Raw genomic sequence first — 72,089 nt, forward strand, 5'->3', positions numbered from 1 at the left:
ACAATTGGGGGTCACTGTAGATACTTTTGTGAAGAAGGTCCTGACCAATTTTAGTTTGAACAATTTTATTTGAAAGGCATCGGTATACTACAAATATAATCAACAGGACAATTATCAGCATTAGAGTTCCAGATCCAATACTATGTGTAATGTTTTGAAACCATCCTCAAGGGTCCAGCCCAGATAATTGATCAGTTAGCTGTTAAGCTAAGGTTTCCAAATAGTCGGAAGAGGGTAGACTCTTAGAGAAGGTTTCAAAAATTTTCTTTTGCAACAATTGTACATTTAAGGAAGCGTTATTATTTATATCTCGCAGATGAAATTTGATTTGTTCCCAACTGTAAGCACTATGGTTGAATCAAACAGGATTTGATTCAAATTGAGTAGAATTGAGAATTCCAATCACAATTTAATAATATTTGTTTTTGTAAATCTATTAATTGATCTCCAACCCATCGGATGGCTGTTTTTAATTTCTGAATTTTATCCTGAACTTCTTCATCTGTCTGAGCCTGAGTGGCCTACATAGTATGAGCATCTTTAGTCCAATTTTGAATAAAGTTTTGTGTTTGAATTGAAGTTTGTAAAGCAATGTCTGTGAAAGCAGCAGTGGTGCAAATGGCTATAACCCCAAAATGCCAAGAATTAACCATCCAATGAATCGCTTAGATCATCGAAGTAATTCAATGAGTAACTGGGAAGCAAGTCCTGCCATGGGACCCTTTTTCCAGGGCGTTGGAGATCTACTGGCAACCATAGACTACATGAGGTCGAAGGATCAAAAGGGATTCATTTTTTAGAGAAACAGAGGAATTAAGACAAGTATACAATATGCAATTTATACAGGTCATAGAATGTAAAGTCTATTAAATTGTAAGTTTTATCTGGATATAACAAAAGGGAGGGGAACATAAGCTTGTACAAAATATATGATTATAATGGAAGGAATCATTACTATGACTATGACTAGTCTCTGTGAAATATAATGGAAGGAATTATTACTATGACTATGACTGGTCCCTGTGAAATATCTGGTCCAGGTTCCAAGTTTTTCAGTACTTGCAGCAAGTTTTCAGATGTCCCATTGTTCAGGCCCAATTCATTTATTGAGGACGATGTGAAGGCGACAAGGTGCCATTTCGCCGTCAAGCCAGCCAAGAAGTCCTTTGTCATGGAAGTGTTTCATTTAACTGTTGGTAATCTTCTATGCTACTTGAGTAACATAATCACATATAGTAATATTATTATCATCTGAGCAGTTAGATAGCCATATACCATGGGGTCCCCAATCAACAATGGTGTAATTGGTCACAAATATTAATTTTCCTGACTTAGCTTGACATCTATCCCAATAAACAGGAGTATATTTAAAGTCCTTATAAGTAAACCCCTTATGTTTCAACTTATGTCCTTTTCCTAGAGTTTTGGTAGTATTGACATGGTTTTCATAAAAGGACGGGGCAGTAAACAGTCCAAGCAATGTGCCGAAGTTCTTTTTTTGGAGGCAGGATGAAAGCCCACGTTTGTCGGCTAACATTAATACATAATTTTGCTGGGCATGCATAAAGGAAGGATTTCATAGCCTACAGAAATGGTAATTCGTCTTCCTTCTTCTTCAGGATGAGAGGGCCCCTCCAAGCTCCAAGGAGGGGGCATATGTGTTGAGTCATTAGTTGTACATGACTGGTCCTATATCTGTCCATTCTACAACCTACAATAAAGGGGGGTTAGGTATATAAGCCCAATAAGTGTGATTAATCAAGTCAGCCTGAGCGGGGGAAGCAAAAGCAAGCAAAGCAAGCATAGCAACAAAAATATTTTTCAGGATTCCGAGGCATTTCCTGTTGAGAAACCAGATTTTCAGCTTGATTAGTAAGGGTTTTTATCCGTCCCCAAGTAGGGAGATCATAAGGCCGATGACGTCGAGTGTGGCATTTCTTGGAAATTTTTAAAGCCGCCATGGCTTGTACTGAAAATTCCTCCTCCTGGGGATTTCGCTGTTTCTTCTCTATCTTGAATGTTGGTGGCTCCCCTGGAGCCAATCTTCTGAAGAGGGCGACAACTGATTTCGTTGGATCCATCTGGAGAAATACAACTTTTCCCTGTAATATTAATTTTTTCCAGATTTCTATTGTTTAGTCAACCTGTCTTGATACCAAATGGGCAGAGGAAGGGAGGTGTCCTTCAGTGCCTTGCAATGATTTTCTTCTTTTGTCAAAATATCTCCTTGTGGTAAATTTAAAAAAATTAAAACAAATAAAGCTGTATTAACAATAGTTATAGGCTTAAAGTGGAGAAGGCAATGTCACCCCACTCCAGTACTCTTGCCTGGAAAATCCCATGGATGGAGAAGCCTGGTAGGCTGCAGTCCACGGGGTCGCTAAGAGTCAGGCACGACCGAGTGACTTCACTTTCACTTTTCATTTTCATGCATTGGAGAGGGAAATGGCAACCCACTCCAGTATTCTTGCCTGGAAAGTCCCAGCGACTTAAAGAATATATTGCATTGGAATCTAGTAAAGTCTGCTCTGGATAAGGAAGATAGAAGTGTTCCTGTATATTCCCCCTTTTTAAATTTTTTTATTTGTAGTTTCAGTGTGTGATGTGTTTGTTTAACTATGTCTTGTGTTTGTGGATTATAAGAAATGCCTGTAATCTGTTTAATAGAGAATGAATGTAAAAATCGTTTGAATTGCCTAGAAATATAGGCAGGGCTATTGTCTGTTTTTATAGAATTAGGTGTTCCCATTACTGCAAAGCAAGCTAACAGGTGGGTTATAACATATTGTGTAGCTTCACCTTGGAGAGGTGTGGCCCATATAAAAGAAGAATCTATATTGATCAAGACATGTAAGAAGGAAGAGGAAGAAAGTTCAGGGCAATGAGTTACATCCATTTGCCATAGTTCATTAGGGGGCTGTAATCTTTGAGGACTGATATCTTATGTAATGGGTCAAAGATATAGGGGCCTACAAGTAAAGCAATTATTAATGCTTTTTTTTAGCATTCTGGTATGGAATTCTCTAAATTTGATGTAATGAGCCAGCATTATTTTTTAATAGAGCATGTTGATCTTTATGAGTAGCAAAAGAGACAAGTTTACCAGCTTGTTCATTGCCATGGGCCATAGGGCCAGGAAGACAATAATGTGTTCAAATATGGGTAATATAAATGAGGGAAGTGTAGTTCTTAATAATAGATTGTAGTTCAATAAAAAGTTGTTGGATAATTGATTAGAATTTATGGTAGAAGTTTTTATATTTTTTAATACAAAAACTGAATATATTTGGATAAAACATGGGCTTTAACAATGTTTCAGTACTGTTTTATTCTTATGTTACATGTTAATGGGAGAAGTGGTATGGGATATGTCAATTCCTTGTTATCATTATATTTTTTCTCTATAATTCTCAAACTTCCCCAAATTAAACTGTTGGTAGATAAACATGCATGTTTCAATGTATGTGTATGTATATTTTTTTTTCTGTGAAGACCATAAAAATCTCCAAAGAGAACCCAGTTATTTCTATAATTTATACTTTACACCCACTGAGACACTTCTACATGAAATTAATACTTATTTTCTCCCTGAGAAACAACTATTTTAAACCATAGACAACTACAATTTCACAAATGATCACTTTATTGGACATAGTCACCCCACTCCAGTACTCTTGCTAGAAAATCCCATGGACAGAGGAGCCTGGTAGGCTGCAGTCCATGGGGTCGCGAAGAGTCGGACACGACTGAGTGACTTCACTTTCACTTTTCACTTTCATGCATTGGAGAAGGAAATGGCAACCCACTCCAGTGTTCTTGCCTGGAGAATCCCAGGGACGGGGGAGCCTGGTGGGCTGCCATCTATGGGGTCGCACAGAGTCGAACACGACTGAAGCAACTTAGCAGCAGCAGCAGCATTATAAGATAGCTAAATGCCTTTTCTCCTGATAATGCCTATTTTAATTTCTATATTGAACAGGCCATATCAGCAAGAGGAGTGATGAGAGCAGGGAGAGCTGTCTGTAATTAAGCAGCCAGAATCATTCTCAATCCGGTCAAAATTGCACTAGAGGGGTCAATCATTTCCAGGCTTTTCAAGGCATTAGTTTGTCTAACAAAGTTCTGAGGAAGAGTAGGGGGAAAATATATATATTTTCCCCTACATCTATCTTCGTTGTTTGTTAACCATACTAATTTGATCAGATCAGTGGGGAATGCAATAGGCCAACAAAGTCCAGAAACTCTTGGTACAAAAAAGCTCAAAAATACATAGTCTTCTTTTCTCAACTTCTCTTGCTTCTGGCAAAAGGCCTTACCAATTTCCTCCAGGATCTTTGACATAATGGAGCAAACTAAACCATAAATATGTGTACTCTACGTCTAAGTATAATCTCCACCCCATCCCCACCAAAGGGACATGTACTTTCACTTCACAAGTTGCAGCAAGGGGATGAAGGGTGTGGTCTGTAGGCAGAATAATCCAAAATGGTGTAGTCCCAGTAAAAGACTCACTCAGACCCCAACTGTACTCATTCATATTTATCGTCATGGCTTTGTGGTTTTGTGTTCTTTCGAATATGTTTGTTAAAGAATAAAAAACATCCCACTGTTTTGTCCTTTTTCTCTTCTTTGTTTCCATTTCTTTGTAATCTCTTCTCCTCAGGATCCAGAGTCAGAGTTTAACTGTTTAGCCTTTTCCTACTTCCCTCTGAATGTTCTTTATTGGGCAATAGAATCAGACCTATAAAGGATTCAAATAATTGAATTTTCAAATATGAATCTTAGAGTAATGATGTTTAATATTGGAGAAAATAAGAACAATATGAATTCTGTTAGCAATAAGTATTTGGGGAAAATATATCTGCAATATATGTAACTGACATATTCTCACAAACAATGAGAAAAAGACACAACCAAAAGGAAAAATTGGTGTGGAATGAGAATAGCAGTTTCACATAGGCTTGTAGCCAAAAGTCATTAATTGGTGAAAAAGTGCCCAGCTTCATTAGTCATGAGGGAAATGCATTAAAACAGCAATTAGCTACCTCTACATGCATACCAGATTGCCAAAAATTGAAGAGGGGCAATACAAAATGAAATAGGAAGTGGAACAGTGGTAATTCTCTTGTGATGCTTATGGTGTATAATTTTTGTGTGTATTACACGCTTTGGAGAATGCTTTGGCAGTATTTTCAATGGTTAAACAATATGTACACAGTATGACCCAACAATTTCATTTCCAAATATATACCCCCAGATATGTATATGTATAAATAATGCCTACAAGAATGTTCAAAATATGTTTCTAAAAGTCAAATAATGGAAAAAATACAAGTAGTCATGGACAATAGAAAAGATAAGCAGCGTGATCCCTGTGTGCAATGAAATACCACCTAGCAATAAGATATAAGAATTATGACTTTGAATAACAAGTTGGGTTTATCTCATAAATAAAACTGTATAAGGGAAGCTAGGAATAAAAGGATACATAATGAAGATTCAGTTTATATGATGAAAGTAGGCAAACATAAGGTATTATGAATTACTACATTTGGGATGAGAAAATGGGTAGTAATTGGGCTTCAGTATGGTAGAGGCTTCCAAAGTATTGGTAGTAGTTTAGTTAGTGAGCTCAGTAGTGGTGACACAGACATATCCACTTTGTGGTCATTGAGTGAATGTATGATTATGACATGCATTTCTGTGCCTTGTTATTAAACTTCATTAATAATTTTTTAGCATGACTCATGTTAATGAATAATATATGTGAAAAAGACTGCAAGATAAAAGACTGTAAAAAGAAGAGGATACCATTACACAAATTTTACTAGCACTTTTTTCAACATGATCACTTTTGAACCAAAATGAAATATGCTTCTAGAATTATATCTTTTAACCTGTATTTAGCTCATAATTTTGTTTATTGTAGTTTTTTTAATTGAGGTAATATTGATTTATAATATTAGTTTCGTGTATGCAACTTATTTTGATGTCTGTGAACACTACAACATGCTCACCACCAAACTTTAAATTCCATTTGTCACCATATAGCTGACCCCCTTATCTATGCACCCTACCCTCATCTTCCTTCCCCTCTGGTAACCACTACTCTGTTCTCTGTATCAATGTGCTTGCTTTGTTTGGCTTAGTCTGTTTATTTTTTCATTTACTTATTTTTTAAATTGCACATATAAATGAAATCTTACAGTATTTGTCTTCATCTGACTTACTTCACTTAGCATAACACACACATTTCATCAATTGTTACTGCAAATGAAAAGGTTTTATCTTTTCTATGGCTGAGAAATATCCCATTGATAATATATACTGTATCTTTATCCATTCATCCATCAATAGGGACTTAGATTATTTCCATAACTTGGCTATTGTAAATATACTGCAGTAAACATAGGGGTTATATATCTTTTTGAGTTGGTTACTCATATTTTTCAGATAAATATCCAGAAGTGGAATTGCTGGATCACATGGTAGTGATGTTAATTTTATGAGAAATCTCCATACTGTTTTCCATTTCTATAGTGACTGTACCGATTGGTATTCCTACCAACAGGATATGAGGATTTCTCTTTCTCCACATCCTCTCTAGCACTTGCTATTTCTTGGCTTTTTGATAATAGCTATTCTATTAGGAGTGAGTGTAATGGCTTGTTGTAGTTTTGACTTTCATATCCCTAATAATTAGTGATGTTGAGGATCTTTTCATGTGCCTTTTGGCCATGTGTATGCATGTCCTCACTCAAGAAAATTAGAGATACCAAGGGAAAATCTCATGCAAAGATGGACTGAATAAAGGACAGAAACGATAGGGACCTAACAGAAGCAGAAGATATTAAGAAGCGGTGGCAAGAATACACAGATGAACTGTACAAAAAAGATCTTCATGACCCAGATAATCATGATGGTGTGATCACTCACACTCACCTAAAGTTAGACATCCTGGAATGTGAAGTCAAGTGGGCCTTGGGAAGCATCACAACGAGCAAAGCTAGTGGAGGTGATGGAATTCCAGTTGAGTTGGAATTCCAGATGAATTCCATCATCTTCAAATCTGGAAGATCATGCTGTGAAAGTGCTACACTCAATATGTCAGCAAATTTGGAAAACTCAGCAGTGTCCACAGGACTGGAAAAGGTCAGTTTTCATTCCAATTCTAAGGAAAGGCAATGCCAAAGAATGCTCAAGCTATCGCACAATTGCACTCATCTCACACGCTAATAAAGTAATGCTCAAAATTCTCCAAGCCAGGCTTCAGCCATACGTGAACCGTGAACTTCCAGATGTTCAAGCTGGTTTTAGAAAAGGCAGAGGAACCAGAGATCAAATTGCCAACATCTGCTGGATCATTGAAAAAGCAAGAGAGTTCCAGAAAAACATCTATTTCTGCTTTATTGCCTATGCCAAAGCCTTTGACTGTGTGGATCATAATAAACTGTGGAAAATTCTGAAAGAGTTGGGAATATCAGACCAGCTGACCTGCCTCTTGAGAAATCTGTATGCAGGTCAGGAAGCAACAGTTACAACTGGACATGGAACAATAGACTGGTTCCAAACAGGAAAAGGAGTATGTCAAGGCTGTATATTGTTACCATGTTTATTTAACTTATATGCAGAGTACATTATGAGAAATGCTGAGCTGGAAGAAGCACAAGCTGGAATCAAGATTGCTAGGAGAAATATCAATAACCTCAGATATGCAGATGATACCACCCTTATGGCAGAAAGTGAAGAAGAACTAAAGAGCCTCTTGATGAAAGTAAAAGAGGAGAGTGAAAAATTTGGCTTAAAGCTCAACATTCAGAGAACTGAGATCATGGCATCTGGTCCCATCACTTCATGGCAAATAGATGGGGAAACAGTGGAAAGTGTCAGACTTTATTTTGGGGGGCTCCAAAATCACTGCAGATGGTGACTCTTGCCATGAAATTCAACTTACTCCTTGGAAAGAAAGTTATGACCAACCTAGACAGCATATTAAAAAGCAGAGACATTACTTTGCCAACAAAGGTCCGTCTAGTCAAGGCTATGGTTTTTACAGTAGTCGTGTATGGATATGAGAGTTGGACTATAAAGAAAGCTGAGTGCCAAAGAATTGATGCTTTTGCACTGTGGTGTTGGAGAAGACTCTTGAGAGTCCCTTGGACTGCAAGGAGATCCAATGAGCCCATCCTAAAGGAGATCAGTCCTGAGTATTCATTGGAATGACTGATGTTGAAGCTGAATGTCCAATACTTTGCCCACCTTATGCAAAGAGCTGACTCATTTGAAAAGACCCTGATGGTGGGGAAAATTGAAGGCTGGAGGAGAAGGGGATGACAGAGTATGAGATGGTTGAATGGCATCACTGACTCATGGACTTGAGTTTAGTAATCTCTGGGAGTCGGTAATGGACAGGGAGGCCTGGTGTGCTGTGGTCCATGGGGTTGCAAAGAGTCAGACATGACTGAGCAAATGAACTGAACTGAACTGATTTATGTCCTCTTTAGAGAAATGTCTGTTTAGGTCTTCTGAACATTTTTTGACTTTTTTTTTAAAGATAGCATCTTTTTTTTTTTTTTTTTTATGCAACTTAAGCTATTAGCTTAAAATACGGTCATGATTATTAAATGTTTTTTGTAAGCCTCAGACTTCAAGAACAAATTTCTCCCAGGTGCAACAACATGGGTGAGCCTGAGAGATGTTAGGCTAAATGAAACAAGTGAGACACAGACACAAACTTCTTGAAAGCATTTAAATGTATAGTCTGAAAAAGCTGAGCTCATAGAAAGAATACAGTTGGTGGTTGCAATAAGTTTGGGAGTGCAGGAAATAAGATTTGGTGAAAGGATATGAAGTTTCAATTATAAATTGGATGAATTGGATATGTACTGTAGATGTTGGGGACTACAGTTAATGATACTACACAATACATTTAAAATTTACTAAGAAAATAGATGGGACTTCCAGTGATGGCTCAACAGTGAACAATTGGCTTGCGATGCAGGAGACTTGAGTTTGATCCTTGCCTCAGGAAGATCCCCTGGTGGAGGAAATGGCAACCCACTCTAGTATTCTTGCCTGAAAAATCCTATGGACAGAGGACCATGGTGAACTATGGTCCAAAGGGTCACAAAAAATTCAGATAAGACTGAGTGACTGAATACACACATACACATAGACATATGAGAGTAGATATTAAATGCTAACCATACTAAAACTGTAAATAGGTGATGGAAATGTTAATTAGCATTATTATGATAATCATTTCAATTGTACATAAAATTATTACATTGTACACCTTAAATATGGAGAAGGAAATGGCAACCCACTCCAGTGTTCTTGCCTGGAGAATCCCAGGGATGGGGGAGCCTGGTAGGCTGCCGTCTATGGGGTTGCACAGGGTCAGACACTTCTGAAGTGACGCAGCAGCAGCAGCACACCTTAAATATACAGAGCTTTTGTTTGTGTATTTTATGTCAAAGTTAGAAAAATAAAATAATATAAAAATAAATTTTAAAATATCCTCCTTTTATTGCATCCAATGCAGGATGAACTTACTTTTTGTCATTTTGTTCGTATCCAAGTTTATCAAGTAAAAATTCACTGTCACTTCTTTCAGTCTTCTTCTTTGTCTAATGCAAAGTAGCTCAGTAATAGGACAAAGTTCCAGGCAATAATTCAATTGTAATTAGTGATCAATTTTTCACCATATTTGCTTCAGCTATTTTAAAAGAAGTTAAAACTATATATGTCAACTTAGCTCAACAAACACCTATGGTCGAATTTCCCTCTTTTTTAAACTAAAAATAATAAGATTTTGTAGTTTTCTCCCTATAATATGTTTAAAGTATAAGTATCACTCATGAACTAGTTAAATGTTTTGTAGTTGAACAAATTATATATATATATATATATATAATATATATGCTGCTGCTGCTGCTAAGTCACTTCAGTTGTGTCCAACTCTGTGTGACCCCATAAACGGCAGCCCACCAGGCTCTGCCATCCTTGGGATTCTCCAGACAAGAACACTGGAGTGGGTTGCCATTTCCTTCTCCAATGCATGAAAGTGAAAAGTGCAAGTGAAGTCGCTCAGTCGTATCTGACCGTTAGCGACCCCATGGACTGCAGCCTACTGGCCTCCTCCATCCATGGGATTTTCCAGGCAAGATTACTGGAGTGGGGTGCCATTGCCTTCTCTGTATAATATATATATATATATATACACATGTATAATTTCTTCATTTTGCCATTTTCCCTGAATGTGAGGATTTCAAGGTTATTGATATTCATATAGGTAGCTCAAGTTAATATATCTTTTTTTAATTTATTTTTTATTGAAGGATAATTGCTTTGCAGAATTTTGTTGTTTTCTGTCAAACCTCATCCCCTTCCTGTTGAAGTTCCCTCCCACCTCCCTCCCCATCCCACCCCTCTAGGGTGATACAGAGCCCCTGTTTGAGTTTCCTGAACCATACAGCAAATTCCTGTTGGCTATGTATCTTACATATGGTACTGTAAGTTTCCATGTTACTGTTTCCAAACATCTCACCCTATCCTTCCCTCTCCCCATGTCCATAAGTCTATGTCTGTTTTTCCATTGTTGCCCTGTAAATAAATTCTTCAGTACCATTTTTCTAGATTCCATACATATGCATTAGAATACGATAATTATCTACCATTTTCTGACTTACTTCATGCTGTATAATAGGTTCTAGATTGATCCACTGCATTAGAACTGACTCAAAGGCATTCCTTTCTATGGCTGAGTAATATTCCATTGTGTATATGTACCACAGTTTCTTTAACCAATCATCTGTTGGTGGACATCTAGGTTGCTTCCATGTTCTAGCTATTATAAATAGTGCTGCAATGAATATTGGGATACACATGTCTTTTTCAATTTTGGCTTTCTCAGGGTATATGTCTAAGAGTATATGGGTCATATGGTACTTTTATTCCTAGTTTTTAAAGGAATCTCCATACCATCTTCCATAGTGACTGTATCAATTTACATTCCTACCAAAAGTGTAAGAGTGTTCCCTTTTCTCCACAACCTCTCCAGCATTTATTCTTTGAGACTTTTTGATGATGGCCATTCTGACTGGTGTGAGGGGACATCTCACAGTAGTTTTGATTTGCATTTCTTTAATAATGAGCAATGTTGAGCATCTTTTCATGTGTTTGTTAGCCACCTGTATGTCTTCTTTGGAGAAATGTCTGTTTATGTCTTTTTCCTAATTTTTGATTGGGTTGTTTGCCTTTCTGGCATTGAGTTGTATGAGCTGCTTATATATTTTGGAGATTAATCCTTTATCAGTTGTTTCATTTGCTATTATTTTCTCCCATTCTGAGGGCTGTCTTTTCATCTTGCTTATAGTTTCCTTTGCTGAGCAAAGCTTTTAAGTTTAAACAGTCCTACTTGTCTACTTTTGTTTTTATTTCCATTACTCTAGTGGGTGGGTCATAGAGGATCTTGCTTTGATTTGTGTCATTGAGGGTTCTGCCTATGTTTTCCTCTAAGAGTTTTATAGTTTCTGGTCTTACATTTAGGCCTTTAATCCATTTTGAGTTTATCTTTGTGTATGGTATTAGGAAGTGTTCTACTTTCATTCTTTTAAATATGGCTGTCCAGTTTTCCCAGTACCATTTATTGAAGAGGCTGTCTTTGCCCCCATTGTATATTCTTGACTCCTTTATCAAAAATAAGGTACACATAAGTGCATGAGTTTATTTCTGGGCTTTCTACCTTGTTCCATTGGCCTATATTTCTGGTTTTTGCCACCACACTGTCTTGATGACTGTAGCTGTGTAGTATAATCTGAAGTCAGGAAGGTTGATTCCTCCAGCTCCATTCTTCTTTCTAAAGATTGCTTTGGCTATTTGGGGTCTTTGGTGTTTCCATAAGAATTCTGAAAATTTTTGTTCTAGTTCTGTGAAAAATGCCATTGGTAATTTGGTAGAGATTACATTGAATTTGTAGATTGCATTTGGTAGTGTAGTCATTTTCACAATATTGATTCTTTCTACCCAGGAACATGGAATATCTCTCCATCTGTTTATGTTGTCTTTGATTCCTTTCATTAGTGTCTTATAATTTTCTGTGTACAGTTCTTTTGTCTCCTTCAGATCAGATCAGATCAGTCGTTCAGTTGTGTCCGACTCTTTGGGACTCCATGAATCACAGCATGCCAGGCCTCCCTGTCCATCACCAACTCCCAGAGTTCACTAAGACTCACGTCCATCGAGTCAGTGATGCCATCCAGCCATCTCATCCTCTGTCATCCCCTTCTCCTCCTGCACCCAATCCTTCCCAGCATCAGAGTCTTTTCCAATGAGTCAACTCTTCACATGAGGTGGCCAAAGTATGTCTCCTTAGGTAAGTTTATTCCTAGATATTTAATTCTTTTTGTTGCAATGGTGAATGGGATTGATTCCTTAATTGCTCCTTCTGATCTTTCATGGTTAGTATATAGAAATGCAAGTGATTTCTGTGTATTGATTTTGTATCCTGCAACCTTGTTAAATTCACTGATTAGCTCTAATAATTTTCTGATACTATCTTTAGGGTTTTCTATGTACGGTATCATGTCATCTGTAAGCAGTGAGAGTTTAAATTCTTCTTTTCTGAACTGGATTCCTTTTTCTCTTCTGATTGCTGTAGCTAGGACTTCCAGAACTATGTTGAATAATAGTGGTGAAAATGGACATCTTTGTCTTATTCCTGATTTTAGGGGGGATGCTTTCAGTTTTTCACCGTTGAGACTAATGTTTGTTTATAATATATGGCCTTTACTACGTTGATGTAGGTTCCTTCTATGAGCATTTTTTGAAGAGTTTTAATCAAAAATCGGTGCTGAATTCTGTCAAAGGCTTTTTCTGCATCTATTGAGATTATCATACAGTCTTTATCTTTCAATTTGTTAATATGGTGTATCACATTGATTGATTACCGTATATTGAAGAATCCTTGCATTCCTGGAAGAAATCCAACTTGATCATGGAGTATGAGCTTTTTGATGTGTTGCTGAATTATGTTTGCTAAAATTTTGTTGAGGATTTTTGCATCTATGTTCATCAGTGATGCTGGACTATAGTTTTCTTTTTTGTGTGTTGTTTTTGTCTTGTTTTGGTATCAGGGTGCTGGGGGCCTTGAAGAATGAGTTTGGAAGTGTTCTTTCCTCTGCAATTTTTTGAAAGAATTTTAGAAAGATAGGCCTTAGCTCTTCTTTAAATGTTTGGTAGAACTCTCCCATGAAGACATCTGGTCCTGGGATTATGTTTTTTTGGGAGGTTTTTGATCACAGCTTCAATTTCAGTGCTTGTAATTGGGTTGTTCATAATTCCTATTTCTTCCTGGTTCCGTCCTGGAAGATTGAACTTTTCTAAGAATCTGTTCATTTCTTCCAGGTTATCCATTTTATTGTCATATAGTTGTCCATAGTAGTCTCTTATAATCCTTTGTATTTCTGCACTATCTGTTGTAACCTCTCCTTTTCAATTTCTAATTTTGATGATTTGATTTTTCTGTTTTTTTCTTGATGAGTCTGGCTAAAGGTTTGTTAATTTTGTTTTTCTTCTCAAAGAACCAGCTTTTAGCTTTATTAATCTTTACTGTTTCTTTCACTTCTTTTTCATTTATTTTTGCTTGGATCTTTATTATTTCTTAACTTCTACTAATTTTTTGTTGTTCTTATTCTTCTCTTTCCAGTTGTTTTAGGTGTAAAGTTCAGTTGCCTATTCGATGTTTTTCTTGTTTCTTGAGGTAGGATTGTATTGCTATAAACTTTCCTCTACACATGGACATCACCATGTGGTCAACAACAAAAGCAGATTGATTATATTCTTTGCAGCCAAAGATGGAGAAGCTTTATACAGTCAACAAAAACAAGACCAGGAGCTGACTGTGGCTCAAATCATGAACTCCTTATTGCCAAATTCAGACTTAAATTGAAGAAAGTAGGGAAAACCACTAGACCATTCAGGTATGACCTAAATCAAATCCCTTATGATTATACAGTGGAAGTGAGAAATAGATTTAAGGGCCTAGACTTGATAGATAGAGTGCCTGATGAACTATGGAATGAGGTTTATGACATTGTATAGGAGACAGGGATCAAGACCATCCCCATGGAAAAGAAATGCAAAAAAGCAAAATGGCTGTCTGGGGAGGCCTTACAAATAGCTGTGAAAAGAAGAGAAGTGGAAAGCAAAGGAGAAAAGGAAAGATATAAGCATCTGAATGCAGAGTTCCAAAGAATAGCAAGAAGAGATAAGAAAGCCTTCTTCAGTGATCAATGCAAAGAAATAGAGGAACACAACAGAATGGGAAAGACTAGAGATCTCTTCAAGAAAATTAGAGATACCAAGGGAAAATTTCATGCAAAGATGGGCTCGATAAAGGACAGAAATGGTATGGACCTAACAGAAGCAGAAGATATTAAGAAGAGGTGGCAAGAATACACAGAAGAACTGTACAAAAAAGATCTTCATGACCCAGATAATCACGATGGTGTGATCACTGACCTAGAGCCAGACATCCTGGAATGTGAACTCAAGTGAGCCTTAGAAAGCATCACTATGAACACAGCTAGTGGAAGTGATGGTATTCCAGTTGAGCTGTTTCAAATCCTAAAAGATGATGCTGAGAAAGTGCTGCACTCAATATGCCAGCAAATTTGGAAATCTCAGCAGTGGCCACAGGACTGGAAAAGGTCAGTTTTCATTCTAATCCCAAAGAAAGGCAATGCCAAAGAATGCTCAAACTACAGCACAATTGCGCTCATCTCACACACTAATAAAGTAATGCTCAAAATTCTCCAAGCCAGGCTTCAGCAATATGTAAACCATGAACTTCCAGATGTTCAAGCTGGTTTTAGAAAAGGCAGAGGAACCAGAGACCAAATAGCCAACATCTGCTGGATCATGGGAAAAGCAAGAGAGTTCCAGAAAATCATCTATTTCTGCTTTATTGATTATGCCAAAGCCTTTGACTGTGTGGATCACAATCAACTGTGGGAAATTCTGAAAGAGATGGGAATACCAGACCACCTGACCTGCCTCTTGAGAAATCTGTATGCAGGTCAGGAAGCAACAGTTAGAACCGGACATGGAAAAACAGACTGGTTCCAAATAGTAAAAGGAGTATGTCAAGGTTGTATATTGTCACCCTGCTTATTTAACTTATATGCAGAGTACATCATGAGAAACACTGGACTGGAAGAAGCACAAACTGGAATCAAGATTGCTGGGAGAAATATCAATAACCTCAGATATGCAGATGACACCACCCTTATGGCAGAAAGTAAACAGGAACTAAAAAGCCTCTTGATGAAGGTGAAAGAGGAGAATGAAAAAGCTGGCTTAAAACTCAACATTCAGTAAAGTAAGATCATGGCATCTGGTCCCATCACTTCATGGGGAAACAGTGTCAGACGTTATTTTTGGGGGCTCCAAAATCACTGCAGATGATGACTGCAGCCATAAAATTAAAAGACACTTACTCCTTGGAAGAAAAGTTATGACCAACCTAGATAGCATATTGAAAAGCAGAAACATTGCTTTGCCAACAAAGGTCCGTCTAGTCAAGGCTATGGTTTTTCCTGTGGTCATGTATGGATGTGAGAGTTGGACTGTGAAGAAGGCTGAGCGCCGAAGACTTGATGCTTTTGAACTGTGGTGTTGGAGAAGACTCTTGAGAGTCCCTTGGATTGCAAGGAGATCCAACCAGTCCATTCTGAAGGAGATCAGCCCTGGGATTTCTTTGGAAGGAATGATGCTAAAGCTGAACCTCCAGTACTTTGGCCACCTCATGCGAAGTGTTGACTCATTGGAAAAGACTCTGATGCTGGGAGGGATTGGGGGCAGGAGGAGAAGGGGACAACAGAGGATGAGATGGCTGGATGGCATCACCGACTCGATGGACGTGAGTCTCTGTGAACTCCGGGAGTTGGTGATGGACAGGGAGGCCTGGCGTGCTGCGATTCATGGGGTCGCAAAGAGTTGGACACGACAGAGCGACTGAAATGAACTGAACTGACTGAAACTTTCCTCTTAGAACTGCTTTTACTGCATTCCATAGGTTTTGAGTTGTTGTGTTTTCATTGTTATTTCTTTTGAGAATTTTTTTTTAATTTCCATTTTGATTTCTTCAGTAAACTTGGTTATTTATAAATGTGTTTTTTAATGATTAATCTCCGTGTGTTTTTGTATTTTACAGATTTTTTTCTTGTGATTGGTATCCAATCTCATAGCATTGTGGTTGGAGAAGATGCTTGCTATGATTTCAATTTTTTTTAATTTACTGAGATTTGATTTATAACTCAAGATGTGGCCAATCCTAGAAAATGTCCATGTGTACTTAAGAAGAAGGTGTATTCACCTGCATTTTGATGGAATGTCCTGAAGGTATCAATGAGATCCATCTCATCTAATGTATCATTTAAGACTTGTGTTTCCTTATTAATTTTCTGTTTTGATGACCTGTCCATTGGTGTGAGTAGGGTGTTAATGTATCCTACTATTATTGTGTTACTGTCAATTTCTTCTTTTACATCTATTAATGTTTGTCTTATGTATTGAGGTGCTCCTATGTTGGGGGCATAGACATTTACAATTATTATGTCTTCCTCTTGGATTGATCCCTTGATTGTTATGTAATGTTCTTCCTTTACTTTTGTAATCTTTATTTTCAGGTCTATTTTGTCTGATATGAGGATTGCTACTCCAGCTTTCTTTTGCCTCCCATTTGCATGGAATATATTTTCCCATCATCTCACTTTCAGTCTGTATGTGTCTTGAGGTCTGAAGTGGGTTGCCTATAGACAGCATATAATGGTCTTGTTTGTGTATCCATTCAGCCAGTCTGTGTCTTTGGTTGGAGCATTTAATCCATTTAAATTTAAAGTAATTATTGATATATATGTTCCTATTGCCATTTTCTTAATTGTTTGGGATTGATTTTATAGATTTTTTTCTTGTCTTGTATTTCTTGACTATATAAATCCCTTTAACATTTGTTATAAAGGTGGTTTAGTGGTACTGAATTCTCTTAACTTTTGTTTGTCTGAAAAACTTTTATGTCTCCATAAATTATGAATGAGATCCTTGCCATATACAGTAATCTTGGTTGTAGATTTTTCATTTTCAGTACTTTAAATATAACCTGCCTTTCCCTTCTGTTCTGCAGCACTGTTAAGCATATGGGGCTTCCATTGTATGTTACTTGTTCCTTCTCCCTTGCTGCTTTTAATATTCTTTCTTTGTGTTTAATCTTTGTTGTGTGTCTTGGCATGTTTCTCTTTGGGTTTACCCTGTATGGTACTCTTTGTGCCTTTTTGGACTTGATTGATGATTTTCTTTTCGACATTGGGGAAATTTTCAACTATAATCTCTTCAAAATTTTTCTCATACCCTTTCTTTTTCTTTTCTTCTTCTAGGAACCCTATAATTCAAATGTTGGTGCATTTGATGTCCTGGAGGTATCTGAGACTTTCCTCAGTTCTTTTCTTTTCTTTTCTTTTTTTTTTTTTACTTTATTCTGTTCTTCAGAAAGTATTTCTACCATTTTATCTTCTGGCTCACTGATTTGTTTTTCTGCTTCAAATATTCTGCTGTTGATTCCTTCAGGAGTATTTTTAATTTCAGTAACTGTGTTGTTTGCCTGTGTATGCTTATTCTTTAATTCGTCTTTGTTCATTGATTCTTACATTTTCACCATTTTGCTTTCAAGATATTTGATAATCTTTACTATCATTATTCTGAATTCTTTTTCAGGTAGTTTGCCTATTTGCTCTTCATTTATTTGGACTTCTGTGTTTCTAGTTTGTTGCTTCGTTTGTGCAGTATTTCTCTGCCTTTTCATTATTTTTTTAAACTTACTGTTTGAGGTCTCCTTTTCCCAGACTTCAAGGAAAGTTGAATTCTTTCCTTGAAGAAGGTTGAATTCTTTCTTCCTTTTGGTTTCTGCCCTCCTAGGTTGGTCTAGTGGTTTGTATAGGCTTTGTATAGGATGAGATTTGTGCTCAGTTTTTGTTTGTTTGTTTTTCCTCTGATGGTCAAGGCTGAGTGAGATGGTAATCCCATCTGCTGATGATTGGATTTGTATTTTTGTTTTCTTTGTTGTTGAGATGTAGCATCCTGCACAGGTCTTGTATTCAAGTGGTTTCTTTTGTGTGAGTTCTCACTATTTGATACTCCCTAGGGTTATTTCTCTGGTAGTCTAGGGTATTGGAGTCAGTGCTCCCACTCCAAAGGTTCAGAGCTTGATCTCTGGTCAGGAACAAAGATTACACAAGTGGTTTGTTATGGTATTAAGTGAGATTAAAACAAATATCCAAAACCAAGAAACCAGAGATGAACCAGAAACAAATGGAGTTACAAAATCAGGAAAATAATAATTAAAATAATGAAATATACATGTATACATATACACCCTCGAGCAAAGTCAAAACAGTCCAGAAAAAATGAAGTACAGTAGATTGACCTGGTGAACAAAATAAATCAGAAATTATATTTACCAGTTAAGAACAAAGCTAACTAAAGCACAAACTGGAATACAAAACTAAAGCAAGGTGCCAAGTGGGATAAAGCAATGAAAACAAAACTAATAAATATTTTGAGAGGAAAGGAAAGGAAAGGAAAAAAGAAAGAAAGAATAGATATTCAAAGTTAAATAGAGGTAGATGAAGATTTATATACATTAAAAATTAACTGCAAGGGGAAAAGGACAGGTGGCAAGGAAAACAAAGGAATACATGTAGAAAAATATAATAGGTTTAAAAAAATTGAAAATCAAATTATAAAAAAGAGAAAAAAAAAGGAATAAGAAATAAAAAAAAGGAAAAACAAAGGAAAACTCCACACAACTACCAAAGCCCAAAGTAGAGGCAGAAGTTTATAACAACAAATAAAAATATGACTGAATATAAACATATGCATATACACCCAGAAGCAAAATCAAAAGAGTCTAACAAAATAAAGTACAATAGATTGACCCAGTGAACAAAGAAAACCAAAAATTATATCTACCAGAACTAAACTAACTAAAGCACAAACTGGAAAAAAAAAAAACTAAAACAAGGTGCCAATTGGGGAATAAAGCAATGAAAATAAAACAGACATGTTGAGAGGAAAGGAGAGAATGAAAATAAATAAATAATAGATATGAAAAGTTAAATACAGGTAGATGAAGAAGATTTATATATGTTAAAGATTAACTGCATGGGAAAAAGAATACTAGGAAAAACAACAAAGGTATAAATGTAGAAAAATAATAATAGGTTTTAGAATATAAAAATTAAAATTAAAAACAGAGCAAGAAAAAAAAGAAAATTCCACTTAATTGCAAAAGCCCAGCATAGAGTCTGAAGTTTATAACAATAAAAATGTGACTGAGGGGGGGAAAAAAGAAAAAAAAAGCTCAGAAGCTTAATTGGATTTCATAATGCCAATAAAATTTACAACTAGAACAGAGAGGAGACAAAAAGGGGGAAAAAAGAAAAAAAAAATCCAAAAGATTATACACAACAAGTGAAAAAAATAAGAATAATAAAGGTTTTTCTTGAGTCGCTGCCGTCAGAGTTCTTTCCCTCACTGGGAGTCACAGTCTACCTTAACTCCCTAGGATGCCCTCCAACACTGTGCTGATCTCTGCACCTGCTGTGAGGCAGTTCAGATTCTAATCTGGTTCTATTCTTGTGTGTTTTTGCCTGCAATGTCCACAGCTATCAGAACTAGTGTGTTTTCTTTTGTGGGAGCTCTCAATGACTTTTTATGTATTCCAAAGACACACAGTCTGCCTAGTTGATTGTGTGGATTTCATCTGCAGCTTGTACAGCTGGTGGGAAGGTTTTGGGTCTTCTTCCTTAGCCACACTGCCCCTGGGTTTCAATTGTGGCTTTATTTCCATCTCTACATGTGAGTCATCCACTAGGGCTTGCTCCTGAGGCTGCCCTGGAGGACTTGGGTCTGCCCCTGTGAGGGCCAGGTGTGGAAGTGGTGCAGCTGCTTGGGTTGCAGGGGTTCTGACAGCACCAGGTACTCAGGGGGGTTGGCGGGTAGGGCAGCAGGAAATATAGTGCTCTAGAAGGGTATGGCAACCAGTATTGGCCAATACGCTCAAGTATTCTTCCCTGGAGAACCCCCTCTCTGACAGAGAAGCCTGGCAGGCCACAGTCTACAGGATCACAAAGAGTTGGACACAACCAAAGCAACTCTGCATGCTTAGACACAAGAGTTTTTTTTTTTTTTGCCTGTGGCATCTCTGCCCTAGTGAGAATTGAGCATGAAGGTGGCCCAGCTTCTTGGCTTACAGGAGCTCTGGCAGTGCCAACTGTACAGGGACAAGGACTGTTTCTGCCACAGGAATTATGGCCCTATCGGAGTTTGTTTTTTTTTTTTTTTTTTTTGAGCCTCTTGTAGCTGGCAATTAGAAGGCCTCAGTCTTTCTCCATAGCTCTTCCCATCCAGGCACTGAGAGGGTTCCCTTGCCTGGGGTCCTTCTCTGTTGTTCAGTGCACCAGGCACATACCCCACCTCACCCCCCACCCCGCCCCGGCCCAACCCCGGCTGGAGTCATACTCTGTAGATCAGCAGGTCCGGTACTTAAAGGGTCATACTGGGTCGGGTCCTACTCTGTAGTTCAGCGTGTCAAGTGTTTGATGGGCCAGCCTCTCTATTGCTCAGCTGCTGACGCTGGCATATGGGGAAGAGAGGCTATAGTAATGGCTCCCCTCCCTGCATGTGACTTAGCATTTTCACCTTGCTTCCACGGCTGCCCAGCCTTCCTCCACAGGCATTTCCCCCGACAGTCTCCTCCCTCACATTCCCCCGATCTGTCTCTCTGCAGTCAACAGCTGCTCTCTCCCTGGGATTGTTCCACAATCCCTAAATTCCAGCTCTGTACTTTCCAGGAGACCAGTGATACTGTCCAGAGTATGTATGGCTGTGGCAAGGACTGTCTGATTCTCATTCCATTTAGGCTGCCACAGATCAGCTATTTCACTCTCAGCCTTAAATATTTCTCCTCTGACTCAGACAACTGCCCTGCTGTGGGGATCAGATCCCTGCCTCAGTTCCCCCACCTGCCAAGGGCAGGTCCATTTCTACTAACACTCCTGTTTTTCCCCTAGTTTCTTCATCCTACTGAATTTTGCATGGTTCTATATATTCTTTTACACTGGTTAGGTACTCCTGTCCATTCTCAACTGGTGTTGTACATGCACTTCTGTGTCTGAAGATGTATTCCTAATGTATCTGTGAAGAGAGATATACTCCATGTCTACCTACTCCTCCTCCATCTTGTTCTCCCCAAGTTAATTTATCTTATCACACATGTAGTAATTTATGGTATAAATTGTATCAGAGCTTATTTGTGAGTTCTCCAAAAGATAAAGACATTTATTTTAGTGTTTTTGTTATTGCAAATAATGGTTCAGTCTGTATGCTTGTCCCTGTCTCCATGTGCATATATCTGAAAAGTTCCCTAGGGCATGAGATTCCCAAGGCATAGTGGAAGGAAATTATGAAAATTTGATATTGTCAAATATATTTTAAAATATTTGTCATAATTTGCGTCTCACCAGTATGGAATGTGTTTCAGGATAATGCATATAATTACCAAGTCTGATTAGTGTAAGAATCTCTAATATTTTCTGTTCTGTCCATTTTATTGGCATATAGTGTGCCTTTGATTTCAAGTATGTTTGTAAAGATTCTTGAAAGTCTAAAGAGATGTATGTTTGTGAACTAGAGCACCCACATTTATTTCCCATTGTTTAATATTCAGTTCATTAAATTCACATGCCCTATTGAAAAACACTTTGAAACTCAATTTTTCTTGAGTATTTAAACATTGATTATGTATTTGAATTAAAACATAATCAATGTTTAAACATTTTAAATTGCAACTATAAATTAAAATATGTAGTAGAATTATGAATGGTAGTTTTCATGCCTCAGTATTGTAGGGAAAGCCTTGTGGCTGATAACAATGGGGCTCAACACCCCATAGAATAGATAAAACTACTAATAAAATTAACCCAGAAGACACATATTTAAGGACTTACTAATTTTTTACATGCTGCTACAATTATTTCTTGAGGTTTCCATAAAGAAAAGTAAGAATTTAAGGAAAAGTTCCAGAAACAGGGCTGCATCTTCCTGGAGAGATACAGATTTTTCCCTTCTTTTTCCTGAAATGAAGGATGTGCAGGACCATTGTCTGCCCCCACTATTGCAGCTGTAAGCAAGAAAGTAGATTCAGAGTGATCATTACCCCTGATGAGTTAGTGTGCCTAGAAGGTGGGAGAAATGAATATTGTCTTCTCCACTCCCACCCTCCTCTTTCAGAATTAGGTGTTTTTCTGGAATTCTCTTGCTTTCTCTATGATCCAATATTGGCAATTTGATCTCTTGTTCTAATGCCTTTTATAAACCAAGCTTTACAACAGGAATTTCTTGGTTCATATATTGCTGAAGCCTGGCTTGCAGGATTTTGAGCATAACCTCACTAGCATGTGAAACGAGCACAACTATAGAGTAGTTTGAATATTCTTTGACATTGTCCTTCTTTGAGATTGGAATGAAAACTGACCTTTTTCAGTCCTGTGGCCACTGATGAGTTTTCTAAATTTGCTGGCATATTGAGTGCAACACTTTAACATCATCATCTTTTAGGATTTGAAATAGCTCAGCTGGAATTCCATCACTTTCTACTAGCTTTGTTCACAGTAATGTTTTCTAAGGCCCACTTGATTTCACCTCCAGGATGTCTGGCTCTAAGTGAGTGACCACACAATCATAGTTATCCAGGTCATTACTTAACCTAAATGGCCTAGTGGTTTTACCTACTTTCTTCAATTTAAAGCCTGAATTTTGCAGTGAGGAGATCATGATCTGAGCTACAGTCAGCTCTAGGTCTTGTTTTTGCTAACTGTATAGAATTTCTCTATTTTTGGCTGAAAAGAATATAATCAATCTGATTTTGGTATTGACTATCTGGTGATGTCCATGTGTAGAGTCATCTATTGGGTAATTGGAAGTGGGTGTTTGCTATGACCAGTGTGTTCTCTTGGCAAAACTCTGTTAGCCTTTGCTCTGTTTCATTTTGTGCTGTAAGACCAAACTTGACTGTTACTTCAGGTATCTCTTGACTTCCTACTTTTGCATTCTAATCCCCTATGATGAAAACTTGGGTTACTATGATGCTGAATGATTTGCCTTGAAAACAAACTGAGATCATTTTGACATTTTTGAGATTGCAACCAAGTACTGCATTTCAGGCTCTTTTGTTGACTATCAGGGCAACTCCATTCTTCTAAGGGACTCTTGCTCATAGTAATAAACATGGTCATCTGAATTAAATTCGCCCATTCCAGTCCATTTTAGTTCACTGATCCCTAAGATGTCGATGTTCACCCTTGACATCTCCTGCTTGGCCACATCCAAATTACCTTGATTCATGGACCTCACATTCCAGGCTCCTATGTAATATTGTTCTTTACAGCATAGGACTTTACTTTCACCACCAGACACATTCACAACTAAACATTGTTTCTATTTTGGCCCAGCCACTTCATTCTTTTTGGAGCTGTTAGTAACTGCCCTCCACTCTTCCCCAGTAGCATATCGGATACCTACTGACCTGGGGGACTCATCTTCTGGTGTTTTATCTTTTTGCTGTTTCATACTTTTCTTGGGGTCTCATGGGAAGAATACAGAAGTGAGTTGCCATTTCTTCCTCCAATGGACCACATTTTGTCAGAGCTCTACACTGTGAACTGTCTGCTTTGGGTGGCTCTGCATGGTATGGCTTACAGCTTCACGTAACACAAGCCCCTGCACTATGATAAGGCTTTGAATCATGTGATCCATGTGATCCTGACTGTATAGACACTATCACTCTATTCACTATTCACTCTCATGTATGCAGCATTACCAATACCACCAGTAGTGGAAGTTTTCATCAACTTGTTTACACTCATATAGTAATCTCCTTTCAGTGCATTCTTCAAAATATTGACTAAAATTGTTTGTCACAAATTCTTTTTCTCCCTCTTAGCTATCATTAAACAGTACTATAATATTAACTAGCATTTTTTAAATCATTATGAGGCAGAAATAAATGAAATAGTAATTCTCACAAAAATTATTGTGCCAAATACTCTTATTCCTTAGACTAATTCATCTTGCAGTTTTCCAAAGAGGTTTGAATGAGTATCCAGCAAGCAATTTGGCCTGTAATATGTGCAGAGAAAAACAACTTCCCCTTGAAAACCTGGAATGTGTTTCATATTTTTGCCCATTCTGAGCTAATTATATATGTAAGTTAGATTTAGGTAATTGTTTGGTAAAGAGTAATGCCAACTATTCAAAATAATTAGACTATTAAGAATAATTATAAGGCAAGAACTCTTTCCTGGGGCTTTTTACTGTTGTTATGATCAGATATTTAAACATAAACAGAGTTATTTAATTCCAAGTGAGAAAAATCTTGAAATATGCAAATTTCAACCAATAAAACTAAAGTAGCAATGGCAATGATTAATATGCTAAAATATAATAGTTAAAAAATTTGTCATACATTCTTACATTTGATTATCCTGTTTATTAGGATTGTTACCAAACACAATAGTATCTTCATTTTACAAATGGGTGGATTAAAGTTTCAAAGTAAGATATTTGCTAGATAGCATTACTAAAATGAGGCTGATTTACACATCCCTGATTAATATATGAGCATATTTTCAAATGCCTGTTGGTCATTTGTATGTCTTCTTCAGAGAAATGTTTATTGAAGCCCATTGCCCATTTTAAAAATTATTTATTTTTTTCTTGCTATTGAGTTTTTGAGACCTTGTATATTCTGAATATGAATACCTTAACAGATAAATAGTTTGCAAATACTGTTTTCCATTCTTTAGGATTCCTTTTCACTCTGATTTTTTTCCTTTGCTGTGGAGAGCTTTTTAGTTTGATGTCCTCCCACTTGTTTACTTTTGCTTTTGTTGCAAGTATTTTTTTGTGTCACAGCCAGGAAATCATTACCTGGATCAATATCACAAAGATTTTTCCCTGTTTTCTTCTAAAGTTTTATAGATTTAGGTCTCATGTTTAAATGTTTAATTCATTTGAGTTAATCTTTGTGTGCAATATAATTGTCCAATTTTATTATTTTCCACATGGATATTTAGTTTTCCCAGCACCACTGGCTGAAGGGACTATCCATTCCATATATATATATATATATATATATATATATATATATATGCATATAATGGGGAGTTGTATGTATTCTTGCGTTCTCAGTCACATCTGATTCCTTGTGACCCCTTGGGCTATAGCCCACCAGGCTTCTCCGTCCTTGGGATTTTCTAGGCAAGAATACTGGAGTGGGTTGTCATTTCCTACTCCAGGGGATTTTCATTGGCAGGCAGATTCTTTACCACTCTTCCCCATGTTAAAGATCTGTTGACTATATACGTGGATTTTATTTTTTGGTTGTCTATTGTATTCTGTTGGTCTATGTGTATTTTTTTTTTTAAATCAAGATGGTGTATTTTGATTACTGTAGCTCTCTAATGTATTTTTTAAAAAGGAAGTGTGATGCTCCAAGCTACATTCTTTCTCAAGATTGCTTTAGCCATTTGGGGTCTTTTGTGTTTTGAAATGAATTTTATGATTTTGTAAACATTGAAAATCTGATAGGGAATGCATTGAATTTTTAGATGATTTTGGGCAGTGTGGACATTTTAACAATATTAAGCCTTCCAACCCATGAAAATGGGACATGTTCATTTCAATAAATGAAATGTCCTCATTTATATATGGCATCTTTAATTTCTTTCATCAAAGTGTTATCATTTGTAGTATATAAATCTTTGATCTCTTTGGTTAAGTTTACTTCTAAATATTTTATTATTTTTGATGTTCTTGTAAATGGGATTATTTTCTTAATTTCCTTTTCAGATAGTTCATCTTGAATGGATTAAAACAGTGCTCTCTTTTGATTTTCTATCCTCCAATTTTGCTGAACTGTTGATTTAGTACTAACAGAGTGTTTTGGTGGTATATGTATAGTTTTCTATATGTAAAATTATGTCCTCTTAACAGAAGTCATTATATTCTTCCTACTCAGATGCTTTTTTTTTTTTTTTTTTGCATAATTGCTCTTCTAAATTTTCTAGCACTATGATAGTACTTGGATGCAATCTCAAAAACGACAGAATGATCTCTGTTTGTTTCCAAGGCAAACCATTCATTATCACAGTAATCCAAATCTATGCCCTGAACATTAATGCTGAAGAAGCTGAAGTTGAATGGTTCTATGAAGACCTGCAAGACCTTCTAACCTAACACCCAAAAAAGATATCCTTTTTCTTATAGGGGACTGGAAGGCAAAAGTAGGAAGTCAAGAAGCACCTGGATTAACAGGCAAGTTTGGCCTTGGAGTACAGATTGAAACAGGGCAAAGGCTAATAGACTTTTGCCAAAAGAATGCACGGGTCATAGCAAACACCCTCTTCCAAAAACACAAGGGAAGACTCTACACAAGGACATCAGCAGATGGTCAACACCGAAATCAGATTGATTATATTCTTTGCAGCCAAAGATGGAGAAGTTCTATACAGTCAGCAAAAATATGACTGGGAGCTAACTGTGGCTCAGATCGTGAATTCCTTATTGGCAAATTCAGACTCAAATTGAAGAAAGTAGGGAAAGCCACTAACCCATTCAGGTATGACCTAAATCAAGTCCCTTATGATTATACAGTGGAAGTGACAAATAGATTCGAGGGATTAGATCTGATAGAATGTCTGATGAACTATGGATGAGGTTCCTGACGTGCAGAAGACAGGGATCAAGACAATCCCCAAGAAAAAGAAATGCAAAAAAGCAAAATGTCTGTCCGAGGAGGCCCTACAAATAGCTGTGAAAAGAAGAGGTGAAAAGCAAAGGAGAAAAGGAAAGATATTGTTTTTAAATACAGAGTTCCAAAGAAAGCAAGTAGAGATAAAGCCTTCCTCAGTGATCTATGCAAAAAAATAGAGGGAAAAAATGGAATGGGAAAGACTAGAGATCTCTTCAAGAAAATTAGAGATACCAAGGGAACACTTCATGCAAAGAAGGGCTCAATAAAGGACAGAAATGGTATGGAGCTGACAGAAGCAGAAGATATTAAGAAGAGGTGGCAAGAACAGAAGAACTATACAGAAAAGATCTTCATGACACAGATAATCACAATGGTATGATCACTCACCTAGAATCAGACATCCTGCAATGCAAAGTCAAGTGGGCCTCAGGAAGCATCACTACAAGCAAAGCTAGTGGAGATGATAGAATTCCAGTTGAGCTATTTCAAATCCTAAAAGATGATGCTGTGAAAGTTTTGTATCAATATGCCAGCGAATTTGGAAAACTCAGCAGTGGCCACAGGACTGCAAAAGGTCAGTTTTCATTCCAATCCCAAACAAAGGCAATGCTAAAGAATGCTCAAACTAATGCACAATTGTACTCATCTCACACTCTATCAAAGTAATGCTCAAAATTCTCCAAGCCAAGCTTCAACAATATGTGAAATGAGAACTCCCAGATGTTAAACCTGGATTTAGAAACAGCAGAGGAACCAGAGATCAAATTGCCAACATCCATTGGATCATCGAAAAAGCCTAAGAGTTCCAGAAAAACATGTATTTCTGCTTTATTGACTATGCCAAAGCCTTTGACTGTGTGGATCACAAAAAATTGTGGAAAATTCTTCAAGTGATGGGAATACCAGACCACCTGACCTGCCTCTTGAGAAATCTATACACAGGTCAGGAAGCAACGGTTACAACTGGACATGGAACAACAGACTGGTTCCAAATAGAAAAAGGAGTATGTCAAGGCTGTATATTGTCACACTGCTTATTTAACTTATATGCAGAGTACATCATGAGAAATGCTGGGCTCGATGAAGCACAAGGTGGAATCAAGTTTTCTGGGAGAAATATCAATAACCTCAAATATGCAGATGACACCATCCTTTATGGCAAAAGGAAGTACTAAAGAGCTTCTTGATGAAAGTGAAAGAGGATAGTGAAAAAGTTGGCTTAAAACTCAACATTCAAAAAACGAAGATCATGGCATCTGGTCCCATCACTTCATTGCAAATAGATGGAGAAACAGTGGAAACAGTGGCAGACTTTATTTTTGATGGGTCCAAAATCACTGTAGAATGTGATTGCAGCCATCAAATTAAAAGACTCTTACTCCTTGGAAGAAAGGCTATGACCAACCTAGACAGTACATTAAAAAGCAGAGATATTACTTGCCAACAAAGGTCCATCTAGTCAAGGCTATGGTTTTCCCAGTAATCATGTATGGATGTGAGAGTTGGATTATAAAGAAGACTGAGCGCTGAAGAATTGCAGCTTTTGAATTGTGGTGTTGGAGAAGACTCTTGAGAGTCCCTTGGACTGCAAGGAGATCTAACCAGTCTATCCTAAAGGACATCAGTCCTGAATATGCATTGGAAGGACTGATGTTGAAGCTAAAATTCCAATACTTTGGCCACCTGATGCAAAGAACTGACTCATTTGAAAAAATCCTGATGCTGGGAATGATTGAAGGCTGGAGGAGAAGGGAACGACAGGATGAGATGGTTGAATGATGTCACTGTCTCAATGTACATGAGTTTGAGTAAACTCCAGGAGTTGGTGATGGGCAATGAAGCCTGGCGTGCTGCAATTCATAGGGTTGGACACGAATGAATGACTGAACTGAACTGAACTGAACAAGGTAAGGCTGGCCTTATAAATAGTTTGGAAATATTACCTCTCTTTGAATTTTTGAAAGACTTTAAGAAGTTTATGTCACCTCACAGTTATTGGGATATGTATTAACAAAAGAACTATATGTGCTGGTAAGCATGTGCTATTAATGGGAATATAAACTTGTACAGTCATTATAATAAAATAGTATGGAGCATCCTCAAAAAATTGAAAGTGAAATTACTATGTGATCCCGCAATATCACTTCTAGATATGTATCCAAGTTTATTAAAATCAGAATCTGAGAATATATTTGTATTCTCATGTTCATTATAGTATTGTTTATAATAGCCAAGATACGAAAACTTAAATGCTGTTAACAGATGAAAGGATAAATAAATTGTGGTATACACATGCAATATGTTGTGCTTAGTAGCTCAGTCATGTGTGACTCTCTGCAACTCCATGGAATGCAGCCCACCTCTGTCCTTGGGGATTCTCCAGGCAAAAATAATGCAGTGGGTTTTCCATGACCTCCTCCAGGGGATCTTACCAGCCCAGGGATCGAACCCAGGTCTCCCACACTGCAGGAAGATTCTTTACCATCTGAGACACCAGGGAAGTCCAACATACAATGAAATAGTATTAAATCTTAAAAATGGAAATCCTACCATGTGAAAAACATGGATGAACATGGAGGACATTTTTCTTGGTGAACTAAATCAGGTACAAAGAAAAAGTACAGCATGATTTCACTTATATGGTGTTTCTAATACAATCAGACATAGAAACAAAAATTAGAATGATGGTTGCAGGGGTTTGGGGGAGGGGGAAATTCAGAGTTACTGTTGAATTGATAGAAAGTTTCATTTATACAAGATGAATAAGTTTGAGAGATCTACTGTACAACATTGTTCTTAATAGTACTCTATTGTACAATTAAAAATTTATGGAGTACATTTCACATTAAGTGTTCCTTACTGCATTAAAATAAAAAGTGGCTGAGGAAGTTTCAGAATCAAGTTTCTTGGGGTCTAAATTTAAGGCTCTTCTTGAATTGACTGTTAAATAATTCATTATATATTGCTTTTAAGTGTATGTACTTAAATTATAACCTGAAATATTGATGGCTGATTTAATCATACATCTCAGATAACATCACATTATCATATTGCCTTTTTAAAAACTTTTTATTTTGTAATGAGGTATAGCTGATTAACAAACAATGTTGTGATAATTTCAGGTTAACAGTGAAGAGACTCAGCCATATATATATGTGTGTATTTACACACACACACAAACATATATCCATTCTCCCCCAAAATCTCATCCAGGCTGCCACATAACATTGAGCAGAGTTCCATATGCTATAAAGTAGGTCCTTATTGGTTATCCATTTTAAATATAGCTCTGTGTACATGTCCATCCCTAATTAACCTTCTCCCAGTAATAATAAGTTCATTCTCTAAGTCTGTGAGTCTCTTTCTATTTTGTAAGTAAGCTCATTTGTATCATTTCTTTTTAGATTCCATATATAAGGGATGTTATACAATATTTCTCCTTCTCTGTCTGACTTACTTCACTCAGTATGACAGTCTCTAAGTCCACTCATGTTGCTGCAAGTAGCATTATTTAATTCCTTTTAAAATTGCATTATATACACACAGACAGAAAGTGAAGAGAAACTAAAAAGCCTCTTGATGACAGTGAAAGAGGAGAATGAAAAAGTTGGCTTAAAGCTCAACATTCAGAAAACTAAGATCATGACATCTGGTCCCATCACCTCATGGGAAATAGATGGGGAAACAGTGGCAACAGTGGCAGACTTTATTTTGGGGGGCTCTAGAATCACTGCAGGGGTGACTGCAGCCATGAAATTAAAAGACGCTTATTCCTTGGAAGGAAAGTTATGACCAACCTAGATAGCATATTCAAAAGCAGAGACATTACTTTGTCAACAAAGGTCCATCTAGTCCAGACTATGGTTTTTCCAGTGGTCATGTATGGATGTGAGAGTTGGACTGTGAAGAAAGCTGAGCGCCTAAGAATTGATGCTTTTGAACTGTGGTGTTGGAGAAGACTCTTGAGAGTCCCTTGGACTGCAAGGAGATCCAACCAGTCCATTCTAAAGGAGATCAGTCCTGGGTGTTCTTTGGAAGTACTGGTGCTAAAGTTGAAACTCCAATACTTTGGCCACCTCATGTGAAGGGTTGACTCATTGGAAAAGACCCTGATGCTGGGAGGGATTGGGGGCAGGAGGAGAAGGGGACGACAGAGGATGAGATGGCTGGATGGCATCACCGACTCGATGGACATGAGTTTAAGTGAACTCTGGGAGTTGGTGATGGACAGGGAGGCCTGGCGTGCTGCAATTCATGGGGTCTCAAAGAGTCGAACATGACTGAGTGACTGAACTGAACCGAACTAATACACACACACACACACACACACATACACACACACACACACACATATATATATATATATATATATATATATATATACACACATACCATATCTTCTTAATCCATTCCTCTGTTGATGGAAATTTAGGTTGTTTCCACATCTTGGCTACTGTAAACAGTTTTGCAATGAACACTGGAGTGCATGCATCCTTTCAGATCATGATTTTCTTTGGATATATGTCCAGGAGTGGGATTGCAGGATCATGGTCGTGGTGGTTTTGTCACTGTCGGGTACGAAATATTGCAATCCCATGCACCCCACCAGGCGCCTCTGTCCATGGGATTTTGCAGGCATTAATAGTGGAGTGGGTTGCATTTCCTTCTCCAGGGGATCTTCAATGACCCAGGGATGGAACCTGGGTCTCCTACATTGCAGGTGAATTCTTTACTGACTGAGCCACCAGGGGAACCACTGCAGGGTCATATGGTAGCTCTATTTTTATGTTTTTAAGGAACCTCCATACTGTGCTCCATAGTGGCTGTACCCATTTACACTTCCACCAACAGTGTAGGAAGGTTGCCTTCTCTCCACACCCTCTCCAGGATTTATTGTTTGTGGATTTTTGATGATAAACATCCTGGTTGGAGTAAGGTGACATCTCATTCTAGTTTTGATTTGCATTTCTCTAATACTTAGTGATGTTGAACATCTTTTCATGTGCCACTTGGTCATCAGTATATCTTCTTTGGAGAAATGTTTATTTAGGTCTTCTGCCCATTTTTTGACTGGGTTGTTCATTTTGATGCTGTTAATGGCTTATGAGCTGTTTGTTAATTTTGGAGTCCAATCCCTTGTCAGTCACATCATTTGCAATATTGCCTTTTAAAATGTTAACTTTTGGGTGGGTTTCATTGTATTTTATCCACATACTTGACTTTCATTCCCCACTTTCCTCCACGGGCAACCACTCAAACTGTGTTTCTATCTTTTGTATGTCTTCTGGAGAAATATTTTTTCTGCATATTTTTATTTTACATCAGTAATGATTTCTCATATATTTCCAACATTATTTTCCTTTTTCCAAAAATTTATATGCTGTTAAGATTTATCCTTATTTCTGTGTTCAAATATAATGTACTATTTTCAAATGCAGAATTGTTCACATGCTTTATATCATTACATATTCTTTTAGCAGTGTGCACTCATGTTTCCTACAATTTTCCAACCCCACAAAAAATATGCTACACTGAATATCCTTTTAAACATTCACTATGGACGAGTTTGAGACTTTTGGAAGGTTATATATCTCAAAACATAATTGCTAGTCATAGGTTATACATATACTATGGACCCTAAAAATGGTTCAATTATTTTACAAAAGGGTTATATTAGTCTCTACTCTCAGAAGCAGGACAAAAATGTTGCTGTAGACTTCCACCAATTTCCGGCCTGGATAAGTATTTCCTTATATATAAGCATATCCATACAACTCAAGCTTAGAATATAATTTCCATGTGAATAAGAGAAGATCATGATATAGTTTACAGTTTATAGTAAATATACACAAATATGCCTAAAGTACAATAAAAAATACTGAAATTAGATTTAGAATATTACTTTCTCTCTCTGGCTTCTTTCTTTTCCTTTTTACTCTTATTTATTAAAAAAATCTCTTTGGTTTCTAATCAAGAGAGGGACTAGAATTGTCCCTGATAGATAAATTAGATCAAACTCTCAGCTACATTAGTAATTGGCAAGTGACCAATTATCCTCTTCCCTAGTGCCTCCAAAACAGGGCTTCTGGACAAGTGTGTTGGAGATAATTATTTTAATGTGAAATAGATTTTCGAACTCAGGACCTCACACCTTTCATAGAAGATGACATGTCAACTTCATCAAAATATTTCCTTAAAAATCTTCATAGGCAAGAAGCAGGAAAAGAGAAATTGGTTGGATTTTACCTTCCCCTAACTCTGTACTACACGTATACATCATGCATACTTGATGTAGACAGCATATGGGGGAGCAGAAAAAAGATTATCCTGAGGCCATATAAGTGAGATTGCAAGACAGTATGACATTCATTAATGCTTCCTTAAATAATTAGATATTAATTTAGGCTCAATTTTGAGCCAGAAATGCTAGTCTGGATTCTAGACATTCAGCAGGGAATAAAAGAAGCAATATTTCTAGCTTCAAAAGAAAGATATGAAATATACATACATATATATACACACACACATATACACACAGTAGAATATTACTCAGCCATAAAAATTAAATCTTGCCATTTGCAGCAGCACGGATGGACCTAGAGGGTATTAAGTGAAATAAGTCAGACATAGAAAGACAAATTCTGTTTTGATTTCACTTATATGTGGAATCTGAAAAATAAACAAGTGAATGAACATAACAAAACAGGAGCAGGGTTGTAGATATAGGAAACAAATAGTTGTTTCTGAGGGGATGGTGAGGAGGAAATAGGTGAAGAATATTAACAGACATAAACCTCCTGTTGCAGAAAAAGTGAGTCACAGTTATGATATGTACAGTGTGGAGAATATGGTTAATAATTGTGTAATATCTTTGAATGGTGTCTTCATAATTAATTAGATTTAAATCATGATGATCATTTTGAAATGCATAGAAATATCCAGTTACTATGTTGTGAATGGAAGCTAACATGTTAGGTCAGTTATATTTCAAAACTGAAGAAGCACACAAACTCATAAAGAGATCAGATTTGTGGTTACAAGAGGTCAGGAATGGGAGAGGGAAATGGGATGAAAGCAGTCCTAATGTACAAACTTCCAATTATAAGTACTGCTGCGGATGCTATTGCTAAGTCACTTCAATCGTGTCCGACTCTGTGCTACTCCATAGACGGCAGCCCACTAGTCTCCTCTGTCCCTGGGATTCTCCAGGCAAGAATACTGGAGTGGGTGGCCATTTCCTTCTCCAATGCATGAAAGTGAAAAGTGAAAGTAAAGTCGCTCAGTCGTGCCCGACTCTTAGCGACCCCATGGACTGCAGCCTACCAGGCTCCTCCGTCCATGGGATTCTCCAGGCAAAAGTACAGGAGTGGGTTGCCATCGCCTTCTCTGTAAAAGTACTAGGGATGTAGTATACAACATGACACACATAATTATTGTGGCTGTACATTATGTGTGAAATTTTTAAAGTGAAGGCTAAGAGTTCTCATCACAAAGAAAATAATTTTTCTTTTTTAAAAATTTTTTCAGTTATATATGTTTATGATGGATGTTTACTAAACTTATTGTTTTAAACAATTATTTTATAATGTATGTAAGTCAAATCATTAACTCGACACCTTAAAAACTTGTACAGTGTCAGTTACATCTTAAAACTAGAAGAAATAAAAAATTCTACCTTCAAAAGCATATTTGCTAGGACTATATAGATGATAAATACGTGTGTGTATATAGCTAGCTAGCTATAAAGTTATAGTTTACATAAACATGCATACACACAAAGATATTATATGTACATTTATGTGCTGTGCTTTGCTACTCAGTTGTGTCCAGCTTTTTGCAACCCCATGGACTGTATAGCCTGCAGACTCCTCTGTCCATGGGGATTCTCTGGGCAAGAACACTGGAATGGGTTTCCATGCCCTCCTCCAGGGTATCTTCCCAAGCCAGGGATTGAAGCCAGGTCTCCTACATTGGAGGTGCATTGTTTATCATCTGAGCCACCAGGGAAGTGGTGGCTCAGTGGTAAAGAAACCACTTGCCAATGCAGGAGATGCATGAGATGCAGGTTTGATCATTAGGTAGGGAAGATCCCCTGGAGAAGGAAATGGCAACCCATCCCAGTATTCTTGCCTGGGAAATCTCAAGGACAGAGGAGCCTGACAGGCTACAATTGGTGGGGTTGCAAAAGAGTAAGACATGACTTAGCAACTAAACAACAAACAACACAAATATTATACTTAAGTAGGTATATCCATCTCTTTTAAAGAGATGTTTCTATCTATATATCAATAGAGATGTTTATATAGATTTGTATTTACACAGATACATATATCTCTTTTTAAGACAGGCATATATATGTGTATCTGTTTATATATGTATATATAAATTTACATATACAGATGTATATACACTGTAAATATACACACATAGATATATTGCATATGATTTAATGCCAATTAGTAATAAATATTACTGTTAAAAATAAGGCTAAGAAGATAAGATGCATGGGGTGAAATGAATCTCATCTTAGATTTGATTGTGCAGAGATGAAATCTGAGCAAAGTCTCAAAGAGAGGAAGTGATCCATGCTGAATCTGGATTTGGAATATTCCAGGAAAAGGAGACAGTAAAGGCAAACTCCTTAAAGAAGTGTGATTATGTAAAATGTTCTACATAAACAGTGAGACCAGTGTTACTGGAGTACAAGGAGAATAGAAAGTCATGCCATTCTAAAGAGTTTGATTTTACTTTGTACATTTAAGGAGGCCACTGCAGGGCTTTGAGAAGATATGATCAGATTTATATTTTATAAGAATCACTCTATAATATGAAATATAGACTCTAGGTGAGTGAAATAGAATCATGGAGACCCTCAAGAAACTTATAGCTACGGGTGAATTGTGATGTTTGACTTGAACCACTGTGATAGTGAGGCAGATGAAAAACATTTAAATCTGGGATGTATTGGGAAGGCAGCACTGATGTGATTTCCTGATATACTGCAATGATGTAAAAGAGCACAGAGAACTCAAGGATGAATGAAGGCTCTTGGACAGAATAACTATAAGAATGGAGTATAATTTCCTGATATGAAAACACCAATTGAGATGAGGATTTAGGGAAGGAAATCATTAGTTTGATTTTTTTTTTCTTTTATGCTGCTTTTGAGAAACCTATTATGCATCCAAGTTAAATATTTTATTACAGGCAGTCAGCTATATACTGTTTAAATATGAGTCTGGAGATACTAATTTGAAAATTATTAGGAAGTAACTTTTTAAAATTGTAGAGTAGATGAGATCACCTAAAGAGAGAGAGTATGGCAATGTAGATAAAAGAAGAGCTCCAAGGATGGAGACTTAACACCAAAATCTGAAGGATGTAGAGTTTAAGAAGCTTCACCAAAGACATGGAGGCCCTACAGTGCAACAGAGGAAAACGTAGAAGTGAACAATGTTCCAAAAGCTAAATAAACAAAGTATTTTAAGTAAGGAGTAGAGATCAACTGTGTCAAATGCTGATGATGAGACAAAAAACTAAAACTATACCATTAGATTTGGCAACTAAAGGTTGTTGATCATCTTGGGAATTATGGTTTCAGCGAAGTGGTGGTGATGAAAGCTTGAAGCATCGCAGTGGGAAATGGGAAAGTGGTGATGGAATATAGGTATTTCTTTCTAGGAATTGTGCTCTGTAATGAGCATAGGAATGGAGTGGTAGTGGGATTTGGTATGTACAGAAGTTTTGTTTATTGTTGTTCTTTCTATGAAGAGAAAAATTATTTCCTCACATCTGTTTGAGAATGATCCAGTTAGAAAAATCTGATGAAATAGAGGAAAAATAGGGAAAAAATGTTGAAATTATTTCAATCTATGCATTAGAGAGAAAAATAATTAAATTCATTCAGTTCAGTTCAGTTCAGTTGTTCAGTCATGTCCGACTCTTTGCGACCCCATGAATCACAGCACGCCAGGCCTCCCTGTCCATCATCAACTCCCGGAGTCTACCCAAACTCATGTCCATCGAGTCGGTGATGCCATCCAGCCATCTCATCCTCTGTCGTCCTCTTCTCTTCCTGCCCCCAGTCCCTCCCAGCATCAGAGTCTTTTCCAATGAGTCAACTCTTCGCATGAGGTGGCCAAAGTACTGGAGTTTCAGCTTTCGCATCATTCCTTCCAAAGAAATCCCAGGGCTGATCTCCTTCAGGATGGACTGGTTGGATCTCCTTGCAGTCCAAGGGACTCTCAAGAGTCTTCTCCAACACCACAGTTCAAAAGCATCAATTCTTCGGTGCTCAGCTTTCTTCACAGTCCAACTCTCTCAATAGGCCCCCAATTTTCACACTTTTCCTATATCACATGCTTTTGTTTTTTAATTCCTTGTCCTAGAATCACAGATAATTTTTCTCTGCCCCTTGAAATCATGTTTGGCCATGTGACTTGGTTTGATCTGTAGCATGAAACAAAAGTGACAAGATGACTGGCTAGCTTCAAAAAGAGTTGTTTCTACTTGCTCTCCTGAACTCCTATTACCCAGAGAAGAAGGCCCAAGGGGAGCCCATGGAGAGTCAAACCAAGTGGGACAGATCTGAGCCCAAACAGCAGCCAAGAACCAAATCCCAGTGGATTTGTTTCTAGTCAACTCTAGAACAGCCAAACTACAACACAGTTGTAGATTCATGGATTAAAATAATAAAACTATCTTTAGTCACTGAATTTCAGTTATTTTATTCCAGGAAAAAAGCTGACTGATACAGGATCTGTCATTAAGTAGAAGTAGAGAGATTAGCCTTCTGAAGAAACACAAAGTTTGCCCATTGCAACAGAAAGGATGATAGATCTTATGAGATTTGGTTGCTGAAGGTGGTTTGGTAGGTTAGTTGACAGGAGAATGTAAAAGTTGTCTTCTGATGGCTTCTATTTTCTGGTGAAATGAAAAGCAAGGTGAGGGAGAAAAGTGCCACTTAAAGAAAGTGGAAAGCATAAAATATTCATATGAAATGGGAAAATGAATTTGTTAATTTTTAATTGAAATATATTTGACATTTAACACTGTAAATTTATGATATACAGCATGTTAATTTGATACAGTACTATTTTAATATGATTAGAATATATGTTTATATGTAGATTACTATCACCATTGTAGTCATGACTAGCACCTCCATGTCACATGATTATAAATTTTTTTCTTATGGTTGAAATAAATAAGATCCAGTCACTTAGCAAGTTTGTTTATAATACAATGTTACTGTCTATATTCACTATGCTGTACATTTGAACTTTAGGACTTATTTACTAACTGTTGTAAATGTGTGCCCTTAAAAAACATCTCTATCTCCTACCTGCTAGCCTCTGGGAACCACCATTTTATGCCCTGTTTTATGAGTTTGGCATTTTTAGATTCTATAGTATTTATATATAAATAATATCACACAGTATTTGTCTTTGTTTACTTGATTTACTTCACTTAGCTCCTTCCATGTTTGAATGGTAGGGTGTCCTTTCTCATGGCTAAATTACACACACACACACACATATACATATAAAAAATATAAAATCTCATATCTTCTTCATCCATTCATCCATTGGTGGACATTTAGGTTGTTTCCATATCTTGGCTATAATGAATAGTACTGCAATGAACACAAGAGTGTGTGTGTGTCTGTTAGATATTCTGTTATTTCCTTTGTTTATATACCCAGGAGTGGAATTGCTGGATCATATGGCAGATCTATTTTTAATTTTTTGAAGAAACTCCATATTGTTTTCCATAGTGACTGAAACAATTTATATTTCTACCAACATTGTACAAGTTTTCATTTTCCTCAATATCCTTGCCAACACTTGTTATCTCATTTTCTTGATGATATTTGGTTTTGATGGACAATTTACTGATTATAAGTGATGCTGAGTATAATTTCATGTACAGGTTGGCCATTTGGATATCTTCTTTGGAAAAGTGTTTACTTAGTTCCTCTGCCTTTTTTAATCAAATTGTTGATGCCGTTGTTATTGAGTTGTATGAATTCTTTATTTTGGATATTAATCTCTTATCTGATACCTGCTTTGCAAATTTTCCCATTTGTAAGTTGAGTTTTCATTTCTTTCATTTGCTGAGCAGAAGTTTTTAAGTTTTATGTGGTCCCTCTTGATGATTTTTGTTTTTGTTGCTTGCTCTTTTGATATCTATATCTGAAAAATTATTGCTAAGACCAGTGATGATGAGATTCTTCCCTATATTTTCTTCAAAGATGGTATCCAGTCCTTGTCTCTCTATGATAGATTTAATGTTAATTTTTGTAAGTAGTATAAGGAAGTGGTCCAATTTCATTTATCTGCTTGTGTTTATCCAGGTTCCCCAGCAACATTTGTTCAAGCAACTGTCCTTTTCCCAGTGAATATTCTTGACTCCTTTGTTAAATATTAGTTGACTGTGTATGCCAGGATTTAACTCTAAGCTCTCTATGCTGTTCCATTGGTTTTTGTGTCTGTTTTTATGCCAGTATAATATCATTTTAATTACTATAACTTTATAGTGTAGTTTGAAATCAGGAAGCACAATGCTTCCAGAGTCTTTCTTGCTTTGGCTATTTGAGGTCTTTTGTGTTTCCACACAAATTTTAGAATTTTTTTTCTATTTCTGTGAAGAATGCCATTGGCATTTCGATAGGGATTGAGTTGAATCTGTAGATGCCTTTGGGTAGCATGCACATTTTGACAATATCCTTATGATCCACAAGCATGGGGTGCCTTTTAATTTGTTTATGTCTTCTTTGATTTCTTTCACAAAGTGTTATAGTTTTCATTGTGCAGATCTTTTACTTCCTTTTTTAAATTTATTCATAGGTATTAATACTTCTAATATCAAAGACAAGACAATAACCACTCTCACTACTCTCAATCAGTATAATACTGGAAGTTCTAGCTAGAGTCAATAGGCAAGACAGCAAAAGAAAAGGCATCAACATGGGAAAAGAAGAATTAGAGTTGTCATTATTTGCAGACAGCATGGTTTTCCATATTAAAAATCCTAAACACTGAGCCAAAAAACTGTGGGACTAATTACCAAATTCAGTGAATGATGTCACTAGGAAAAAGTAAGTAAAGTTGCAGAGTATAAAATTAACATACAAAAGTTAGTTGCATTTCTGCAATGTGTGTGCCTATGTGTATACATTTTTGCAAATTATATATACTAAAAATGAAACACCTGAAAAAGAGGCAAAGAAAACTACCTCATTCACAATAAAATCAAAAACAACAAAATGTCTTGGAGGAGTGAATTGTCTAGAAAACTATACTTGTGTTTCCAAGAAATGCTGAGGGTACATTTGGAGGTTTTGGTCATGAATTTAAAGTAAGTGTGGTTATGTTTTTTCCCCCTTCATTTATCTTCAGCTACTCTGACGTAGTGTAGGAATGCTGACATCAGGTTTTCTGAGTCAGTACTTTATAGGGGGAGAAAAAACAGATGACTTGAGGGACTATGCAAGAAAAATTTATGACAACCCATGAAGTTAAAGCCAAAGTAATTAGGATATTGAGGATATGAGAATGATGATGGACAGTAGCAAAGGATATTGTGAATACATTGGGGTCAAAATATAGTTGGCTTCAAAGTATTAAAGAAAACAAAACAAACACTCAAATATAGGAAGTGCTAATCAGAGTGCAGGTTTAAAATATGAAAATTTGGAGAGGCCATTGTTACTGCTAGTGACAAGGTATGGGATATGACCAAGGGGACTGAAACCAGAGGTTAGAGAACAAGGTATTAGATATAAAAAGGAAGCAAGAATTGATTAATCATTAGGGAAAGAGAGAATGAGAATGTAGCAGTGAGTCAGATCATATAGCTCTTTAATGAATGGGAAAAAGTGATCAGGTTTATAAGTAACTGTGACAAAGAGAGATAGCTGATCATATTAAATGAGAGCTGTGTTTCTATGAAGTTGAAGTTTAGAGGCAGAGGAAAGGCTAATGATCTGGCAGTGGCTATGAGGAAACATATCTCAACATTCTTTAAAGCCCCAGTAGTACATAGGTCTTGAGAGAATAACAACCATCATTGTAGATGCTGCAATAGAAGAGATATTGAGACAGATAGAGATAGACAGATTTTACATAGTATTAGAAGCTGAAGGAAAATTTCAGAACAGTAAACTTAAAATTTTGCTGATGACAAAAATATTTTTGTAGGGAAGAATAAGTTTTAGAGGAATAAGGGTGGGGTCATGGACGGATAGGAGAGTTGATCAAGTGAGGGGCTATTCAGAGCTGAGTGGAAATAAGATTTCATGTGAGGGGAGCATGGAGCTTCCTCTGGAGACAAAAATATAGGGATATAGGCATAATGGATTAGTCCTGAGTATAATTTTTAGTCTCTTGCCAGTACAGGGAGTTGTTGCTCAATAGACTTCAGGCTCTCGCCAGTGTGGTAAAACCTTGGCTCTTGGAGAGGAGAAAGAGATGACAGAGGGACAGAAATAGTCATTGCAACAAAAGTTATTCCTTTCTTGGAAAGGGAAAAAGAAGTCCTCTTTTAATATAACTTGATAATAAGGCAATAAGATTTCTACCCCAGTAATAAATAGCTGAAATTTTACTGTTCTTAAAAAAAGGCAGTATTCAGATGTAATTCAAAATAGAATCTTTCAGAATAAAGTGCAAGTTAACATTTTTGCACTGCTAATACACATGTTCACAATGACAGGTCTGGCTCTCTTAAATACTTTTTTACTAGATTAAGTGTTGATAAGTTATTGTTGCTATTTAAAAAATAACTTACATTAACATGAATATTTAAATTAGTTAACTATGTACTTTATAATTAGTCTTATTTCATGTCCATTTGTAAACTGCCCATTGTACTATTTAATAAAAAACAATAATAATGTGCATTGCTGGAGGAGAAATTATTTCCTTTTGAAAGTAGTTATCTGTTTAAGACTATTCAGAGGGTATTTAATTACTATTTATAATACTTTGACTATAACACAGGAAAAGTATATGTGTATGTATGTGTGTGTGTGTGTGTGTGTGTGTATATATATATATATATATATATATATCAGAATACCAGGCGATATATTTTCAAAATTGGAAAAATTCATTATAGAAAAAAATTTGCTATTCTGATATACTATGTATATCTTTTATTAAGAATATCTTAGGCAAATAAAGTTCTTCAACAAAATAAATGTCCAATAAGTAGTCTCAACATTTTCAATAGCAATTAACAGAGCTTAAAATGAGATATGCAAATAAGAAATGTTTCTATACTTTTTTTATCTTCTCTCTTCTGAGTGAAAAATTCAAATAATGAACTATAAAAATAAGAAACAAAATAATCATATGTTAGAAGTATCTTCTATTGTAAAAGTCACACTTTGAATACTATCCCTTCATTAAGGACAGAACCTCTGAGATTTCACTTTGCCATACCTGAATTTATTTCCTTTTAACATACTAACTAGAAAGTCAATCTTTAATCTACATTTACAGTACTCCAACATAGAGGCAAGTATCCCCAGTACTAAGGAGGTAAATGGAATGGCAAAATCCTGACACATATGCCTGAATAAGTTTGAATTATGTCTTAGGTTGGTAGTCATTAAATATTTGCAAAGTGAAGTACTTGTAGAATTAAAATTTCCTTAGTCAAATGTAATAGTCAAATATTCGAAGAAATGTTTGAATGGTCAGCAGTTGAGTGATATCACTAAGAGAAACAGTAGTTTGAGGATGAGATCTTGTTTCAATTTCTGGTTATTTTATTTTTAAATCAACATCCTATTTCTGTTCAATTTATTATTCATATACTCTTTATAAAGGGGCAGAGATTTTCTTGCAGTATTGCTGTGAACTGTAGTGGATTCTATTTTTGATGAAGTTATCTCTAATTGTGGTATCCAGAGATCATTCAGTAATAGCAACAAATAAGCAGGTTGGTGTGTTTAGTTTAGTTCAGTTCAGTCACTCAGTTGTGTCCAACTCTTTGCGACCCCATGAATCGCAGCACGCCAGGCCTCCCATTCCATCACTAACTCCCAGAGTTCACTCAGACTCATGTCCATCGAGTCAGTGATGCCATCCAGCCATCTCATCCTCTGTTGTCCCCTTCTCCTCCTGCCCCCAATCCCTCCCAGCATCAGAGTCTTTTCCAATGAGTCAACTCTTCACTTGAGGTGGCCAAAGTACTGGAGGTTCAGCTTTAGCATCATTCCTTCCAAAGAAATCCCAGGGCTGATCTCCTTTAGAATGGACTGGTCGAATCTCCTTGCAGTCCAAGGGACTCTCAAGAGTCTTCTCCAACACCACAGTTCAAAAGTATCAATTCTTTGGCGTTCAGCCTTCTTCATAGTCCAACTCTCACATCCATACATGACCACAGGAAAAACCATAGCCTTGACTAGACGGACCTTTGTTGGCAAAGTAATGTCTCTGCTTTTGAATATGCTGTCTAGTTTGGTCATAACTTTCCTTCCAAGGAGTAAGCGTCTTTTGTTGGTTGGTTTGTATGGTCAGGGAAATGTTCATGGAAAAATATTTTACAGCAGGTGGGATGGCATGTTAGAGTTCTTCAGAGAAACTAAACCAATAGGGTGTGTGTGTCTGTGTTGTATGTAAAGAGATTTATTGTAAGAAATGCTCACACAATACTGGAGGCTAGAAAGTCCAAATCTATACGCGGTATAGACCAGCAGGCTTGAGACCCAGGAGAATCCATTGTGTAGTTTAAGCAAATATCTGGACACTGTGTGGCTCAGTCAAGTTTATGTAAACTTAACTATTACAGATGTCACAGACCACATTGAAAAATTAATAAGGCACATTTGCTTCACTATAAGTAGTCTGGGAGACCAAAATGGGAGAACTAAAGAAAGCAAGGCTCAGAATTAAGCAAGCAAGTGAACAAAAGATACTATGCAACATGGTTCAGTTTTGGTAATTGTTTAATTCTTTAATAATATAAAAAATTATCATTGACTTCATGGGGAGGATACAAAAGAAATTCATTATTACAAAAAATATTTAATGCATTTCCACTATATGCAAAATACTGTTTTAGGCATTTAGCACACAGTATTGAGAAACCCAGAATATACCACTACTATCTCCTATTGCTTTCCTTGTATTATATTTGGGGACAGCAATAAAGAAATGAATATATGCATATATGTTATATAGGCAAGTTATTGAAAACTGAAAAAAATTCAAGCAGAGCAAAGTAAAAAGTACAAGAAAAATATAGAGGAGAAGAATGGCTGTCTGACATTTTTCACATATGGGGCAAAGGAGAATGAAAAACTAGAGAAGGCCTGGGGTAATAAGCCAGCATATACAAGTGTAAAGTTGAACTTGATGGCTACAACTCCTGTTGATGCTACGAAGATAAAGGCTGCTGTTGTCCATTGTTATAAGATATAATATTTTAATTTTCAGTAAAAAGAAAACCTCAAATCTCACATTAAAATATCTGTGCAATGCCATTTAGCTTCTACATAGATTTGGACTAAATAATAATTACTACATGAATAGTTTTTAAATGCTGGAATCACAGTTTTCCTCTATGGTACCAAGTTAAAGCATTTTAAATAATATATCTCAAAGCAACACCCTTCTTGTAAAGATGCCATGTAGAATTTTTTTTTTCAAATTTATACTATTCCTAAATATTTTTTTAATGACCTATTCCTTTATCATGTACTTCTTTCCTGCTTTTTGATTTTCTATCTCTATGTGACCATTGAACATTTATATAAATGTACATACATGAATTAATCAATAGACATATTCTTTAGAACTTAAAAGCAGTAAATTAAGTGTTCCCTGAACTTGGAGTGTGTTGGTTCTTTTGTGCCTCATCTGTTATATAACTGTGAATCAATAACTGTCCAATCATTGGGGAAAAGCAGTCCATTTCATTTTCTGGTTCTGGTTTGTATATGACAGTTTAGTTAGCCCACAGTACTCTATTCATCTGGGCATTAGCTGCTAAGAATTCTTGCCTCTAGGTCATTATTTTTCCTCCTAAATCTTCAGACTATAAAACTGAAAATAAAAAGTAAGAAGTGGAAGTAAATATTTTAAGGTAACTATGCATTTCCTTTGACGTCCAGTTTTTGTTGTTATTGCTTTTTTTTTTTTTAACTTTCTGGCTATCTAACAAAGTAATGAGGAAGAAAACTCAGTTTTCTTCTCAATATCATATTAGTTCCTTATTGTAACTTAAGTACATGACTAGTAGAAAATAAGACATAAACGTTTCCAAAAGTCTTAGTTGTATTGATGTTATTATGAATATTACATTGATTTTTCTGAATCTTTAGAAATGTGGATGTTAGCAGAGAATATAAAAACTCTTTTTGTATTATATACTCTTGAATCACAATATCCTTTTAAGATTGGAAATCTCCTTACTAATTTGAAATACAAATATTAATAAAAAGTTTATAAGACAGAATGAGTATTCATTGTTCAGTTCATTTCAGTCACTGAGTCGTGTCTGATACTTTGCGACCCCATGAACTGCAGCACTCCAGGACTCCCTGTCAATAACCTACTCCTAGAGTCTACCCAAACTCATGTCCATTGAGTTGGTGATGTCATCCAACTATCTCATCCTCTGTTATCTCCTTCTCCTCCTGCCCTCAATCTTTCCCAGCATCAGGGTCTTTTCAAATGAGGCAGCTCTTCGCATCAGGTGGCCAAGTATTGGAGTTACAGCTTCAACATCAGTCCTTCCAATGAACACCCTGGACTCATCTCCTTTAGGATGGACTGGTTAGATCTCCTTGCTGCCCAAGGGACTCTCAAGAGTCCTCTCCAACACCACAATTCTAAAGCATCAATTATTTGGAGCTTAGCTTTCTTTATAGTCCAACTCTCACATTCATACATGACTACTGGAAAAACCATGCTATGCTATGCTAAGTCACTTCAGTCGTGTCTGACTCTGTGTGACCCCATAGACGGCAGCCACCAGGCTCCCCCGTCCCTGGGATTCTCCAGGCAAGGACACTGGAGTGGGTTGCCATTTCGTTCTCCAATGCATGAAAGTGAAAAGTGAAAGCGAAGTCACTCAGTTGTGTCCGACTCCTAGCGACCCCATGGACTGCAGCCTACCAGGCTCCTCCATCCATGGGATTTTCCAGGCAAGAGTACTGGAGTGGGGTGCCATTCCTTGAGTAAATGGACCTTTGTTGGCAAAGTAACGTCTCTGCTTTTTTGTATGTTCTCTAGGTTAATCATAACTTTCCTTGCAAAGAATAAGCGTCTTTTAATTTCATGGCTGCAATCACATTCTGCAGTGATTTTTGAGCCCAGAAAAATAAAGTCTGACACTGTTTTCACTATTTCCCCATCTATTTCCCACGAAGTGATGGGACCAGATGGCCATAATCTTAGTTTTCTGAATGTTGAGCTTTAAGCCAACTTTTTCACTCTCCTCTTTCACTTTCATCAAGAGGCTCTTTAGTTCTTCACTTTCTGCCATAAGGGTGGTGTCACCTGCATATCCGAGGTTATTGATATTTCTCCCAGCAATCTTGACTCCAACTTGTGCTTCCTCTGCCCAGCATTTCTCATGATGTACTCTGCATAGAAGTTAAATAAGCAGGGTGACGATATACAGCCTTGACATACTCCTTTTCCTATTTGGAACCAGTCTGTTGTTCCATGTCCAGTTCTAACTGTTGCTTCCTGACCTGCATACAGGTTTCTCAAGAGGCAGGTTAGGTGGTCTGGTATTCCCATCTCTTTCAGGTTTTTCCACAGTTTATTGTGATCCACACAGTCAAAGGCTTTGGCATAGTCAATAAAGCAGAAATAGATGATTTTCTGGAATTCTCTTGCTTTTTCAATGATCCAGCGAATGTTGGCAATTTGATCTCTGGTTCCTCTGGCTTTTCTAGAACCAGGTTGAACATCTGGAAGTTCACAGTTCACGTATTGCTGAAACCTGGCTTGGAGAATTTTGAGCATTACTTTACTAGCGTGTGAGATGAGTGCAATTGTGCGGTGGTTTGAGCATTCTTTGGCATTGCCTTTCTTTGGGATTGGAATGAAAACTGACCTTTTCCAGTCCTGTGGTCACTGCTGAGTTTTCCAAATATGCTGGCATATTGAGTGCAGCACTTTTCACAACATCATCTTTTAGGATTTGGAATAGCTCAACTGGAATTCCATCACCTCCACTATCTTTGTTCATAGTGATCCTTCCTAAGACCCGCTTGACTTCACATTCCAGGATGTCTGGCTCTAGGTGAGTGATCACCACATCATGATTATCTGGGTCGTGAAGATCTTTTTTGTACAGTTCTTCTGTGTATTCTTGCCACTTGTTCTTAATATCTTCTGCTTCTGTTAGGTCCCTACCATTTCTGTCCTTTATTGAGCCCATCTTTGCATGAAATATTCCCTTGGTATCTCTAATTTTCTTGAAGAGATCTCTAGTCTTTCCCATTCTGTTATTTTCCTCTATTTCTTTGCATTGATCGCTGAGGAAGCCTTTTTTATCTCTCCTTGGTATTTTTTGGAACTCAGCATTCAAATGGGTATCTCTTTCCTTTTCTCCTTTGCTTTCACTCTCTTTTCACAGCTATTTGTAAGACACTATATATTGAATATATTATTCACTGTTAGACACTGTTTAAATTAACATAAAATGTTTGTCATGTACACCACAAAAATATTTCATCTACAGTCTATCAGTATAATTATTAAAAAAAAGTTTGTTCAAGAAAGGGAGGATTAAAATTACACGATATAGCTATAAATCCAATAAACCCTTAGAAAAAAAGATAAAGTGTTGAATGAAAGGTAGAAGTATTGACTAGATACTTATTATTAGGAATAAGTTTTTCCAAGCAATAACTATTAAGTTGGATTATTGAAAATGGATTAATACAATTTGATTTATTAAAAATTATATTTAAATATTCCATAAATTAGGTGATTCTATGCTTTGATAAAAAGGCCTATTACTATAATATTTAAACATGAATATAAGCTGTATAATATGGTAATGAAAATGTAAGGAAAATGAATTACAATTAAAATGATGTTATTTGTAGAAGTTTGTTTTTTTAACATTTGTGACAAAAGAAGCTACATAGAAACACATAAAACATGAAAATCATATTACAATGCTGTATAAATAATATCTGTTTGTTGTTGTTTAGTTGCTAAGTCTTGTCCAACTCTTTTGTGACCCCATGGACTGTAGCCTGCCTGGCTCCTCTGTCCATGGGATTTCCCAAGCAAGAATACTGGAGTGGGTTGACATTTCCTTCTCTAAGGGATCTTCCCAAGTCAGGAATTGAACCCGTGTCTCCTGCATTGGCAGGCATATTTTCTGCCACTGAGTCACCAGGAAAGCCCCAATGCCCGTTTATATAATATAAATAAATATAGATAAATAAGTATATTTATAAATCAAAGATGACTCTCTAACAACTATTTGACCATATGTGAAGGGCTTAATCTAAGTATATAATCAAACCCATATCTTACTACTAAATTGATTTTTAAAAGAAAATTAACACATGAGAGAGAAGAATTTCATTGGTTAAAAAAAAAATAAGAGCACTGGGTTTTAACTTTTACAGTATTAGAATTAGTCATGGTATATTATGAAAAGTTAAAAAAAAATGAGAACATTAATGCATTCTGCCAAGTTAGAATTGCTCACTACAACTATCCTCACTACACCTTTCTGCTATCCTGTCTTGTTTCAAATGGATGTGTTAATGCCTTTTCTAATATTGCCTCTGGTTGAATCATTATGATCTCTGACAGATCCCAACCAAAACTTTCATATAATTATGCTAAAGAGTTACCATTTCAGCAAAATAATCTCCATTTGTATTATTGGCTTGTTTGAGAAATCTTTGTTGTCTCTTACCATAAACAACTTTCAAATGATAATTAGCCGGCAACAATTATGCCTTAATGAGAGCAAAGAGAAACCTAAACAACACTGCTTTCAGTTTAGTTCAGTTCAGTTCACTCAGTTATGTACAACTCTTTGAGACCCCACGAACTGAAGCAAGCCAGGCTTCCCTGTCCATCACCAACTCCCAGATCCTACTCAAACTCATGTCCATTGAGTTGGTGACCCTGTCCAACCATCTCATCCTCTGTCATCCCCTTCTCCTCCTGCCTTCAATCATTTCCAACATAGGATCTTTTCCAATGAGTCAGTTCTTTGCATCAGTTGGCCAAAGTATTGGAGTTTCAGCTTCAGCATCAGTCCTTCCAATGAATATTCAGGACTGATCTCCTTTAGAAAGGACTGGTTGGATCTCCTTGTGGTCCAAAGGACTGTCAAGAGTCATCTCCAACCACAGTTCAAAAGCATCAGTTCCTCGGCACTCAGATTTCTTTATGGTCCAACTCTCACATCCATACATGACTACTGGAAAAACCATAGCTTTGACTAGACAGACTTTTGTTGGTAAAGTAATGTCTCTGCTTTTCATTATGTTGTCTAGGTTGGTCATAACTTTTCTCCCAAGGAGCAAGAGTCTTTTAATTTCATGACTGCAGTCACCATCTGCAGTGATTTTGAAAGAAAGTGAAAGTGAAAGTGCTCAGTCGTGCCCGACCTTTGCAACCCTGTGGACTGTAGCCTACCAGGATCTTCTGTCCATGGAATTCTCCAGGCAAGAGTACCGGAGTGGGTTGCCATTTCCTTCTCCAGGGATCTTCCCAACCCAGGGAATGTCCCCCGCACTGGAGGCAGATGCATTAACCTCTGAGCCACCAGGGAAGCAATAGTGATTTTGAAGCCCCCCAAAATAAACTCTGTCACTGTTTCCATTGTTTCCCTTTACTATTTCATTTAAAATTCTGATTTTTCAATGATAGTTCAAAATCAGTGAAACATTTCATGAATATTCCTAAACTGTGCTTAGCAATGATAATCTAGTGATCAGCTGGACAGTGTTTAGTCTTAGTTTCCTCATCTGTAAACAGTGCCCATAATTCCTTCCTGCAGTGTTAGTGTGATCAATAGGTAATGAAGTACACACTCCATTACACAGTGACCACAGGCCTGGCATCAGCATGTGACTTTTTTTTTCTCAATATGTTTTCACTATCACTTTCATCACTAGAGAATAAAAAGCAGTTGCTATTATCTACTGTCTCCTCAATCACATGGACCATCTGTTCAGTTCAGGAAAATAAGGGGCATTTAAGAAAATCTTTGTGAAATGAAAGCCCACTCATTTATTATAAATTTTATTTTAAAAATAATGGTTGGAACATTTGACAGTACAGGCAAAGGTTTAACAAAAACCTTTCCTATGCCGCATGAGAAAAACAGCTTTCTTCCTGTTTCCCTGGAAACCTAATATAGGTAGAAATGAAAACTAAATTGCTAGGCAACGTCATTTATGATTAAAAAATGACTCCCAGTTTGTTTACTGAATCTGGCCTGGAAAAGCTGTAAAAATCTAATAGGCACAAACTATTCTCTTCATCCCTGACTGCAATGACTATTGTAACTGGCCATGCCTCTTGTGAGGCCCCTGGGTGTAATATCTACAGAGATGTTACACAGATATTGACATATATGGGATTCTGTACTGGTCTACAACAAGAACTTTGGCCAAAGAATGCCTGACATTCTTCTAGCAAAGGGTGTTTCTGTCCTAAATCCTTCTCATTAGATTGAAGTTCAGTGTAGTCTTTTTCTTCTGAGTCTGAATATTTAGTAGAGTCTACACAAACATCATGATAAGCATTGTAGATAGTAATGGCAAAATACCCCCAAAATATCCCCCTTTTGATTTAATTTAGTTTTAGTTGTTGAATTTAGGCCATTTAGGGATATATATATATTTTTTTTTTAATTAATTTTTTTGCTTATAGTATCTAACCTGTATTTTTCAGCTATCGATTGCAATTATTCTATTATAGAGATGATCTCAAAATTCTGTGTTAAAATGGAGAATCAGTTTAGGTTTACATAGAATTTCTCCTGGAGAAGGCAATGGCACCCCACTCCGGTACTCTTGCCTGGAAAATCCCATGGATGGAGGAGCCTGGTAGGCTGCAGTCCATGGGGTCACTAAGAGTTGGACACTACTGAGCGACTTCACTTTGACTTTTCACTTTCATGCATTGGAGAAGGAAATGGCAACCCACTCCAGTATTCTTGCCTAGAGAATCCCAGGGATGGGGAAGCCTGGTGGGCTGCCGTCTATGGGGTCGCACAGAGTCGGATACGACTGAAGCAACTTAGCAGCAGCAGCAGCAGAATTTCTCAAGGGCTGGTTAAAAAAAATTAAGAAATGTATACCGATTTGTATATATGAAGTAACAATAACTTCATTATTCTAAAAAGCAAAATAGCTTATACCCTTAACAATTTTACAGAATGATAGAAAAATGTATATGTTGAGTTATTGCAACCATTATGACATAGCCATTTTTAAATATTTTGATCTCTAAAACAATAAGTGAAATTCAATATGCTGTGTTACTGGCTAACAAAATGATAAAAGACATCATATTACGAATGTAAGGGAATTGCTGATTCTAAAATCAGCTTTGGACATTAAAAAAAAAAAAAATACCTCTAGTCGTTACATGATACACTAATACACATGTAGCTACAACAAATATAAAATTCAGCTGAGGTAGACTGGAGTCATGTCCCTCTACATCATGCCTTTTACTGTCCCTTTCCCACACTGACTGTAAGTTTGCTGGAGGTTGCCTTGGACGATGCAAAGTCAGCTAAGTGGTGTAAGCCGAATCAGTAAATCCATCTATACTGGAGCCTGCCCTGTTAGAACTCTGCTGCCACCATGTGATGAAGTCTGGTCTAGCACCTTTCTGAATGACAGGTGACATAGAGTGAAAGGTCTATGGGGAGCTGTTTTTGTGCTATGACTGTCTCTCTGTAATTACAGCCAAGCATCTAATGGCTGGCTTGAGGCGTTGCAGGTGAGCAGGGCCAGCAGTCATGGCAAAGTAGATGTAGAACAGAAGAGAGTAATGGAATCCCCCAGACACCTCTCAATCTGTCCACAATCACTTCCTCTGAGTGTGGAAAAACCAGAGAGCTCCCTCACCTCCACATCCAGGTCTTGTATGTATTCACCCTCTTACACTGAGGCAGATAGCTGAAATGATACCAGGAAACACATTTTCCAGTTTAACCAAGTGAATCAACACATTGTACACCAGCGTCCACCTCTACCTGGTATAAAGATATGAAAGCCTGGCCCCTTCACTCCAACTCAGAACCATTCTGAAACGCCAAGCTTCAGACAATCCTCAAGGGGTTCGCTGAGCATTAGGCAAATAAATTGCAGTCTATCTTCTCTCTTTGTGTAACCTTGCCACCTTCTCTGCATCCTAACATCCATCTCAGAGTTTGCTTCTGAGGTCTGAATTGTTACCAGAAGACAGACCTGAATAATTAGTGTGAAGTGCAATGGAAGAGCTGGATCACCTCCCAACCTGCTGATGATAGTACATTCTTCTGAGTGGTGGAGGATGGTGCCTAGAATGTTCTGGCATAGAGTCTGTTAAAACTTTCACACATCATGAACTGGTGTGATAAACCAAATGAAGTGCTTGCACTAGTGCAGGGGTTAGACAACTATAGACACACAAAAAAAGAAAAAAAGAACTTTTAGTTAAACTTAACCATGTTTTGTCTATGACTGCTTTCACCCTACAACAGCGGGTTGAAATAGATGCTACAGAAACTGTATTGGCCCTAAAGCCTAAAATATTTACTACCTAGCCCTTTGGGCTTCTCAGGTGGCTCAGTGGTAAAGAATCTGCCTATCAATACGGAAGCCACAGAAGACACCAGTTCAATCCCTGGGTCAGAAAGATCCTCTGGAGAGGGAAATGGCAACCCACTTCAGTATTCTTGCCTAGAAAATCCCATGGACAGAGGAACCTGGTTGCCACAGTCTCTGGAGTCACAAAGAGTTGGAGACTACTGAGTGACTAAGCATGCATGCACACGCACATCTGATATTTTACAGGAAAACTTTGCTGAGTCCTGTACTACTACGGAGTGACGTATCAGGCATTTGAGAAATATGGGAGAAATGAGGATCAGTGTATTAAAATGAGGTAGCTCTTATTAGGGTTAATTGATGCTTAAGAGAGAGACGATGTAAAGCTAATCAGTTAAAAGCTATGTGTGAAAGTTAAAGAGACTTTTTGGCAGTATCTAATGAGATACCAATCCCCTGTGACAGAATGCTGAGAAAGCTTAGGATTGGGACCAAAACTAATTGCAAAGAGTAACAGTGCCAGAGAGCACTAGATGCTTACTCTAAGGAAGCCTGCTAACTCAAGATTAAAGCACTGATTGGGAAGCAGCAAAACCCTCAAAATATGATGCAGATGTCTGGGTTGGTTAAAATTTTGAGTTTCAATAATGCCTTCAAATCCTTGAAGCCTGCAGAAACCTGAAGAATGGTTTGCTCTTTCCTCTAAAGGATTTTGGAGTCACCTTTATTGTGCCAGACAGCACAACCTAATCCTTCCCAATTTGGTTCTCACCTTTCCTTCTGATTTGTTGTTGTTCATTAGCTAAGTTGTATCCAACTCTTTGTGACCCCATGAACTGAAGCACACCAGGCCTCCCTGTCCTTCACTATCTCCCTGAGTTTGTTCAAACCCATGTCCAGTGAGTCGGTGATGCCGTCCAACCATCTCTTCCATTGTTACCCCCTTCTCCTTTTGCCCTCAGTCTTTCCCAGCATTGGGGTATTTTCTGATTACTATGTTATTAATAGAATTAAACCACAACATTTCCAGTGGAGGTAGTGCTTGGCCTATCAAGGAAGGTAAGGGGTAATTATTATCCCAGAGAAACTGGCACCTGATCAACATACTCCCAAAAGAACCAGGATGGTATATCTGGAACTGTATTCCAAGTGTACCTGTATTCCAAGGTCTGTGGAACACAAAGTTGTGTGAGGAGGAGAGTTTATTGACATGGCAGCATTTTCTCAGGATATAGGATCCAGTACCCTGACAAAGATGCTGTGAGTGCAAAGACATCACAATGATGTAGCCTAGAAACTTGAAGAAAGCAGTGCTCTGTTAAATGAAATAAAAGTTCAGAGAATTGACTGTGCTAGAATGGATAACCCATCCAGAAAACCACTAAATGACTATTTCTAAGGAGGTGCTATAATATATCTGCCCTTCTCTTCCTCCAAATAAAAAATAAAAAAAGGAATAAAATATAAAGAAAAATGAAAGAAATTTGCTGGTGAAAATGGTAGCAGATTACTTAAAATTTTGATGGTATCTTTGTTTTGTTGCCCATGCCTAAGTACGAGATTCCTTTAATGAATTGATGATAAGATTCCAGAATAATAGAGACCAGATGGTAGTGATCAATCATCAGAAACAAGGAAGAAAAGTAACTTTTTAAATGGCAAGGTGGAAGTTTGCAGCTGCCCTGCAGAGAACAGGATAGTTAATGGATGCAGTGTTTCCAGAGGCAAGTTAGGTAGACAGCTAACCTGGTTCATATGCAGTCTGTAAATCTAAAAGAAATCTGGGACACATAATTGCCCCAATTCTGGCACCAAATCACTTCCCTGAGATGTGACCCATTAACTGAAGAAGTAGCCAAATTTTCAAAAGGAAGAATCTTTAATACCATGTCAAGAATATCTGTTAATGATCCCCCCTCTTTCCCCAAATGGAGACCTATCAAAGTTTATTTGCATTATTATACACAGGAAAAAAAATAAACATTTCTGAGGACTTATGAATACAGTGTCCAAACTGACTTCATATTAAAGGACCCGAAGTTTCATGATGGCCCTTCTATTAGAAGGAGGTGACTCATGCAAGCCAGAAAATATATGGTATCCTATCTCAGGCCTGGCGTATTATGAGTTCACTGGGCATAAGGGTCCATCTGGTGGTCATTTATTTGCCTCCTGAATATAAAATAGGAATGGATATACTTGGTAATTGGCAGATCCTCACATATATTAAAATTCTGTTCATTGTACCTATAAAAAGGTACATGTTGACCATCACTATGGTCCTGCTATGTGCATACTGGTGATGTGTTCTGGTTCCTTCGGGATGGAACCTCAGAAGAGAGCACACTGGCTCCAGAAGGAACAGTTTGGGAAGGAAATTCTGTTTTCCTTGGTATCCAGAGGAAGGTCCTAAATGAGGAGGAGCATGATTTCCAGGTTGGAACATTCTCTTGCAAAGGTAGAGACAGATGAATGACACACGGGACTGTCTAGAACCCAGGCCGAGGGCAGGGCTCCCTCACTCTCTGGTAAGGGCCATACTTATGGGGAAGAGAAACACAGATTACCAAGTGGCTCTTCAGCTCCCTGTTTCCATAAGATCTGGGTAAATAAAATGTAAGTTCCTGCAATATGTGATACTGATGAATTTATTTTAGATGGCTAGTATACTTTGATATATGGTGAAAAAAATCCCATCCTTTACTATTATATTGGAAAACTATTACATGTTGAAATTACATTCAGTTCTTGAACCTTTTCTCTGCCAGCTGGATTTTGGGAACTGTGCATTATAAGTATAAGGATTCTGACTGGACTTCTATTTAACTTATAGATTAACTCTGAGAAAAATTGGCATCATTATAATAGTAAATCCTGTCCATGAACATAATTTATATCTCAAGCTTGATGTGAGTTTGTTCAGAAAATAGGATTCCTTGTGTACTACTAAGAAAATTTAATTGGCACTAACACTAGAACAATTTTGGCAATATCAACTATGAGCAGTGAAAGATATGAAAATTTTATTATCCAGAATTTCTAACATATATACACAAGAAACATAGGAAAAGACTTCATATTTAAGTAAAATATCAAACTATCTAGTTGTACATGATATAGGAATATATAACTTTTGAGATTCATACACATGTATTTACCAATGAAAAACTCTATATAGGTAGTTATTAACTAATTAATTGAACACATTAAGAAGCTAATACTGGGGATAAAATATTTCTAAACTGCATATCCAATAAATGAGTTGAATCTAGAATATATAAAGAACTCTAAAAAATTAACAGTGAAATATTCAATTGAATGGGGCTTCCCTGGTGGCTCAGCCAGTAAAGAATCCACCTGCAATGCAGTAGACTTGGGTTCAATCCCTGGGTTGGGAAAGTCCCCTTGAGAAGGGTATGGCAACCCACTCCAGAATTCTGGTCTGGAGAATTCCATGGACTGCATAAAACATGGGGTCACAAAGAGTCAGACATGACTGAGTGACTTTAACTCATATTCAATTGAAAAACCCATTCACTTAGTTGTGTCCAACTCTGTGACCCCATGGACTGCAGCCCATCAGGCTTCCCTGTCCATCACCAACTCATGGAGTTTACCCAAACTCATGTCCATTGAGTCAGTGATGCCATCCAACCCCAACCATCTCATCCTCTGTTCTCTCCTTCTCCTGCCTTCAATCCTTCCCAGCATCAAGGTCTTTTCCAATGAGTCAGTTCTTTGCATCAGGTGGCCAAGTACTGGTGTTTCAGCTTCAGCATCAGTCCTTCCAATAAATATTCAGTACTGATTTCCTCTAGGATGGACTGAATGGATCTCCTTGCTGTCCAAGGGACTCTCAAGAGTTTTCTCCAACATCACAGTTCAAAAGCATCAATTCTTTGGTGCTCACCTTCTTTATAGTCCAATTCTCACAACCATATGGAACTACTGGAAAAAACCATAGCTTTGACTAGATGGACCTTGTTGGCAAAGCAGTGTCTCTGCTTTTTAATATGCTGTCTAGGTTGGTCATACCTTTTCTTCCAAGGAGCAAATATCTTTTAATTTCATGACTGCAATCACCATCTGCAGTGATTTTGGAGCCCAGAAACATAAAGTCTTTCACTTTTTCCATTGTGTCCCAATCTATTTGCCATGAAGTGATAAGACCAGATGCAAAGATCTTAGTTTACTGAATGTTGAGTTTTAAGCCAACTGTTTCATTCTCCTCTTTCACTTTCATCAAGAGGCCCTTTAGTTCTTCTTTATTTTCTGCCATAAGTGTGTGGTGTCATCTGCATATCTGAGGTTATGGATATTTCTCCTGGCAATCTTGATTCCAGCTTGTGCTTCATCCAGTCCAGCATTTCTCATGATGTACTCTGCATATAAGTTAAATAAGCAGAGTGACAATATATGGCCTTCACATACTCCTTTCTTGATTTGGAACCAGTCTGTTGGTCCATGTCCAGTTCTAACTGTTGCTTCCTTACCTACATAAAGATTTCTCAAGAGGCAGGTCAGGTGGTCTGGTATTCCCATTTCTTGAAGAATTTTCCACAGTTTGTTTTGATCCACACAGTCAAAGGCTTTGGCATAGTCAATAAAGCAGAAATACATGTTTTTCTGGAACTCTCATGCTTTTTTGATGATCCAACGGATGTTGGCAATTTGATCTCTGGTTCCTCTGCCTTTTCTAAATCCAGCTTGAACATCTGAATGTTCATGGTTCACGTATTGTTGAAACCTGACCTGGAGAATTTAGAGCATCACTTTGATAGCATGTGAGATGAGTGCAATTGTGTGGTAGTTTGAACATTCTTTGGCTTTGCCTTTCTTTGGGATTGAAATGAAAACTGACCTTTTCTAGCCCTGTGGCCACTGCTAAGTTTTCCAAATTTGCTAGCATATTGAGTGCAAAACTTTCACAGCATCATCTTTTAGGATTTGAAAAGGCTTAACTGGAATTCCATCACCTCCACTAGCTTTGTTTGTAGTGATGCTTCCTAAGGCCTACTTGACTTCCCATTCCGGGTTGTCTGGTTCTAGGCGAGTGATCACACCATCATGATTATCTGGGTCATAAAGATCTTTTTTGTATAGTTCTTCTGTGTATTCTTGCCACCTTTTCTCAATATTTTCTGCTTCTATTAGCTACATACCATTTCTGTCTATTGTGCCCATTTTTGCATGAGATATTCCCTTGGTATCTCTAATTTTCTTCAATAGTTCCCTAGTCTTTCCCATTCTATTGTTTTCCTCAATTTCTTTGCATTGATCACTGAGGAAACTTTCTTATCTCTTCCTTGCTATTTTTTGGAACTCAGCATTCAAATGGGTATATCTTTCCTTTTCTCCTTTGCCTTTAGCTTCTCTTCTTTTCTCAGCTATTTGTAAGGCCTCCTAAGACAAGCATTTTGCCTTTTTGCATTTCCTTTTCTTGGCGTTGGTCTTGATCACTGTCTCCTGTACAATGTCTTGAACCTCCGTCACGCACTCTGTGTATCAGGTCTAATCCCTTGAATCTGTTTGTCACTGCCACTGCACAATCTGAAGGGATTAGATTAAGGTCATACCTGAGTGGTCTAAAGGTTTCCCCTACTTTATTCAATTTAAGTCTGAATTTGGCCGTGCATCCGCCAATGAAAAATAAACAAAGGTATTAACACATTCACTAATGAGAATATACATATGGCAAATAAGCATATGGGAAAACTGTTCAATTTCATGAGGGAAATTCAAACTAAAAACCACAGTAGGATCTTAGTTCAGATCTTTCAGAATTACTAAAAAAAAGTGGTAACAGCAAATGCAGGTGAGAACTTAGACAAACTTGATCACTCATGTAATGCTGGTGAGGATATGAAATGATATAGCAGTTTTGGACATGTTGGGCCTACAACTACTCCAATGTGACTTAGCAACGGCACTCTCAGGCATTTATTCCAGAGAAATGTAGACTTGTAGCCAACAAATACCTGTATATGTATATTCTTAGCAGCTTTATTCATATAATCCCAAACTGGAAACAGTCCACATGTCCTTCACTGGGTGAGTAGCAAAATTACAGTATATCCACATCATGGAATACTATGTATCAGTGACAGAAATCAATGCATGCAAACATTTGGATGAATCTGTAGAGAACTAGGTGTCAGAAATGCAAATCCCCAAAAGTCACGTATTATATTATTATAGAACATTATTGAAATGAAAAATCATAGAAATGGAGAACAAATTAGAAGTTACCAGGGACATTGGAAAGGAGGCTGGTCTGGGAGGGAGGTGGATCTGGCTGTAGAAGGGCAATAAGAGGAATCCTCAAGGAGATGGGACTGTTTTGTATCTTTACAGTGTCTGTATCAATATTTGTATCCTGGTTGTGATAATGCATAACAGTTTTGTAAGATTTTATCACAGGGAGAAACTAGGTTAAGGAATTTTTCTGTTTCACAAACTGCTTATGAGTCTACACTTATCTCTATTAAAATTTTATTAGAAAATAAAAGCAGAATAAATGTCACATATATAAATCAGATTTTACATAAAACCTGCATTTTTGACCTCATATAAAATTAGAAGATTTAGAAATACTTCAATTACAATCTTTTCTAAAAGGTTTGGATAGATCTAAATTGTAGCTGCCCTTTTATGTAAGATACATACTCTCCCGGTTGCTAGGGTAACAGTTATTCCTGATGTTTCTTACACTTAGATCTTTCACCTATTTACACAATCCTTTGCCTAAAGACTAATTCTGTTTCTCCCAGTGATAAAATCGGTTCATCTGTCAGATTTGACTTTTGATATAGAAATAGAGAACTAAGTACAGATTTTCAAGTCTCAGGATTCAATCACTGTGAAAACTAGCTACTCACCTCAGGACCATGATATCGCTGTCATGTCATCTAGCCCATTCTATCTCACTACAACTTGTCTAAGATGTCTATAACTCTGATTCTTGTTTGCTGAAACATTACTGTAAGTAATTTTTCAAGAATATAGCTAAACAATATATTATCTGAGCCAGTGTTTGTCTAATAGCTTTCTAAACTTTTACCATAAGACAGTTCAACTATTTATCAATTATGTGGTCACAACATTTTTTCACCTAGAGTGTCCAAGTCTAAAAACCAGTGCTTCATTGTCCTCTGGAATTTGAAGTTAGATTAATTAGAACTTCTTCCTAATACCAATATAATCTAAATTAGAACTACATAATTTCATTCTTTAGGAGTATTAGGAAACATTTGGTATCTTGATATAAACAGTAAATTTACAAAACTAGGCATATGTGGTCTTTTTTCAATACATTTTCCTGAAATACAATAAGGTCTTTTAAATTATCAGATTCAGGTACTTTTAGTCTTAGGGCACTATTCTGGCATATCTTTCCATGAGTGTTGTTTCTAAATTTTTCTATAGGAATCCTGTTACTATTCATAGAGGGATTTTCTACTCTTTCACACATTTTTATCACTTTAATGTATTAATAGAGCTACAATTTATTGAGCAAGTGCTATATGCCAAGCATTCAGCTAAGTTATCTATTCATATAACCAAGTTTACATTCATCAGAACCTTATAAGGTCAGTATTTTATAGAAGAGCTAGAAAGGTGAAACCATGGGAAGTTTAAACAAGTACTAAGAGTCAGTCTGATTTGTCAGGAGGCAGAGTGGCAAGGGCATGGCCCAGAGGCTACTGAAATTTCCAAGGGGAAAATAAAAATGAGGAAGGGTGAATACACTGAGCAAATTTAGGATTGGATAGCTTGAATACCTTCAGTGGGCTCTCGCATATGTTGGTGATCCGTAGTTGTTCAGTACCTGGCTCTGGACTGATTTAGGGCAGGGAAAATATTAGCTTGTGTGTGAGAATTTTATAAAGAAGAGGGCTGTAGGTGTGAACTCTGGAATGTTTGGTTTCTCTGTCAAAGGCAGGATCTAAGGAGAATCCTTTACTGTCTCCAGAAATTAGCTGCTAGCTCTGGCAAAGGCTGTCTCTCCAGGACCATAGCCTCCAATTCTACAGCATCAAGAATACAGAACTTGGGAAAATAAAATCAATATATTCTGTCTCAATAAAATCTATTTTTCAGCCTTGAGAAAAGAAAATAAAATTTTAACATATATTTGATATCTGAAGTAAATATTTCCCTAATATGTTTTTCTTCTGATTCTTCAGGGTATTATGTCCCTTGAAGATGTTTCATCGTTGTCACTATGTCTTTTTTAATAATTTTTTGTTTGGTTAGTTGAATGATCTCCCAACATCAAACCTTGTGTGATAAATCTAGGAATTAGATTTGTCAAGAAAGTTGATGAACTGTTAGGGTTCTTCTATGGCCTTATTTCAGACTTAAAACTAGAGATTGTAAATGGCTACAACCAATTCATGTTTTCTGGTGCGTTTATTAATCCAAGTTGTTAGCAGATGAGATTTGCTCTGCTCCCATTCCATGGTTCTCTGTTTGGAGAGAAGAAGAAAAACCTGTGTATTTACAGTGCTTGTAGGATTCTTTGACTGGATTCTTTGTGTAAAAACTAAATTCCTCAATGTGTAACTCAAAATTTCTGTCCACAAAAAGGATCTTTATGTCTCAGTATAAAGTTTATTGCTTCTTATCCTATATGTAATTTTCTCACACCACCTCACTACCAGCATGTTTAAAATGAGTTATAACTTGATATATGGACATAAAATGAGTAGTATCAGTTAAAGAGGGAAACGTCAGAAAGATCATTTCCCTCTCAGTCTTAGCATAGAAAATCTTTTTATTTAAGCAAAGTGATACATACTTATGCATTTTATATGATAGATAACTACAATTTACATATCTCTTTTGTTTTAAACTGCAATACATGTTGTTACTATATAAAAATTTAGTGGTTTTGCTAAGGAATTTTTATTTTTTAAGATCTTACCTATTTATCTAGGTTTTAATGTTTTCCAGCATCTTCAATAAAGTAAATATATATTTCAGTTTACACAAAATAGTCCTAATTTACATCTGTTGCTCCAGCATCCCATCTGGTTCAGAATTTGTCTCTGAAATGAAATGTCAGTTTAAACAATATATTATATAGTAACCATATCTATGATCAAAAAAACCTCTCAGAAAAAAATTTTAAACATAAATCTTTTTGTTTGTTTGTTTGTGTTTGTTCAGTTGCTAAGTCGTGTCCAATTCTTTGTGACCCCATGGACTGTAGCCCACCAGGCTCCTCTGTTCATGGAATTTTCCTGGCAAGAATACTGGGCTGGCTTGCTATTTCCTACTCCAGGGGATCTTCCTGACTCAAGGACTGAACCCACTTCTCTTATGTCTGCTGCATTGGTGGTGGATTTTTTATCCCTACACCAACTGGAAAGTCCATAGTCGACCATAATTTTGGATATATATTGTTCTTTCTCCCACTTTATTCTTTTTTTTCAAGAGGCTTTTAACTATTCCAGTTCTAGAATAAGTCTATTTCTAAATATCTCCCTGGGATTTTGGTAGGAATTGTCAAAAAGCTATAATTCAATTTTGGGGAAATTGACGTCTTTATTATGTTGAATCTTCAAATCACACAGACTTGATATGTCTGTTTATTTAGTTCTTTGATTTCATTAGAATTTTGTAATATTCAACATATAAATTTTACAGATTTTTTGTTAGATTTATAGTTACGTTTGCAAACTTTGCTCTGCTGCTGCTGCTAAGTTGCTTCAGTCATGTCTGACTCTGTGCGACCCCATAGACAGCAGCCTACCAGGCTCCCCCGTCCCTGGGATTCTCCAGGCAAGAACACTGGAGTGGGTTGCCATTTCCTTCTCCAATGCATGAAAGTGAAAAGTGAAGTTGCTCAGTCATGTCCAGCTCTTTGCGACTCCATGAACTGCAGCCTACCAGGCTCCTCTGTCCATGGGATTCTCCAGGCAAGAGTACTGGAGTGGGTTGCTGTTGTCTTCTCTGAAACTTTGCTCTAGGCAGTGAATTGATGCAAAGTAAATCGTGAGGATATTGTACTGTTTAGTGTAGACAAATAGCCCTTATGACAGTAAATGGTGTTAGCTAGGCAGTTTCTCAGTACCAAAGTCAAAGGACTGGGTTTATAATAAAATTTTTATTCCAGCTAAGAACTGTTAAACTAAATACAACTAAGAAATAGATGAAATATAGGTGCTCAGAAAAATATTTGAGGACATATGATAGAAACAATACTGGAGGATTTCATATCCATTTGGGTTTGAGGTTATTAATACTCATGTTAATTACAATTGGCTTGGAAATTTATAGTGAATAGTTGTGAATAATAAATTTGTAGTTCTTCCCTATGAAGGAACTAGCTATATGGTTTTTCTAGTAGTCATGTATAGATGTGAGAGTTGGACTATAAAGAAAGTTGAGTGCTGAAGAATTGATGCTTTTGAACTGTGGTATTGGAGAAGACTTTTTAGAGTCCCTTGGACTCCAAGGAGATCAAACCAGTCCATCCTAAAGGGGATCAGTCCTGAATATTCATTGGAAGGACTGATGCTGAAGCTGAAACTTCAATACTTTGACCACGTGATGTGAAGAACTGACTCATTTGAAAAGACCCTGATGCTGGGAAAGAGTGAAGGCAGGAGAAGGGGATGACAGAGGATAAGATGGTTGGATGGTATCACCAACTTGATGGTCATGAGCTTGAGTAAGCTCCAGGAGTTGGTGATGGACAGGGAAGCCTGGTGAGCTACAGCCCATGGGGTAGCAAAGAGTCCAACCAGGCTGAAGTGACTTAGCAGGCATGTACATACTAAAGGAGCCTAAATATTGCAATGATATGAAAGTGGGGAAAAAGCTGGTAGACTGCTTTTAACTTCCAAATAAATGAAAAAATTTTTTTACTGTTTTTCCAAAGTTTCCCCTTACAAGTGAAAAACTCAAACTGACTCAAATATTTGCTTATAAGAAACAGGAAATATGTTCTTTTTCACAACTGAGTAATAGTCCATTGTGTATTTATGTGTGTGTGTATGTATACGTATGTGTGTGCGTACACACTGTGTCTTCTTTTTATATTCATCCATCGCTTGACATTTAGGTTGTTTCCTTATCTTAGCTGCTGTGAATAATACGTCAATGAACATGGGCATTAAGTATCTATTCAAACCCTGTTTTCGTTTCCTTTGGATATATATCTGAATGTAACTGAGGATCCAGCATACAGCATAGTGGTTATAGTTAATAATTCTGTATTATATCTAATATATATATAATGAAAATTGCTAAGAAAGTTTCTTACCACAAACACAAAAATTTTATTGCCACAAACACAAAACATAATCATGTGACATGATGGAGGTATTAGCTGTAGCTCTGCTGTCAATCATTTAACACATTGTACATCTTAAACTTAATAAACACAATGTTATATGTCACTTATATCCCAATAAAGCTAGAAAACCCAAAAGGAAACAGGAAAGCAGTCATTGTAGAAAAGGTGTGTGTGAAATGGTTTGAAAACATGACAATGGTACTTCACAGCTCCCATTAAGAAGTGAAGTCTTTACACCTTGAAGCTATGCTGGCTTTGTGATCTGTGTTGACCAAAAGAAAGTTGAGGAAGAAACATTTTGAGCTTTCTTGAGCAAGGGTCCTGAGAGAATCTTGAAACTACTGCTCTTGCTCCATTGGGATTCTACCCTGAGACTGTCCTGTATAGAAACTTGTTCTAATCTATTGGAATTCTGCCACATACAGCAGAACCCAAGTGCTCCAACTGACCATAATATGACTCATGGAACAGTTGAGTGAGGATACTTAGATCTTCTTGCCCAGATGATCTTTGAGTGCATCCTTATGAATGAGCCCAGACAATAGCATTTGACGTATCACCTGCCCAACCCACAGAATTGTGATAAGAAATTAATCATTGTTTTAAACCAGAAAAATTTGCAACAACTAAAAGCTGATACACTGTGTTTAATATTAGTTGAGAAATGAGAGAGAAAGTTCAAAAGGGAAAATTTGAAATTTTTCAAGAATGACTCAAGAATCATACTTGAAAATTTTTGAAGAATCACATAGGGGTTGGGTAGAAGCTAGAAATGATAATGTTTAAACTTTTCAGTTATATGTTTTATTGACATTGTAATACATCTTTTCAGCCTCATAAATCTTGAAAGTTAAGCAGTTATATGATGTCAAAAAGTAGGGCAGAAGTCTTTTTTGATTTTTTATTATTTCCCAATAAATACCATAGTAGTCCAACTCAGCAAACCAGCTATTATTAATAATGTAATGCTATAGTCAACAAAATTAAAGATGAAAAAATATTTGTATTAAAAAAAAACCATAATGTCAGAGTCCTACCAGCAACCAAAATACAATTACTTGACTTACCACATTAATATTTATTTGCAGTGTGAAAATTTTAGCACTTTACTGGGGTGGGCATCAGTATATTTTAAACACAGAAACATTCCATATTGATATCATGAGGCCATTATACACTTAGCAGTTTTGTGTGCTGAAATATTTTACAGATTGTGAGGTGCATAAAATTAAGAGAAAACTAATAAAAGACACAGTCTTTTTGTTTTACTATGAATATGGATGCAGTCACATGTGGAGTCAGATTTACATCTATTAAATTAACCGAGATTTAAAAAATACAAGTCACGTAGGTTTATTTTTAAAATTCAATAATAGCATGTTAAGCTTATGGGGAAAATGTTGTGATAATCTTAGGGGAAAAAATAACTGATTTACACCCAAAAGGCAAGCGTAGCACAGCATTTACTTATTCCTGTTACTTTACTCTTCTTCTGCCCAGTGGATATAGAAATTACTCTTCTGTTTTCATTCAGTTAAATTCTAAAGCAAGTTCAAGTTCCTTTCAGACTCTTCAAACTCACACTGTCATGTCTGCACCTTCAGTTGTGTGTCAGAACCAGAAGGAAGGCTCATTGTTGCCTTTGGAATATAACACTGTTATTTTTGCTTTCATCTCAGGACTCTCAATTCACAATAGGGTCTAAGAGGAACAGAGATTGAGCAGGGAAAAAAAATATGTAACTTTAAAAGTTACTGCTATAGAAATGCAGAGCATTAGACAAGCTTTTGACAGTGTTTGGACATCTTATGTATCCTAGCTTGTCTTTTAAGATTGTTACTTACATTATGGATAGAAAGTGAAACCCCACAAGCTCTACTTACATTCACATATTTGCTCATGAGAACCAAAAGAAAAAAAAAAAAATGTATGAGTTAAGCCATCTCAAAGCATATTCTTCAATTATTTTAAGAAGCTAAAATCCAAATGAGCCACTTCTAAGTCTCTGTTACAGAAAATTTTGCCTGCAGGTAACCAAAAATAATCAGGCTGACAAAATGTAGCAAATGGACAGTTGAAATTTATGTTGCAAAACCAATAACTCTTTAGACAAGAAGAACTGTCAAATTCAGATTTATTACTCAGTTTTCTGCTTGGTAATGATGTTTTACACTCAAAATCTCCTATCAAAAGAGTCTGCTGGACCTCAAAATTCAGTCATTATAGTAAAATACTTGGAGTTAATAAGATTATGTATTCACAAAGCAAATCCTGAAACTATTTTAAGTTAACATTCTACCTATTACAAAATACTTACCAAACCCACTTCCTTGCTGTTTATGTTTGTATAAGCCTAAAATGAATGAAATGGCATTATCTTCATGGGTTATTTTAAAGGTAAAAGGTCACAAAAAGATAGTGTGAGGATTGAATATGAAAATATAGAACAGTAGGTAATGAAAGGAAAATACTGCAGTGATCTTTTATAATTATCCCTAAGCATAGTATTTTCTGAAAGATAGCCTTGCATTGTAAGCCTTCTAGCCTTACTTTTTGATTATATCATCATTTATCACCTGTACCCTAGAACATTTGAATAGTATAGGGAACATTGGAGGCACTCTTCTAGCAGAGATATTAGTAGTGTTTTTTTTTTTTTTTTTCCTTCTGAAAAAAAAAAAAAAAATACATAGGCATTACCGGCTGTACCATAGATTAGAATGAAGTTGAGAAAATACCTATATTGTCCTTTGACATCTCAAAGACACCAGAACTGCATTTGTTACTTTCCTGATCTAAACAAGATCCAGTCTTTTCTCCCTGACTCTGAAGAGTTGCCCTGTAAAAATTAATGATAATAAGGGTAATAAAGAGACTTCAGTAATCATAAAGGTGATGGTGCTTATATTGTTTTCTTAAAATTAAAGAAATGAGGTTAGGCACTTCAGAACTTTCAGCTTTGCATGCAGTCATATCTATCAGGAAGAGACCAAGCCCCATGTACCAGACTTAGGTCATGGTGTTCACAACCCATGAGGAAATTATAACTGGTAGTCTTACTGCAGAATGCTTATCACCTCTTTGTATTTCCTGCCAATGGGGGAAATATAACTCCAATTGGTATACTCAGGTTTCTTTTTATGTTGGGAATGTAGAATTGATAAATTTGGAAATCATATCTGGGTAGGTATACCTCAGCTCTTCACTCCTTTCTCACAGGAGCAACTCTCTTACAAACAGCATATCTTTTTGTCCTTCTAGGCTTTTTGTTATAGAGAGTGGCTTTCCTTGGTTTGCTATTATTGGTGGCTGATGGTTATGCCTGACTCATTCTGGGCATCAAGTGTGTGGCCTCACTGTCTCTCACACTAAGCTGAGTTTTCTAGCTTTGCTTCATGAGAACTATAGGTGGTATCTCATTCCCTGTGCTATTTTACTTTACAATGTTTTCAGAATTCAGTTGACAAATTGGTGGGGTGATATTTATTAAAGACTCTTTGAGGGCAAAATAGTGCAATGTTTATTTCAAGCACAGTAATCCAGAGTCATGTGGAGAATCTGATAAAATACAGAGATATTTTTCCTAATTGGCCCAATTTACACAGCACATTGCTTAAATTTTGACCAAAACTGATGACATATTTTAGCCTCAAGAACCAGGCATAGGCATAAAAGACATTTGATATCGATGTCTTTGAAGTTATACTCTGAAAACTGCTTATCATAGCATCACCACAAATCACACAAGTGTAATGATGCTGTTTAATATTTAGGGCTGGAACCCCATGGCACCAGGTTTAAGTGCACGTTCCATTATGAATCTGGCAGTCTCACTAAAATCATACCAGTGTCTCAAGAGGAAATGTGTTTCAAGTGTATATTCAGTAGTTCTCTTTTTGCCTTGGAGAGAATGGCACTAACTGTCACAAACTGGAGTTGCAAACCTATATTTTATCCTGCCTTTATAAAAGTCAGACAATAATGCCAGCACAATGCCAAGGTTTTGTTGTTTAGAATACTGTGGGAGCCAAGCTACTAGTCCCACACTGATGGGTTGGTTGGAGGGAAGTTCTAGGGCAGGAAGTGCAGGCTCTGTGCAGCTGAGGCTAGAGAAGAATGTCTCTTCAATAATATTCTGTAGGCATCAAAATCTCGGGAACATATGAGAATAATGATGGAACTATGTTATACAGAGGCTCCAAAGGGTCTTTTCAGGAATTGGCAGTGTTATATTAGTACCTGGGGATAATAGATCAAGCAAGGTTAAAATTATTGTTATTGCTTATTAAAGTAAAATGCACAGAAATTAGATGTATAATTGCATTTTGACAAATGGATACAATCAACACAGCAGTCAAGATAGAGCTATTTCCCCTATCCCAAATAGTTTACTCACATCCCATTTCAGTCACTTCCTACCCTCTTCAGAAACTACTGTTCTGATTGTTATAGCTCTAAAGTATTCTCACCTATTCCTCAATTCTTAAATTTATTCTTCAATTTGCTTTGTATCTGAGTTCATTTTTTTGATAAATATACATCTTTTTAAGATTCATTTTTATGTCATAGGCAGTTTAGTCTTTTTCATTTCTTTTTTGGCCATACCATGGGGCATGTGGGATCTTAGTTCCCTGACCAGTGATCAAACATATGTCCCCAACGTTGAGAGCACAGAGTCTTAACCACTGGACTGCCAGGGAAGGCCCCTCTTTTTCTACTTTAAATAAACTTCACTGACATAAAGTTATATATCATAAAATTTACCAATTTTAAGCATACTATTAGATGAATTTGGGAAAATATGTATAGTTGTATAATTACTACAAACATAATCATGATAACTTATTTTTAAAATGCAGTGAAATAAAACTTAATCCAGGATGAGGCCAAATGATTCATGGAAACTGATAAAATATAGTGATTTTTTAAACTATAAACAAGGGTGAGCATTTTTCCTATCATAAAGTAATTTGACTAAATTTAAATTTTATAATAAAAACGTTCAAACAAAAAACAAGATGTGCCAATTGCTTGGGTTTTTAATTTTATTTTCTAATCTCTAATATGGGCATGACAAAGCAATGTTGGACAGTGAAGAAATAAAAGGGAAAAAATATACTGAGATCAATGATAATTTTGGGGGTTAGGAGGTATCAGTAATTACTGGAGCCAAACTTTTATTTGAAAAGATACAGGAATGAAGAGTTTGAAAACAATAACAATAAAATTAGATCAAACTGTCAAAAGGGTAGTGGTATCAGAATCAGCACAGAAAGCCCAAATCGATTGAGAATAATTTCCTGTTTTTTGTTTTATGGTGTCTGTATATAAAACAATCAGACTATGTTTAAGAAACCAATATGAACAGTTAAGGTATGATAGAGGGCCCATTATAATACAAATTAAAAAAATATTTCAAATTGCTATAATAATATGGATTTTTTTCTCTTTTATATCAAAATTTAAAGAACTTATTAAAAAGCAATTTGTCATAAATTCAAATCTAGGAAACTAGCATATATTCTCTGCATGCTTGGCATACACTATTTTTTAGTCTTTGTGGGATATATGAGTGTCTGAAATACCATATTCTTGACAATTAATGGCAAGTCATGATCAGACACACTATTAATGTCTATTTTAGTGGCAACCGATATGTACAGTTATTGCTTGTATCATCGTGTATGAGAAAAGGGTTTAAGACTACAGTGGATGAACAGAACCAGGGTACAACATTGCTGAGAAATACAGGAATAGATCTTGTGTTATAATTATGATGGGCTTTTTAAAAGATAATATGAGTCAAGGCAAATTGAAAGTGGTCAAACAAGAGATGGCAAGAGTGAACATCGACATTCTAGGAATCAGTGAACTAAGATGGACTGGAATAGGTGAATTTAACTCAGATGACCATCTACTACTGTGCACAGGAATCCGTTAGAAGAAATGGAGTAGTCATCATAGTCAATGAAAGAGTCTGAAATGCAGTACTTGGATGCAATCTCAAAAACAACAGAATGATCTCTGTTCATTTCCAAGGCAAACCATTCAATATCACGGTAATCCAAGTCTATGCCCACACCAGTAATGCTGAAGAAGCTGAAGTTGAATGGTTCTATGAAGACCTACAAGACCTTCTAGAACTAACACCCAAAACAGATGTCCTTTTCCTTATAGCGTACTGGAATGCAAAAGTAGGAAGTCAAGAAACGCCTGGAGTAACAGGCAAATTTGGCCTTGGAGTACAGAATGAAGCAGGGCAAAGGCTAATAGAGTTCTGCAAAGAGAACACACTGGTCAGAGCAAACACCCTCTTCCAACAACACAAGAGAAGGCTCTACATATCCATATCACCAGATGGTCAAACCGAAATCAGATTGAGTATATTTGCTGCCAAAGATGGAGAAGCTCTATACAGTCAACAAAAACAAGACCGGGAGCTGACTGTGGCTCAGATCATGAACTCCTTATTGCCAAATTCAGACTTAAATTGAAGAAAGCAGGGAAAACCACTAGACCATTCAGGTATGGCCTAGATCAAATCCCTTATGACTGTACAGTGGAAGTTCAAAATAGATTTAAGGGACTAGATGTGATAGACATAGTGCCTGATGAACTATGGACGGAGGTTTGTGACATTGTACAAGAGACAAGAATCAAGACCATCCCTAAGAAAAAGAAATGCAGAAAAGCAAAATGGCTGTCTGAGGAGGCCTTACAAATAGCTGTGGAAGAAGAGAAGCAAAAAGCAAAGGAGAAAAGGAAAGATATCCATTTGAATGCAGAGTTCCAAAGAATAGTAAGAAGAGATAAGAAAGCCTTCCTTAGCAATCAATGCCAAGAAATAGAGGAAAACAACAGAATGGGAAAGAATATAGAACTCTTCAAGAAAATTAGAGATACAAGGGGATATTTCATGCAAAGATGGGTTAAACAAAGGACAGAAGTAGTATGGACCTAACAGAAGCAGAAGATATTAAGAAGAGGTGGCAAGAATACACAGATGAACTATGCAAAAAAGATCTTCAGTACCAAGATAATCATGATGGTGTGATCACTCACATTCACCTAGAGCTAGACATCCTGGAATGCAAAATCAAGTGGGCCTTAGGAAGCATCACTATGAATGAAGCTAGTGGAGGTGATGGAATTCCAGTTGAGCTATTTCAAATCCTGAAAGATGATGCTGTGAAAGTGCTGCACTGTGAAAGTGCTGGCAAATATGCCAGCAAATTTGGAAGACTCAGCAGTGGCCTGGAAAAGGTCAGTTTTCATTCCAATCCCAAAGAAAGGCAGTGCCAAAGAATGCTCAAACTACTGCACAGTTGTACTTATCTCACACACTAGTAAAATAATGCTCAAAATTCTCCAAGCCAGGCTTCAGTAATATGTGAACCATGAACTTCCAGATATTCAAGCTGGTTTTAGAAAAGGCAGAGGAACCAGAGATCAAATTGCAAACATCACTGGATCATCGAAAAAGCAAGAAGTTCCAGTAAAACATCTATTTCTGCTTTATTGACTATGCCAAAGCCTTTGACTGTGTGCATCACAATAAACTGTGGAAAATTCTGAAAGAGATCGGAATACCAGACCACCTGACCTGCCTCTTGAGAAATCTGTATGCAGGTCAGGAAGCAACAGTTAGAACTGGACATGGAACAACAGACTGGTTCCAAATAGGGAAAGAAGTACATCAAGGCTGTATATTGTCACCCTGTTTATTTAACTTATATGCAGAGTACATCATGAAAAATGCTGGGCTGGAGGAAGCACAAGCTGGAATCAAAGTTGCAAAGAGAAATATCAATAACCTCAGATATACAGATGATACCACCCTTTTGGCAGAAAGTGAAGAAGAACCAAAGAGCCTCCTGATGAAAGTGAAAGAGGAGAGTGAAAAAATTGGCTTAAAGCTCAACATTCAGAAAACTAAAATCATGGCATCTGTTCTCATCACTTCATGGCAAATAGATGGGGAAACAGTGGAAACAGTGTCAGACTTTATTTTGGGGGGCTCCAAAATCACTGCAGATGGTGATTGCAGCCAATAAATTAAAAGATGCTTACTCCTTGGAAGGAAAGTTATGACTAACCCAGATAGCATATTGAAAAGCAGAGACATTACTTTGCCAACAAAG

This window comes from Bubalus bubalis, chromosome 15 (assembly GCF_019923935.1).
Source record: "Bubalus bubalis isolate 160015118507 breed Murrah chromosome 15, NDDB_SH_1, whole genome shotgun sequence".
NCBI lineage: Eukaryota > Metazoa > Chordata > Mammalia > Artiodactyla > Bovidae > Bubalus > Bubalus bubalis.